We start from the raw sequence: 71,873 nt of genomic DNA, 5'->3' as shown, positions 1-71,873 counted from the left end.
ATTAACTCATGATTCAATTCAGTTAACTGAAACGTAAGCACCCTTAATAGGGGTTTCCTATCTCCCACACCTGTAACCTCACCAACCTTAAGGGAGATTTGATCCCAAATCTCCATACCTAAGCGAGAGAACTTATCAACTGACCCACCAACATTTGGTATGTTTGCTTTTCAGTTGTAGAATTTTAATTGTTATGCAGAGGTTCAGACCTAAAACTTACAGTGTTTGGATTTTCATCTGTTTTTTTTTTTTTTTTTTTTAATTTTTCCTTTTTTTGATAGCCTTCTTTATCCACTCAGCATAAAAGTGGGGTCTAAACATTCTAAGTCTAATTGGAATCAATGGGAAAGATGCCCATTCAACAAAACAAATGGGAAAGGCGCCCCTCTGAACTTTTTTATCTCCCAAATGCTTTGTTCCGAATTCCGATGCCAATTCTCAACCGGGTCTTTCAACCCGACCGGAGTCAGCACAACCTGGTACTTCTTCACAAGTGATTCCACTTTCCTTAACACCGGCATTCTTCCTAACGTTCCCAGACTCGGGTTGAAGTGCTAAAGTTAAACCGACTGATCCTTCCAAGTTCCAAATGCAACTATTTCTGGTGGGTGACCAAGAATCTGGTTGGCTGGTTTTTCTGGTTCGGCAGATCTCACAAATGGACCCACGGTCCATTCCATTGGTCAGGATGCCCACCACGTATTTGGTATAGAATCTGTGTCTCCCTAGTTGTTCAAGTCATTCATGTCCCCCATAATCCAACCCAAGTCCCAAGGTGCCAGCCATTAGTTCCATTCATGAATCTCAAAAAGAAAGAAACCCAAAGATGAAAGATGGTCCCTGTCATTATTGAACTGAGCTTTCCAAAGATGGTTCTCAATTTTCTCAAAATTCGGGCTCCCAAAAGAGAATTAAGGTAGGTGGTGTTTGCCATATCGTTCGTTACCTTGGAGCCATTTGCAAAGCAAGTAAGCAACTGGTTTAGCTTTTGCTCGTAGAAATTTTTTGCTTTTTTACTTTTCACATTTCAATGTTTCGCATCATAATTCATTTGGTAGCTTTTGCTCGTAGAAACTTTTTGCTTTTTTACTTTTCACATTTCAATGTTTCGCATCATAATTCATTTGGAGTGTAACAGCAACGCTATAAGTCAAGCTATTGTTTCTAATAATTAATTCTATCCCCTACACTTACAGAAAATTGTTTTGTCTCTGCTTGTTGTTTCAAATAGATTCCAAATTTCAGGGCTGTGATGTGACAATCCTCACTAGACTATATATGTCACTGCGAAAAAACCCTTGATGCGCTTTTAGGGACACAAATTTCCATTCTCCACTGGGCCAAGCTGGGCCCAAGTCTTTTTATGTCCCAGAACAGCTGTAGCTGAATCTGATTTTGGGCTGGACCAAAGTTGCTATCAATGCCTGCCTCTGCCTCAATGTTGATATCATAACAAACACTAACACAATTATATTTATTCCATCTTTATTCGTAAATGTGAAGGAATTAACAAATCGGGCCATGCCCAGTTCATCAGTCCAACCCAAAATCGGACTACCAACCAACCGCTTTCAGAGGGTAGGGACTAGGGACAAAAAAACACAGAAAACCCACCCAGCACTTTGACAATGTACTACTGTAGTAGTAGTAGTAGAACACTAGAACCCCCGCTGCTCACACAACCATGGTCCATGGACCGAAGTCTGATTAGAGTTGGTTGTACGGTGTAAAACAACCAATGATACTATGCGATAAGACCCAGGAGAAGAAGCTGAGTACTATCTTCATCACCATCGATCATTCCCAGATACGATTCATCTTAATTTAATTGGACCACAACACAGTCACCGATGCAAATATTCCACATGCAGATTGACCGCTAAATCCGGTGGTTTTGCATGTTCCAGCGAGATTAAGAATTGACCAAGAAATGTCGTTTGACCATGCATAGCATTAGCAACCTCCAACCACAGCTGGAGCCATTGAGCCAAGGACAAGGAGGTAAAATAAACGATACGATTCTTTACTGTTTTCGGTGGCAGTGAGCGAACCAGAGATCATTCAGAGATGCAGTAAGAAAAGAACAAAAATAAATAAACGACGAGATATCATGCATTTAGCACTACACGTGTACCCATCTGCACCATTATCCAGTGGGCCATACTTTCCGCATCCCAATCTGGTCTACCGAAGGAGTGGCTCAGATTAATGAGCAGACGCATTGGGGTTCCATGATGTGAAGTGTCAAGTGCCTCTCTCAAAAAGAAGAGAATGGGTTAGTTGGCAGCCAGGAAAAAATATGAGTGTAGAACAGCAGGGCTTGTTTGATAGTTGGCATTTGTGTCAGTAAAAGATGTGTAGCAAATAGCAACTAGCAAGCAAGCTTGGGGTTGAAGAGAAGAACCAGAACCTCTTCACTCTCTCTCTCTCTCTCTCCAAAGATCTCAATAAAATAAGTGAAAATATTTCAGTAACCAAAAAGTTGGATTGGGGAGGAAAAGAGGTTAGGTTTTGAGATATTTTAGCAGCAGGAGCAGTTGGCACTTGGCAGTGGTTAGTCTGTCTTTAGAATCATACATTTCACCTGTTTAGCTTTCGCAGGTAAGCAAGCAAAACCCCCCCTCTCATTCTCAACGATCTACATTTCCTCTTTTACTGATTCTGATTTCTGCATATAACCCGGTTGGTGATTTGGGGTCTTTTATTTTTGTATTACTAGATTTGGACTAGCAATTGATGCGCTGAGGGTTCTATCACACACCCATTTAGGGGATATGTAACGTAATGACCTCCGCTGCAAGCTTGGAACTCCACTGAATTACTTATTCCATTTCCCTTGTAATTGAACTAGAGTAGGTTTTTTTATTTATTTTTAGAGTAGCTTTTTTGGGAAAATCTCTAAAGGGTTTCTGCCATCCTGAATTCTGATACTGCCCTTTTAGCTATTGTTGAATTTGAAGTCTGAAACTTTACCAACCCTATAGCATTACTAGCGTTTCTGTTGGATATTACTTTCAGCATCTGTCTTTGGTTCAAGTTTCATATGCTCCTCTCTTGGGGTTGAACAACGGAGTTTTAAGCCTATCTGGATTGAGTCCATGGTTAATTGATTACGGGATGCTGATATTTCGTTTCTTTCAAAAATAAAAGAAAAAGGGAATCTGCTTTCCCTTTTTTGTGAGTTTGGTGAGCTGTTAACTAATGCCATTCTTTTCTTGTTTGTCTCCTTTATGCTCTGAAAGGTTCACTTTCTTGTCTGTGGGGCTTTTTTTTTTAAAAAAAAAAAGAAACATTAGTATAGACCTGATTTAGGGTTTCAGAAAGCAGAGGTAAGTTGCTGCTGCTGTGTAGATTATATGCCTGGTGCACTGGATTTCGCCTTTTCCTTTGTGTATATAGGATGCTGTAACTGAGGCCATCTTTTGCTTTAATCTCTTCCTTGCTCTATAAAGCTGCCATGGTTACTTGTTCCTTGTTGAGTCCTGCAAGAAATTACCAGCTGTTTTTAGTCAAACCCACTTTGGCTTTTACTTACAGAGCTTCTATTTTAAGTTAACTTGCTATTTCAATTGCATTTCCTGGTTTTGGGAGAAACTCTGAATTAGGGTCTCTTTTTTTATTTTTTCGTGGAATAGGTTGAACTAAGTATATTGTTTTGAACTTATTAGTCTCGTTTAGGGGACATGGGTGCTGGTGATAACGGGAATCTGGGGTTCCAACAGAGAGGTGGAAGTCTTTTAAATTATCCATCTTCAGGGATGATGTACATGCCTGAGAAGGTTGTTGGGATGACAATGAGCACGATGCCCATGTGTAAACCTTCCAATCTAGTAGACTCATCATTCGGTTCTGCTTGGGATCCATTTGTTTCACAGGCACAGAACGTGGAGTTTCAAGCTTCTTCAATGGCATCTCGTCAAATTGTTACTTCTCACTATGGTGTTGGCTCGCTGGAAAACCAAGAAATCAGCACTGATCCTCGCCTTGTTCAGTTTCCATCTGATGCTAACCTTGTTAACCTAGTACCCAAGTTACCATGCTTCGGCAGTGGGAGCTTCTCTGATGTGGTTAGTTCCTTTGGTTTGCCTCCGTGTGGCCAAATTGTTAATTCCGAGTGTCCTTCTGATTGCCCTTCCTCGAATAAGGAGAATGGTACTGAGATAACCTCAACAAGTCCAAGGGATGGTGTTCATGCCACGGTCTTTCAGGAAGACCACCACCATATTTTAGACGAGGGAACTGGGGGGCCTTCACCTAATGGAAAGAAAAGGAAGAGAGTGCCTGAGAGCCATTCTCAACTTGATCCCAGACAGGTAAGCTATGTTATATTTTTATGGTCTTTTATTTTCAAAGATGCTAGTTTTTTTATTGTTTAATTTTTATTTATTTTCGTGGGTAACAGAGTGAGATTGAACCGCAAAGAGAAGTTTCACAGGAGATACTAGTTGGTCCCAAGGAGCAGGACGACAAAAAACAGAAAAAGGAGCAGAATGCAGGCACTAATTCGCGTTGTAAGTTAACAGGTAAGCAAGCTAAAGACCAGTCCCAGAATGGGGAAGGTCCAAAAGAAGATTACATCCATGTAAGAGCCAGAAGAGGCCAAGCTACCAATAGTCACAGCCTGGCAGAGAGGGTGAGTTTTTATTATGAGTTATCCGTGCTTCTCATGGTGGAACTTCCTTGTCTTTCTTCAGATTTTGAGCATGTGTGTCTCAATATATAGGTTCGAAGAGAAAAGATCAGTGAGCGGATGAGATATCTTCAAGATCTTGTTCCAGGATGCAACAAGGTACTTTAAGGGTTTAAATTCTGTATTTTTGTGCTTGTGAAAGCTCCTATTTAGCTGCTTTTGACTTTTTAATTAAATTGCTGTCATCTACAATTATAGATTACCGGGAAGGCAGTAATGCTCGATGAGATTATCAATTATGTGCAGTCACTACAACGGCAGGTTGAGGTATGCTACATTCTGAAAGCCAGGAGGTTTATATATTATGAGAAAAGTATAGTCCATGAACTCATCTGTACCCTTACCAAGGAAAGAAGGGAAGAAGAAAAAGAAAACTCCACAGAATATGGACATCTAGACTAACTGTTCAGCACATAATGATCCATATTCCGAAAATCAATTCCACTAGATGCCACTGATAGCTGTTTTATCTGTCATTTTCGTTCTTTTTTATTCAAACTCTTGAACCAATTTCTGAGCCATCCAAGTTTCAGCACTAAAATGAAAGGCGTCCACTTGATCTTTTGGTTCTAGTCCATGGGAGTTAATTCCCTGACAGAATATGAAGCTTTTCTTTAATGGGAAATGATATCCTATCTTCCATAAGTTGATCACTTAGCTTCTGTTGCTCAGCATTTACTGACCATTTGGATGTGGACTGAGCTCATATCTGCTGCGACCATTGTACAAATTCTTGCAATTGCCCAATAATACACAGACATGATTCCATTTGTTTTAAAATTTAAAGAACCGGGTGATCTGCTTTTTTATTAGATCACCAGTTTGTCCTTGTTTTGTTCAGCAGTCACAAGAATATTCCCTGACCATGGTCGCAGCAGATGCTAAAACACAAGCGGACCACTGCAAGGTCAGTTAATAGTGTTTTAGCTCTCTTTGCCCAAGTATGGAGATGATTTCTTTATGATGGACCTATTGTTATATTTTCCGTGTCATACTATGCAAAATTAAAGGCTGATCCTTAGGATTTTCTTCACGTTTTCTTTTTAATAACTGGAATCAATAATTTAGCTTATCAAGTTGTTTATCAGAAAAGAAAGTTTGTTTCGTAATTTTATTGCCCAATTGTTGTGATCTAAAGGGAACTATATATTTTGTTTATGCAGTTTCTGTCTATGAAACTTGCCACTGTCAATCCCGAGATAAACATTGATATAGAACAGATTCTTTCAAAAGATGTAAGTAAGACTGAGGTAAATGCTAGATGTTCTATAAATAAAAGGTTAGCATAAATTTTCTAGAGCTTGTTACGAATTTTATCAAGTTCATTTCACTGTAGATTCTTCATTCGCGGGGTGGCAGTTCAGGTATTCTTGGATTTGCTCCAGCAATGAGCTCTTCTCTTCCACAACAACACATCACTCAGCCGGATGGAGCCTTTCTAATCCAGGGTTCAAATCCACAGTTAACCACCATGTCTCAGGTAAGCTGAAGAATCTACTTTTCCTTTTTCCTTCCACTCCTCTTGTTTCTTGGTCAGAGAAAATGATTCAAGGCCTCTTACTACAGGCACCTAGTGCATGGGAAGATGAGCTTCAAAATGTTATGCAATTGGGGTTTGTTCCTAATCCAACTGTGGACAATCTTGGGCAGAATGGTAAAAGAAGGGAAACAGTTGGTTTTTGATTATTTTAAGTACAACTTGGATTTATCCTGAAGGTATTTTACGTTTTGCAGGCTGCATGAAGGTGGAGCTATAAATGTGAGTTTTGAAGGGAAGTTGCATCCCTTCTAACAGGAAGCTTCAACCAGTCTTCATTTAATTACACACTTTCACTACAAGATCAGTAGGAAAAAAAAAAAAATTAAGAAATTCTTCGGAGCTGTATAGTCCATTGCTCCTAACAATTTGTTCTTCGAGTTTTAGCAGAAGAAGGTGACTTCATAGGCACAAACCGTGTATAGTCAGACAGCATAGATGACTTGATCGGGAGAGGTGGTTGTTTTCATGGATGTTATAGTATAGAGGTTGTATTTGATATGCTTTGTTAGAGTTTTCAGAATCTGTAACAAATAGATTGTTAATAGAGTGCACCAAGTTAAGAAATGCGTTTGAAGCTCATGGGTCCATTGTGAGAGGTGATTGTTTTCATGGGTGTTAATAGTATAGAGGTTGTATTTGATATGCTTTATTGGAGTTTTCAGAATCTGTAACAAAAAGATTGTTAATAGAGTGCACTAAGTTAAGAAATGCGTTTGAAGCTCATGGGTCCATTGTGAGCTTGATTTGGGGTGCATTTCATCTGTTGAAAGCCTAGCTTTATTGTACTACAATAAGAGTGTAGTATGAGTTTCTCCTATTATGTTTGTTTGTGTTTAAAGACCTCTAATGCAAGTTGTGTTTGTACTGGTATACAAGATGCTTACGTCAAGATTAATGAATGAGATTTGGTTTCAAGTATTAAAGTTGTGCTTGCTTCGAGTTTTAGCTTTCTTCCCATTGTATTCGTAACATAGCCCGCATGCGATTCATTGGGATCCATCCATTTCAACGAGCGCAAAACTTAACGTTATGGTTTAAGCATTGGATGGTTTAGATTATTCATTGATAAGCGACATCCGACATGCATGGTACAGGTTGAGAGTTTCAGTTCTTTATTCCGTGTCGCTCAGATGATCTTTTTCTGCTGTCATTTGCTCAAGTTTTGATTATCCGTCGGTGCGGCTTTGTGGGCTTTGTGGCTGTGTTCCTTTGATATTCTATTATTATTATTATTCTAAGCATAAGCAACCAACATTGCTGGTAGCCTGGTATGCTGAACTCCAGGTTTTATTTGGACATGGATAATTGGGGAAAAGAAGTTGAAGATGAGCAATCATCTCCCCATGAATTTAAATATACATGTATTGAAGATATTATCAATGTACAGTTTGAATGTAATAGTAGCATCCTGTTATACATTGAATATACAACGGGATTCCCTACAATAAAAAACTCTGCCTTCGGAAAGTAGGGGCATCCAAATGGGATTCCCTACAAGCAAAATCTCCACAAACTCTAAAAAAAAATGCAAATTTAGTTTTACATTGGCAACATCTCCCATGAATTTGATATATATGTATCAAGGATATTTCCAATGTATGGCTTTATGATATTTGTGCAGTGTTTTTACTTGCAGGAGATCCAGGCTCAATGGTAACATCTCCATATGAATTTTACATCCATCAAAGAAATTCTCCATGTGCAATTGGATAGTGTGCACAGAGTTTTTGCTTGCAGAAGACCCAGATTTAATGACAGTTTGGATTCCAAAAAATAATAATTTAATTTTCCTCTCTCGGTTATCTTGCCCACAATGAAAATTCAAAATGTAGTCTCATACCACACATTATGTTTGTTTGAGAAGGCAACATTTGAGTTAGAAACAGCAGTCTTTAGGTTGTAATGCTGCTATGAAGAACTAAAGATCGAAAATCGGAATTAATACTTCGATGAAGTGTTAATGTTAAACAATACACAAGATCCTAGAGCTAGGAAGGCTGAAGGCATCACGAGTTGAAAACTAGTCTTAAGCTAATAAGAGGAATCAAACAGTTATGCTCAGCTTCAGGCGGCATAACCAAACTGGGTCTGCCGAGCTACACTGATTACGAGGTATTCAACAAATAACATTGACCACTGAAACTGAAAGTGTAAATATATTTTGTCATCCAATTTGCTTAAAGAAAGGGGGGGGGGGGGGGGACTTATCTGATTAGGTGGGAAGTGTTTTTAGGCTTCTAAGTCTTAAGATACGTTTGGTTTGTTAGAATAAGGTGTCTAGAATTAGGTTCAAATTTTGATTGGATGAAATCTGAATCTCATTTTTATTCTTGGTGGAATATCAATCCTTCATTTGAGGAAATGGCCATTTCCTCCCCATCCCTTAGGAATAAGAATCCATTCTAGACGATTCCGAGATAGGCAGTCTCTGTATTTCATGAAACCCCCCTTATAAGTTTGGCTAGAAAGGTGTTTTCTGAATCAATAACGGAGATCTAAGCTGAATTATAAGGATTCAATCTCCCAATTATTGGATTGGTTTTTTCTCAACTCTCGAAACCTACATTGGCTATCCACTCATAGGGGATGTAAGTCTGTGTGTCTTCTTTTCTTGCTTCTTTTTATCACTGTTCTTCTTTCATTTTTTTTGGGTGCCATTCGAATCTGCATTTTTGGGTATTACCAACATAAATCATAAGACCTTTCTTTACAAACCACATCCACTTAGGGGTGACCATGGCCCGGGCCAGGTTCAGCAGGGCCTATGACTGTTAAGAGCCAATCCATCTACTTGTCCCTTGGACCAGCATCTTACTAGTCCCCACCAATAAAAAACCTCCACGCAGCAGCCCAGCCTCTTAATTGAAAAGGTAACGGGAGTCCAGACTAACGGCAGTCTTGCACTCCAAACCAAATGAGATTTCAATTCTATTAAGACCTGTTGTTGAATTGATATTTTCTCCGGCATAACCAGGTATATCTCCCTCCAGTCTTCTCCTCATCTTCTTATTCTTCTTCCACAGTAAACCCACAAGCTTTCTCCGACATATTCAACTTCTCTTCTTTGTCTAATTTCTTACTCCCAAATTTTGCTTGGGCGAAAAGATTGCTGCTTATTTTCTCTCCATGTCTCGATTTCATGTGGGCATCTAAATACTCCCTGTTTTGGGTTGTAGCTATTTCACTGCAGTTAGTTTAAGGTGCATTTGTTCAAATGCAAGTTTGGGCAGCTAACTAGATTAATTTTAGGCCATGTTTGGTTCAATTCTCATTTTTTTCTCATTCTTATTCAAGATGAAATACTAAAATGAAAAAGAATGGGTAAAATTAGGCAGAATGAAAAAATATATCTATGAACCAAACACTTTTTTCGCAAAAACGAATTCTTTTCAAACTGAAGTGTGCTATGCTGCACATTTTCATTCTTAAAAAAAATAAAAAATTGTGTTGGTATTCACAAACCGCCAACCTAGGTCTCTAATAGTCAATGTTTACCGATTGGCATAGATGTTTTGTGAAATTACTTTCGTAAAGTGCTTTTATAAAAGTACTTTCATAAAAATGCTTTTATAAAAGTACTTTAATAAAAGTTCTTTTATAAAAATACTTTCCTAAAAGTGCTTTTGTACTTTCATAAAAGTACTTGGTAAAAGTATTTTTGTAAAAGTGCTTTAGTAAGAGTGCTTTCATATAAAAATACTTTTATAAAAGTAATTTGTAAAAGTTATTTAGCAAAAGTAAACATCTATAACAATAGTTATATAGGTAAAGTTTCCTCAAAGAATAAAATGAGCAAGATGGGACATGATTATTTTTCATGCTTTAGGCTAGTCAATTTTTGTGCTATGGGGCCGATTTTTCATTCTAAAAAGAATGTGGCCCTGGGCAAGAATTTTGTAACCAAACACTCTAATGTTATTTGTTCTTGCCCATTATTGCCTAAACTGAACAGAAATTAAGAGAATGAGGCACAAAGCAGTGAACCAAACATGGCCTTAGTTTCCTCATTTTCTTTTTGGTAATGGACAAAAATTTTGTAACCAAACACTTTAATGTTATTCATTCTTGCCTAAAATGAGCAAAAATTAAGAGAATGAGGACAGAGCAGTAAACCAAATATGGCCTTAGTTTCCTCATTTTTTTTTGGTAATGAGTTACCTCATTTGTTTGTAGGAATTTTTTGCCTGTTTGTTTTTATTGCTGATTGGTGTTCATTATTAGATTAGAATGAAATTTATAGTTAAAAATCTGAATTGAATGTGTATGTATTACTTTGATACCTAGATCTTGAATATGTTGAGGAATATTTTGTCAACGATTCCTTAATTTGTAAATTTATTATAAACGACTTATGGTGGTCTCTGTTCTTTCATCTTCTTTATATTTTATATTATATTATTTCTTGGTTTTGGCATTTCATTTAGTTTTCTCTTAAATAAATTATTTTGCTTTTCCTTATTTTTTTTAACTACTTCTAGAGAATATTAAAATAACGATGATATTTTTGCTCCCTAAGTCATTTTGCTCAAATTTGGAAACCAGTGTTCTATCTACTAAAAATCCAAAAGATTTAGACAAAAATGTTTACATTGTAGCATGGAGTAGAATGTATGAATATATTCAATTTTTTCTTTGGAATTTATATGGTGGATTTACTATGACTGAATATTGAGTATCTTGTTAATTGTAGAGAAATACAAAGAATGAGGAGTGCAACTTTCTTTCTTGGTGCAACCCAATAACATTTGGTGGAGAGGTTGAGGACTCGGATCATATTATGCAAAGGCCAAAAGGGTGGTTCGACAAGGTATTCAAGGATGATTGATTTAATTGAAGTGTGAAGTTAGAACATTAGAAGAGTGGCTTCAGGTTTTACATGTACAAGTTGAAGATTTTTGCAGGGAGACTGAAATTGTTAGGCGAGTAAAGATGTATTGGTATTTGGAAATGTTATTCTTTTTTTATTGTATGTAGTTGTTGCATTTATGAAAAAAAATGGTGACTTTTAAGTATATATTTGGTCGGTAGCGATTTGGGGTTATTCAACGAAGTATATTCAATATTTGATGCATTGACCACATGTATATGCAGATTTGACCAAGGCAGATGTCCCATAGGGGCAGGAGTTCCTAGGGAATGAACAATGGAGTTACCTATTTTATTTTCATCAACTATTATTTGACTCCATGGAATGACCTCCCTTCTTACTTGGTAAAGACAAACAGAGGGAACTATGAGGTTGTCTTCTTCCCATGGTTATGACCATATAGGTGGAATCGTGAAGGGTGAATCCCATTCCACTAGAGCCGTAGTGCTAAAGAATGAATCATGGCGTATAATTGTTCAATGTAAGTGAAATGGTTATGGTGAACATGTGCCTTGGTCAATTGTCAACACAAGTAAAATCATGGCATATAATGAGAGAGAGAGAGAGATTGCTTATTTTCCTTTTTAACTGAATTAAACATGTCTATTGCTCTCAGAGTAAGGCAAACAGAATTAACTCATTACTCATGAGTGTACCAATTACACCTGAATTAATTTCCATACTACCCTTTTAATAACTATTGGAGAAAAACACTCGTCTTCTATTCCAACCTCACGAACAGCAACAACAAAGATAGCTATTGCAGCGACGGCAGACTTCCGAAGTCCTCTCTCTCTCCTCCCCTTTCTTCTTTTCGATTTCTTCTGTTTTCCGTTCCTTGCAGCTCTAGGTAAGGAATTGGGATTACTCAAAAGAAGCTTATTGAAACAGGAAAACTCAGATCAACTTGAATCAAAGGCTGCACTCTTCAGTACTTCAACAACACGAACACCCATATTCTCAATTTCCCCGACTCTACCATATGTGGCAAAAGCAAGAACTACATTGCAATCACTTATCTGTTTATTAATTTCTGCAGGGCTGCTGAGAGGATTCATGGCGGTGGCGATTGCGCCGATGGACAAAACACTCAAGAAAACAACAGGGTAATAAATGGTATTAGGTAGTAGAATCAAAACAACCTCCCCTTGAGAAACCCCAATCTCTTGGAGACCAGAAGCCATGGATCTCACCATTTTCTGCAGTTTCGAATAAGAAATGGAAAACCCAGATGAGGAATCTATAAGAGCTGAGACCCCTTTGTGACTGTGTGAGAAAACGAAGGACACAACATCAAGAAATGGGTTTGAAGGAAGCTGTCTAGATCTGTGCTTGCTGATGTGGATACCCGTCCCCGGAGAAAACCAGTTACAGCTCGAGCATTTTGGATTGGTGGCCAATATTTCTCTTTGATATGATGGGTTCTCAATCTGGGCCATTGCAGCAGCTACTGAGGCTTGATTTTTACACCCAGCTAATATTTCTCTTCGAGAAGATGGGTTATCAATCCGGGTCGTCGGAGATATCGAGGTTTGATAGTTAGAGGAAATTGTTCGAAGGTGTTCGACTTGGACGTTATAGTAGGCAGAGAGAAAAAAAAATGCAGAGGAGGATGTCTCATGTCTGCACTCTACAGGTCATCTCATCGTTCCAATCCTCTTGTGTTATATAACTTTGTCCGGGAAGTACATTTCGGAAGAAAGTGGTGTTCACATCACATTTACGCCTCAAATCATGTCAGGTTGCTTTCAAGCATGGCTAACCTAGGCACGCGTGACCAAACAGACTTCTTCAACCATTGCAGCCTAGCTGATCTCGTGCACATGCCTTGAAGCTTCATCGTTGTAAAGGATGCCTTGACTGTAAAGACTGTAAAGAAATCGTTAGCCAAAAACAAAAAAACTGTAAAGAAATCGATGGAGACTTTGTTGCACACTTTGTATTTATTGCAAAGAAAATCTCTTCCAATTTGTAGCGGTGCAAAAGAAAGAAGGAACAAAGAAGACCCAAAAGAAAACAACCAATACAGATATGCAAAATCTGGCCAAGGTGGAATAAAACCATGAATTTTCTTTGTGAATTGATTCAGTTCTCCTGTGGAGTCGTTGACTCTGTAAAAAAGCCATGCATTTTCTCTAGGAAGAAGAAAGAAGAGGAGAGAAGGGGGAAGGGAAAGAAGAGAGATCAGGGGAGAGAGAGGGAGGACTTTGGAAGTCCGCCGCTGCTGTTTGTGTATCATGAGGTCAGAGAACATAAACAGTGTTTTTCTCCAAATAGTTATTACAAGGGTAATATAGAGATTAAAAAATATTGCAATGGCAGATTTCAATAGTTATTACAAGACTAACAGAAGGAGGTCTTTATTTTACGGTCATAGTATCAAGGGGTCTTTATGGCAAAACAAAGTATAGGGGGGTCTTTATATTTTATCCAAAAAAACTAGGGAATCAAATTATCCCTTCATCATATGAATCCAACCCCTGGCATAAATTAGATAGCGAACTTTGCAAATAGCTTGGAGTTCCATTCCAAATAGCTAGCCACCTTTCTTCTAACTCCACTAAACCTATGGTCAATAAAGATGGATGGAAAAGTTAGCTTTGCAATTTTTGAAACAACCAAAAACAGTTGAACTAAAGTAAAACATAAATCATCACTCAATCTAACAAGATACATGTGATATAGAAGTGAAAAGTGACAAAGAAATCCTTATTTAAATTATAAGTGTATGGTTTCATCTTAGAAGTGAGAAAGGATAAAGAAATCCTTATTTACCAAGAATATAGCACCTTACATAATTTACAAAGAGTATGATTATAAAAATCCTTTTCTCTTTCGATTTGTATTTCTAAAGGGTTTTGGGTGGAGAGAATTAGGGTTTATTCAAAGGTAATCGATTTTCTAGGGAAGAAACAAACTTGTCTTTGGTGTTGGAACTCAACGACATGTTTAGTAGATTTGAAATCTCATTTGGAGTCTGATGATGTGCGATCTGGTGCTTCTTGTTAGCGGACAGCTCGAATATCGGGCTGAGTAGGTCACCAGGTCGAACTGCAAGACAAAAAGATCAGAGTATCTGAGTTGTTTTACCTAGGGTGGGCACTCCAATGCTTAAGTTAGCAAACTGAAGATGTGATCGCAAGAATGCAAAAGAGCTAGATTGCTGGAGAGCTAAATCGTGCATACCTTCCGAGGTTGTAGGTGAGGCCCTTATATAGGTGGGTTGTCGTGAGCCTCACAAAAACATGTCCGGAATCTCTAGCTCGTTTGGTTCAGATGTGGTTTCATGCCTGAAGGTGGAGTCCATGTAAGTGGATAGGGTTTATCTGGCCGTGCCCGAAGCGGGTGGGGTGATAATAGACTCTTCCGATGTGGTGTCGTGATCCCGGGGAAGTCAGAGACAATAACCTGCTTAAGGAGGGGTTGCCCGACAAGTAGAGGTGTAAATCGGGTCGGGCCACCTACAGCCTGGCATGACCGTGTGGGCTGTGTTGGGCCTGGGGTTTAGAGCCCACAGGCTGGCACGACACGGCCCACCTGAAAACTAGGCATTGGAGACCCCCCCAACATCTAGTTTCAGCTTCTTGGGGTAGGTTTACAGAAATACCCCCCAACAACTATATAGGGGGTATTTATGTATTTTGGTTAGAGGGGGGAGAAAAATGACACAAATGCCCCCCCAACAAGTATATAACAGCTAGTTTAGGGGGGCATTTTGGGTAAAGTGATAGATAACTTTACAATGCCCAAAATACCCCCTAACAACTAAAAAATGGCTAGCTTTTAGGGTATTTTGGGCGATTGATTTATTTTCAATTCCTATAAATAGCCCTATCCCCCACCATTCTCATCACACCAATTCAACAATTCTCTTAATCTCTTCTCTCATACATTCTTTGAAGTCTGAAGTTTTCTAAACTCTGATTGACTGATTCTCTAATTCTCAACTTGATTGAAGTTTCAACAAAAAGAAGGCTTGAGTTGGTTGCTCTGCTAAACCAACTCAAGTATCTCAAGTTAATTATCATTTAGCAATTTGGGAGGTTTGGACTCTTGGAGTTGAAAGGCTTCAACCATTGAAATCAAGTTGGGATTCCGAACCGGCAATCCAGGTAAGTCCAATTAAATTAGTTTTATTTTTTTAGAATTAAAAAAAAAAATGGACGGCTCCTCCCAAAACCGATTCCCCAACATGTTCAATGTTGACAATATTTAGTCGTATCATGATAGTATTAGCACCGATATGGATGATATTGATATTGATGGAACTTCCACCCCTAGTACTGATACTAGGGAAAAGAAAAAGAATGCCACTAAATTGGTTAGCCCAGTTTGGAAAATATTAAAAGTAGAAGAGGTTGAAGGAAAGGGAAAAAGAGTTGTTTGCCAAAAATGTAGGAAAGACTTTAGCTATTGTAGCAAGAGTGGCACTGGCCATTTGGGCAGACATTTGCTTAATTATGAGAAAGAAGAAGAAGAAGAAGAAGAAGAGAGAAACAACACAAACACAAATTGGGCGGGGGGATTTGGTACATTTAAATATAATGAGGCAAGAATTAGCAAAATACATTGTACATGTTGAACAACCATTTTTGTTAGCTCAAGAAACTAAACTTGAAAAAATGGTTACGAAATTCTATAAACCCACGATATAAAAAAGTTTATAGGTATACTATTAGATCATATGCTTTAAAATTTTTTTGTTCATATAAACAAAATTTAATTTATATGTTATCAAATCTTAATTCTAAAGTTGCAATTACTTCTGATGTTTGGACTTCTAAATTTAACATAAGTTATATTTGTGTTAACGGTCATTTTATTGATGAAAAATGGCTTTTAAATAAAAGAATTTTAAGTTTTATTGAATGGCCACATACTAGCCCAGCTATTGCTGCAAGCATTTTAAATATTTTACATGCTTATGGAATTGAGAATAAATTATTTTCTATTATTTTTGATAATGCTAGTAGTAATGATTTCGTAATAAATATTTCAAAATCTCAATTAAAAACATGTTTAAATGGTAAATTATTTCATATTAGATGTGCATGTCACATCTTAAATTTATGTATTCAGGATGCTTTTAATATTATTTCTACTCATATTTTTAAAATTAGAAGTTGTATCATATATATATATATATATATATATATATATATATATATATATATATATATATATATTAAAATTTATGGAGCAAGAAAACAAGAATTTAAATATTTATGTCAAAATTATTGTTTAAAGTATAAACATTTTATATTAGATGTTAAACATAGATAAAATTATACCTATGCTATGTTAGAAAGTTGTATTTCTCATAAACAAATTCTTAGTGATTTTTATAATGCAAAAATGCCTAATTATATTATATTTGAGGAAGACTGGGAAATGGAAATTTGTATAAGAGATTTTTTAAAAACATTTTTATGATGCAACTAATGAATTATTGGGTATTTATTATCCAAATAGTTGTAATTTACCTTATCAATTAATGGCAATTAGTGATTGTTTTGCAAAATATAGAAGTAATCCACAATTTAAAAGTATTGTTGAAATAATGGAAATAAATTTAAAAAATATTGGAAGAACATTTCTCCTCTTTATTGCTTAGCTACAATATTAGATCGTAGGATTATGAAAGATTGTTTTGATATTTTACTTAAAACATATTGTGAAAATATGAATATTGAATTTGGAATTTGGAAATGAAAAAGAAGAAATTAATAATTTATTATTTGAAATGTATAGTTTATATGAATCTAAAGTAATGGGAAATAACTCTACAAGTTGTACAGTTGCATCTTCTACTTCTAAATTTGAACTTGAGCCTAGTAGTAGAAGATAAAAACTTTTTTATTTAATAAGTGGAAGGCAGAAATCTACTACCTCAACAACAAGTTCATTGACTGAACTTAATTTTTATTTACAACCAAACTTTTCTTCTTTAGGTGAGGGAACAAATAATTTTGATATTTTAGCATGGTGGAATGAACATTCAAAAAATTATCCAGTTCTTGCTGCCATGGCACACGTGATCTACTAACTCCTCCAGTGTCTACAGTTCCATCAGAGTCTTGTTTTAGTGCATGTACTAGGGTGTTTCATGACAAGAGAAGTTGTATGAATGATGAAAGTGTAGAGATGTGCATCTGCTTTAAAGGTTGGCTGGATGCTGAAGATGAATTACAAGACAAAGGAGGGCATGACACTACACCCAATATTTCACCTCAAGCAGATGATGAAAGTCATGATTCATGAACAATAGTTGTATAGCATTTTTTCAAATTATTGTAAATTTTGTTTTAATTTTATTTAATTTATTTGCTATTTTTTAACAATGTAATTTTGTATTTTCAATTTGTAACTATATTGTATTTTTTATATTTTATTAATTTATTTTATTTTCAATTTTCATATTTCATTCATCCAAGTATCCAACCATTGTATGCTTTGGTAAAGTATTTGTATCATTCAAATTTAAATTTGTTATTCCATTTTTTTCTTCCAATTTGTATCATTCAAATTTAAATGAAATAAAATTCCAATTTGTTATTCCATTCTTATTTGGTAAAGTATTTTTTTCATTTATTTGTTAGATTTCTTGTTTCTTATTTTTCAAATAGTTCTTACTTCCTAAAGCCCAAAGGCAAGTTAAATATTTTAGTTTTACACTTTTACTTAGCAAAGAAATAAAAAAAAAACAAAAAAAGGTAAAAAACCAATGTGGCCCGGTTCAGCCCATGCCCAAGGCCCGGCCTGTGGCATGACCCAGGCCCAACCCATGCTTGTGGCGTGGCGTGGCATGGCATGGCTCGGGCCCGAACGGGCTTGGGCCGTGCATGGGCTGACCGCCCAAGTTATCTTTGGGGGCGACATGTTCCAGGACGGCCCGCGGGCCGACACAACATGATTGCTCGACACAGATCGTTTTACACCTCTATCGGCAGGTCACTATTTAAACTCAGGTTAGGTCGACAGAAGCAGGTTGCCTTTCATGCCGACCTGATGTCTTGTCGGGTGGGGTTAGGGCAATTCTGTAAAAGCAAGTCGCCTCTTACATCGACCTAAGGTCCTGCCTAGCTGTTCGCAATTCGATATACCAGGGTGGTGTGGAGATCCCTGTTACAGTTGTGAAGTATCCGGAGTGGTCTACTTACATAATGTCAATACCACGTGTTATGATGTCATTGAAAAACCAAATTACCCCTCCTCATAATCCAAAGATTGTCGTTAGTCAGGACTCCCGTTACTTTTTCAATTAAGAGGCTGAGCTGCTGCGTGGAGGCTTTTTATTGGTCGGGACTCGCAAGATGATGCTGGTAGATGCTGACACCAAGTATCTTGAGCAATGTAGTAGGCCACCACAGCCCACAGCTAACAAAAAGACCACAATATGACTTAATAGACGGGGCCTCTGAGAGCCCCAAAACATGTGTGAATCTCATTTGGGCTTGAGAAAAGGGCCCTTTACAGGACAATAGGCTTGCATGCAAATCAGGAAACAACAGTCGAAAAGAAAAGGACAAAAAATATAGATAGGCTTGGAGTTGGCTCAGTAGCTCTATTTCGGTCGGATGATTTCGAGGAAGGTAAAAGCAAAACACTACTGCCTAGTGGGGGATGAAGTTATTAGTGGTGCAATTCAACAAACGGCTTTAAGGTCGTCGTCTCATACGCAATGGCCCTCGGTTGTTGGTATGTGGGCAGAATGTGATATATAGGCCCTCGATTCCAAGTGTGGAAAAACGTTCTGAGCTAGTGATTTGATTCCAATTTTATTATGATGATTTTGATTCCTCAAAAAAAAAAAAAAAGGGATTAAAGCAGGTAAAAGGAGAGTTAATTAAGGCCCAGCTCCATCTCCATCATGTTTGGATAATCCCAGTGGCTGCGCAAGGGTTCACGTCTGGACTGCAATGTTGCTTCATGCTTCCTCCTGGGTGTGTTAGAGCATCTACCTCAATTATCTGGATTGGAGCAATTGAATTTCTGGGAACATGGGGCTCAGGCTAGATTCTGTTGTTATAAAATTCGAGGAATTGCTTCATGAAGTCTGAATCTACATTCTACACTTAAAAAAGGGAGGGTTGTATAGATTGTCTGTTATAGGGTGGGTGGCAGGAAAGAGAAGTAAAGTTAGAGACAAAGCGGGCGGTACTAATTAACTGGCGCTTTTGATTGATGTATGATTGGGACCCCAAACTCCATTGTGCGGTTTCCCTTCCTGAAACAGAGAGTGAAAGCTCCGACTTAAGAAGGGAGTGGTGCTGTGCTGCTATGCCTCACTACTTTCACTCATTCACCGCTCAGGCGCTCAGGTCAAATCAAAGTAGCTGCTCTCCCTAAATCCCTGATTTGGTGGGACACCAACACCATTTAATCGAATCTTGTTTTTTGTTTTTTTAATTTGTTTACTCGCCACTGATTTCATACTTGTGCCTTGCATTCTTCATACCAGCATGCAACTATGCAAGTGTAGAATTTTGACAAAGGACGGAAGCCGAGGCCTGACTGACTGAGGCTGGAAAATGGAAAAGAAAGAGGAAAATAGAGAATGAAGAGAAATTAGAATAGAAGATACTTGTGAAGCAATAATTTATGGGGGAATGGCCTAGGAAAATTCCATGTAATTTCATCCATCTGTTGTCCACGTGATGCACAAGCATGCCAAGTCCGTAACGTCCGATTGATATGGCCCACACCACCGGCAGCAGCAGGAATACCCAAAGTACAGGCCAATTGATCTAGTGATTCTGAGTGTCTTTCTTCATTAACTAGTTAGAGAGCTAATAATAATTTAAGTGTGGTCTCAGAGTATAATATGGAATTTTGTGCCCCTTGTATAGTATAGTCATAAAAAAAGGAATGTAGGAACAGGGAAGACGAATAGCTAGGACTGACTCTCTACCCATTTCTACTTGTGAAGTGATGAGTGATAGGATGGAGAGGTTGGAGGGAAGCCCCAGAAAGAGGGAAGGAAGGAACTTAGATTCACTTACTAATTAGACAAACCCAATATTAATTATTTAATATAATGGTGCTATACTGTAGTGTTGATGGAGGGTGGAGGTGGAGGATCTGAGATCTCCAATATTTCTGAAAGAAAGAAAGACGATCGTTTGGTCAATTATTGCGTTTCAGAAATCGAGAAAGGCTGACATCCAAGCTAGTAAAGGAATCAGGATGCGCTTTGCAAATTGCAAGCAGACACGATCAAAGCACTCCATTGATAAAAACTGAGCTGATTATTGCGGCCCATTCATTATTCACTGACAAAACCAGTGAATCACGAGGGACCCTAGCTAGTGCTTCTACTTGTTTTTAGATTAATTATATAATAAAGCCTCCATAGTCCATTCCAACCTAGTAAGTCTATTCATCTCATCTCTCATCTCTCTACTACTGATACATTATACATACTGGCTTCAACGGTTCAAAGTTCAAACCTACATCCTACTCAGCCCCAACCACCCAAAGGGACAATTATCTCTGAGACTCTGAGGCCCGAGCGATCATGCATCATATATGCAGATTCCTTTATATATAGATGCGGTGAACCTTCCAACTTCCAAATTAAGTATTCAAATTGAAATTGAAAGCAGTGGCGTGTGGCGTGTGGCGTGGGCGTGGGTCCTGGCCCCTGATCCTAGACATGTGGGATCATACGGAAGGACTCAGCCCGTAGTATTTTCCCCGTCCCATAACAACCAAGATAACACTAATTCCATATAATAAACGTCCAAATTGATCTGACACTCGGGACTCCCGATCGCATCCTATACTAGTACCACTAGTATTTATTGACGACACATCTGACACCCACCCAATGATCCAACCAACTCAACACAGAACGGGGCTTGGCTTATTTGGTCATGGATTCATTACGATGGCCAAAATAATAGTATGCTGTGTATGCAGCAGTCTACGGGCTGCATCTGCACCACTTGTTTCTCCTCTCTCTCTCTCTCTCTCTCTCTCTCTCTCTAAATATTCTGAATGTATTTGTATAATGATATATATCCTCGTTATTAGTTATTACCATTAACCTAAGGCCTAAAATCCAATTGGCTCAGTGCAGTGGAGCTTGACGGGAACCCAAGCCTTCTCTGTCTAGGCTCTCGTGACTCGTGAGACTCTCACAATATGTAAACTAGTAGTTAAATGCTTAATGGCTTTATGGTCAACCAAACCTGTGGGTTGTGTTTCCTCCATGCGTCATGATATATTTAAATACTTCTCCGTCTGCCGCATCTTTAGTTAATTTGTCCTAATTATCATACCACATTCGCTTTGGATTTCTATTTACTTGCTTACTTTGAGTTTCAAAGTGTGAGACTGTGGGTTGAGTTGAGTCACAAATTCATTAATAATGTTCTTTCCTCCATAAATCCCATATATTCCAGGCTTCTCTCTCCAACAGAATAAACAGAATATGAAAGCTTGAACTAGCAACCCTACGATGCATCCAAAAAAGGAGTTGGGATCTGTTCCTTACACCGAAAGTTCTCGATACATAGTGGGATATAGCCATGAGGTCAGTGTAAGGAAAGGTCTATGAGAAACAGATCCCAATTGGCAAAAGACAGGAGAAGAACAGAAAGGTTTCAACTTGCTCCTCCCATCCCTATATCACACACCAAGTTGATGGGCCATCTTTTAATTTTACATTACCCTGCAACAGGAAAGAGCCCATAAATTTTGGGATGCTACCCTTGTATAGTTTGGGCTCTTTAATTTGTAATCTCCACACAGTCACAGTAGTTATCTTGTATGACTTTCTGATCACGTGTTGTTGTTCATGCTTGTGGTTTGAAACGCAAATTTACTATACGCTAGCTGTGACTCATTCCTTTGCACTGTATAATTTGGTAGGTTGCATTGTAGGAGGAGCTACGTACGTAATTTTGATTGGATTAGGAAGCAAGGAAGCGGCAAAATGCAACACAGATAGGTCCAGAAGAGAGATTGAAGCACAAAGCTAGACAAGAAATAGCATCTTTAAGCGAGACCGGATCTGCTCCTCACATATGGCGCCTCACACCGACCTCACATGCACATCCTACCCTTACTTATATGTGTTACTATTTATGGGAGATGTTCCCAATGCACGGTGGGATATGCATGTGCAATCTTTGTGAAGCGCCCTGCGTGAGGAGCAGAGCCCAATTCTAGTGTTGAGGGGCCCTTTGGAAGAAAAAAACGGTAAAGAGTACCTTTCCATGTAATGTGGTCAAGTGGATACAATTAATGGGTCACGTCCAATTCCCACTCCAAACGTGACCTTGTCCCATCTCTCCCTATCCATTGTGTCTACTGTTCCCTAGTTATTCATGCCCCAGGCAACAAAATTCTTTCTTTCTTTTTTAATTTCTTTATTATTTTATGCATTTATGTGTCCACATAAAATCCCACAGATATGAGAGATCATATCATCCATCACTTGTCGAGTATAATCCCTCCAACTCCATTACTACAACGCTTAGCTGTTTGATTTAACTGGTAAGGCTTGTGTGCGAGTGAAGTGACATGATTTTTGGGCCAAGGTGCTTTGTGGGTCATGGCCCACGACCATGACTGGTGGGCTGCTGTGTGAGGATGAGGAGGAGAATCCGTGACCGTGAGAGGGAGATATGGGGTGGAGGGCCTCACCTAATAGTAGTTGTTAAAAGTAATAATTGAGGAAAAAAACCCAAATAAAGTTAAAAGTCCAATAAGGAAATGTTGGGCTTGTCTCAATAGAATTCAGGTTACCCTTTTGGGGGACGAACGACCAAACAATAATAATATGTTGGTTTGTGGACATTCATGTTAGGCCTTTGTTTTTCTTTTACGTAAGTTAAGGACCGACCCCCTAAAGGCTAAAGTCCTCCTCGTTATTGGCGTAGTGTCTCCAGATTGCACCTGATGAGACACAAAGATGGTGGGTACTGCCTACTGGGTACCAGCCTACCACCAGGAGTCGGGTCGGATCGGGTCAAATCTATATATGTTCAGTCCAGTACCAGTAAGCAGTAGTAGACACCCATGTACCCAACCCAAGCCAGTCCGGAGTTGTTGGCAACCGTCTTGTGTGAACTGAACCTGAGATATGCGGTATTATATCTTGTTGGAAGCGTGTTGGAATGTGTTCTATTGTGAGCAGATCCCAATTCGCATCTTTTGATTTTTATGTACTGCTGATATGGTGGTCATGCCAGCGTCTGGCGTGAGTTGGATAGGTGGCGGGGCGGTTAGTTCCTCATTTAAAGAACTTCCATGGAGCTGGTTTTTGGGCTCCATGGGGCTACACCATTATGTTGAAAATGAACCTAAAAGCTGAACCATTTTCATCTTTGGGTCACGGGTCAATTGTTCAACAGGTATAGTTCATTCTCCAAACCTTTAGTGAGATGTGATACCAAATCTACGCTACAATTAACAGGAGATTTTACCAATTAGCCAGTTGGCACCTTGCCATAAAGCTGGTACTTGTATGAATAAATGTTTGACAAGTTACCAGCAAGAAAAAAGAGAAAAAGATACAAATTAGAAAAAGGGAAGGGACAACTCACAACTTTCACTAACTATGATTAGTATAAATCTGCATGCTCTTTACTTTTAAATATTTCCGATGGGACACCAAAATAAAATAAAATATATTGTAAAGTGGTGCACTCGCTACTTATAAACAAAATGAGTGTGGCTTATCAATTGGTGAATTCCGCAAATAACGCCAAGCGGACCTCCACCGCTCCACGTCACTAAGGTTGCATTTTTTTTGTGGAATGAAAAGGGAAAAACAAAAGGAACATTCTCTAATGTTGTTTTTTATGTGTGTGTGTCAAATATGACTGCAATTTGGGTGGAATCGATCCTAGCTTTTTTACATAAGTTTGGACTGACCGAGTTTTTGAGTGTTAGGGTTTAGGGATGGTAATTTTCTCCATCCCGATGGGATTCGATTTCTCCGACCCAATGGGGTTGTGAAGGGAATGGGTTTTAATAGGAATTTTTGATTCGGGTTGGGTTGGGGATGGGATTGAGGTTTCTGCCTCGACCCTGATTATATATATATATATATATTAAAACAATTTTAAAACATTATTTATAATTTAAATTTTTTTATTTATTTTAAGTAAATTTATTTTTCAAAAAAAGTATTATCACCTAAAAAAAATTCAGGGGTTCGGGTCCTCGTAGGGAATCCATCCCCGTTGGCAATCGGGGATGGAAGATAATTTTATCCCTGGTGGGGATCAGAGTTGGGGTCGAGGACGAGGAATATGATCCTTGCCCCGAACTCACCCCATTGCCATTCCTAGTTGGATTAGACCTGGTCAAAAAATTCAAGACTGCTAACTTGGGTTGGGTTTGGGTTAATGTCCTAAACCCAACCCAACAAAAACTTGCAAGGTGTTTGTACAAAAATATATTTATAAATTTGTTCAAACCAGACCAACCTTCCCTAGGCTGACCCAACCCAACTCAAGCCTGAATTGATTTGGGCCTAGGTTTGAAAAGTCGAGCTTCACCTTGGGTTGGGTCATGCATGAACTAGAAGTTTGTACCTTAGGTTTAGCCCTAAGCCAACCCTCAACTATACCTCTTCATGGGCCGGGTAGCCCAACAAGCCGGCCTGACCCCAGACGGGTTTGAACATGAATTTTAGCCCATGGGCTTGACCTCAGGCCTAAAAGCCAAGCTTGACTATTTTTTGGGTCGGGCTCAGGATTTGTCAAAAAAGCCTGGCCCAACCCGACTTTTTAAAGTTTCTTCTAAACCCTAATTTCCTAAAACTGACTAATCCTTTCCCATTTCCCTCTTTTCATCATCTTCTCAATTCTCCTCACTTTCACTCTCAGACTCTTAGAACCGATGATGAACTCAAGCACTGTTCACTCTTAGAGGCGAGCTCAAACTCTTGGGAACCGGTGACAACGACGAACTCAGGCACCGTTCTTAGCTCTCCTCACTCTTAGACTCTCAGGAGCCGAACCGGCGATGAACTCGGGCACCATTCACTCTCAGAGGCGAGCTCAAGCTCTCAGGAACCAGCGACGACGAACTCAGGCACCGTTCTCAATTCTCACTCTCAGTTCTCCTCACTCTCAGACTCTCAGGAATCGAACCGGCGGCGAACTCAGGCACCGTTCACTCTCAGAGACGAGCTCAAACTCTCAGGAAAAGACGACGAACTCAGGCACCGTTCTTAGTTCTCCTCACTCTTAGACTCTCAGGAACCGAAATGGTGACAAACTCAGACACCGTTCACTCTCAATCTCTTAGGAACCGAAATGGTGACAAACTCAGGCACCGTTCACTCTCAGATGCGAGCTCAAACTCTCAGGAACCGGCGAAGACAACGAACTCAGGCACTATTCTCAAGGTCCGTTTGGTTCGTGATTGGAATCGGAATGGGAATCTCTTGGAATCGAAATCGGAATGGTCTATTCCCCCCACCTGTTTGGTTCAAACAGGAATAGGAATCGTATTCCGATTAATGTTGTTTGGTTCATCAAGAGGCTGGAATCGGAATAAGCCTTGATTTCCAATTTTGCCCCTAATAAAAATAAAAAAGCAAAAAATGCATGAAAATACCTCAAATTATGCAAAAATTGTAGAAATTGCAGAAATTACAAGAAAATCAGAAAATTGTAGAAATTACAATAATTTTGCAAAAAAACTCGAAAATTTTAATGGTCTCAGTTTGAACTTTGAATGAACCGAGCAAAAAAGCAGGATACAATCGAAACAAAAGAAGTAGCTAAATGGTAATAGATGGAGAAATAAACGAGGAAATTACCTCCACTGGCCTACCTTTTCACAGTTTTTCTAGAGGCCGGCCATGACTTTCTTCATCAAGTCGGACACAGTGAAGCATTTGAATGAAGGTTTATGATCTGCAAAGTCTGATGAGTTGTCAGACGAGAGGAGCTTAACTCGCTTCCTTTAGAGCTGCTGAGAAGAGTTATTGGAGGAGAGGGACGATTCCTCGTAGACCATCTTGTAACTCGGAATGTACTCTTGGAGCATGTCGGTGACCTCCTTGAAGCGCCAGAGGTAGGGGAGGGATCGAGCTTTGAGCTCCAGAGCCGACTCAAGCCGTGGAGAGAGGGCAAGAGCGGCATCGAAGAGGTTGAGGGCCGAGGCGATCTCCTACTGCTCCTGGGTTGCGATTAGTAGTCGAGCGTCTTTTACATATTTGTCTACGACCTGAGAAGAAAATGCAGGTCAGTTAAGATGGAGTTCCGGTGTAATCAAACAATGCCATTGAATAAATCGAACAGAAGGAACCCAGAAATAAAGGCCTCACTGGTGAGGATGGGTCAATTTGAAATCGTTCAAACCAAACCAAAAGCAAGAAGAAAACCCGAAAAAAGAAGATCAACTAAGTCGACCGCAGGGCAGTCCGAAAAACCCAAAGTGAAACACCAACAGTAGCAGCAGGGGAGGGAAGGTGATAAATCGAATCCCCCACAGTAGATCATCAGTAAGAAAAAACGAATAACGAAGCATAGAAAGTGAAACCCACCTTTCTTTTGTGAAGCCACCAATGCTTCTGATTTTGATTGTAGGCGGAATGGGAATCACATTCCGGGGGAGGGTGTCGGGAATCACATTCCGCCTATTCATTCCCATTCCGGTTGACCAAACATCCGGAATTGGAATGACCCATTTTGATTCTGATTCCGGTGTCTTATTCCCTAAAACCAAACAGACCTTCAGTTCTCCTCACTCTTAGACTCTCAGGAATTGAATTGGTGATGAACTCTGGCACCGTTCACTCTTAGAGGCGAGCTTAGACTCTCAGGAACTGGCAAAGAAAAAGCAATTATTTTGTTAGGTCGGGTTTCGGCTTCGGCCCGAGTTTTGGGCTTTTTATAAGGGCCAGACTTGGGCCCAAGTTGTAGGCCCGTTAGTTGGGCTGGGCTCGGGCTTGAACCTGAAAAAATTTTGATAATGAAGAGAAAAAGCCGACTCGAACCCAGCCTGGCTCAGCCCATGAACAGGTCTACCCTCAATCCTACCAAACCACCCAAATTGCATCCCTCAATGTCATGAGATGGGATGTGAAAAAGCTGGGGTTAAAGTTCTCAATTCTTGGAAAATGAAGCCACACCATTTTTAGTGTGAAAATGTGGTAAAGGAGGAAGAAATTAGTTTCACGTAAAAACAAGCACATTCCTTACAAATATTTTTGAGGCCAACCCAAAATGGAACCATTTTTATCTAAGTGAGAGACTGGTATGTTAGCAATTCAATTGCTTAGGTCAAATAAATCAATTTATTATATTAAACATAAAACAAGTATGATGAATAAAAACTAATTTTTGTTAATGACGAAAAAGACTTAAATGAAAACAAAAATAAAACACGAAAGAGAGTTCATATTTGACCTATAAATCATAGACCGGATCAAACGATTTAATCTTTCAACCACTTAGGTTATATGCATCAACCCCTCATATCATAATTATTCAAAGGAGGAAGTTTTGTATAAAAATGTAGTAAAATCACATCATGATGTTACAACACCATTATCACTACACTGCCCTACTATCCAGTGATTACAAAGGCAGGTGAAGGAGAGATAAATTAATGTGATACTTATCATTATAAACATAGAATGACGAAAAAGACTTAAATGAAAACAAAAATAAAACAGGAAAGATTTCATATTTGACCTATGAATCATATTATAGATCTTGTATTTGCACTGTACATTTTATTTGTATTCTTTTGAAATTGGGCTTAATTTGGAATGAATACAAATATAAATATATACAAAATACAAGGTTTTGCATTCTATATATTTATATTTATATTCCTTTTAAACCGAATCTTAATAAATAAATTGATCTTTTCACATATTGCCTAATTTTTATTTTCTTGCATATGTTGTGAAGGCAAATTATAAGAATGAATGCCTAATCAGTAGGAGCCTCACCCAAAAACATGTTTTTGACAAACAGTGCTTGACTTTTTTTCTTTTTAATTGTTCTAGTGCCTACAAACAGTGCTTGACTTTTGCATACGAGAGTTGCGTCTTTGTGTAAAATAAATGTCAATGTCTTTCTTTTCTTTTTTTTCTTTTTTTTCTTTTTTTAAAAAACATACCAAAAGTTAGGTCTATATCCAGTATACTCCCCCATAAACCCATATAACCGGAACCAAAGGAAACAGCCTCCCTTTATAAGAACCAACATTTTCAACCCAAGATTAAACCATTTGGTTGATCCATCACCTACAATTAAAGAATTCTGCAACCATATCACTACCAAACTCCTTTTATATAAAAAATAACTATTGACTTGGTTAACTCATCCGGTTGGAGTGTGAAATCTTAGAGTAAAATTCAATCAACAAGTCATGGGTCAAATATTAAATCTCCTTTGTCTGTGTTTTGTATTTTTAAAAAGCTTTTCATCGTTGATAAAGACAATTCTTATTTATCATACACATTTTGTTCAGTGTGATAAAAAATGATATCAGAGATATGCTCAATTTTTATTATAAGTTTTCTCTAATTTATGGGATTTTATAAATTTTCTATTTTTATATATTCATCTTTTAATTTTTACTACAAGTTTTCTCTCTTCTTCATTTTGCTAAAGCAGAAAATTTTTGATAGATTTGAAAGTCAAATCTTGTTTCTTTCTAGAAGCTTGACACAAATTTTTATGGGTACTTTTGGAATAAAAAATCATGGATTCATGCTCTCAAACATTTATCTTCTCTATTTGTATGGTTACATTACCATTTTTAGATAGAAATAGGGGTGTCAGTGGTTTTCAAAAATCCGATTTCAAAATCAATATTCGACATAATCAAATTGAATTCGGATAATTCAAATATCTAATCAGTCGAATTCAAATATGACCTAATTTGATTCGATTCGATAAATATCCGAATTTGACTGATTATTTAATTCTTATATATATCTATAAAATTTATATATAATAATTAAATTATATAAATAAAATATTTATTAACTTTCTAAAATAATTAATTGGTCAAAATCAAATCGAATCGAGTATTCAGATATTTAATTGAACTCGAATTAAAATACTAATTTTCAATATCTGTTGGATATCGAATTTTTTAATCGGATTTGAATTCGGATATTTCTTGATTCGATTCAAATTCAGTCTATTTACACCCCTAGACAAAAATCCTAAGAATTCTTAATAGAAGGTTGAATTGTTTGCAAACTATAGGATGTTTTAATAAAATCTAAACTATGGATAGGTTAGTTATTGTAAATCCATGACAAATGTGTTTTTGTAAACAACCCACTGTTTTATATTAGTGTAATAGCACATGATATACATATCTGCAAATAAGTAATAATCATATGTGATATATAGAATTTAGATTCAACTTATAATAAATTCAAAACAAGTTTCCATTTCTTCTTTTTTTTTTTCTTTTTTTACGTCTTAACTGGCAAAGGATATCATTAAACATTATTTAATGGACACATTAAAATTCAAGGCCTCCAAAAGAAAGGAAGAGAGGACCGCCCAAGTAAAAGGTTTAACTAAAGATAAAGCAAATTTGATAGTTTATGAACCACCTTACAAAACTTATGCACAAAAAACCACCGAATAGTTGGAGAAAGGCAATAACATCTATTTACAATCGGCAAGAATGGTATTTATTCGCCAAAAAGGTGAAGCAGAGACCTCCAGTAAATATTGGATGACAACCTTGACATCTCCTTCAACTTCTATTAGGGCAAATCCGTGCTCCCACCCTTCGAGCAGCCTCTTACAATATTGTATTAAAAATATCTCCTATGAAATAAATCACATAATTATGAATATATTCCCAACGGACGGCTATTCGAACGGGTTTTGTCCTGACTGAAGCTAGACTCCTTAGACACAATAGAATTCATCTTCATCTATAAAACCAACAACATAGCTTAGCAAAAGCTTTACATTCAACAGAGAAGCAAAAAGACAAATTTAAGGATCTCTCGCCACACCCATCCATTATATATAATATGGATATAGATATAAATGGCATATGATTATAAATTTAATATTATAAATAAAGGTTATTGACCCATAACCCAGACCAGCCAGACTGGGATTATGGCCCTTATCACGGGTGTTAAGCCCGACTCATGAATCATCGTAGGCAAAATGGCAACACGAAGTTGCCAAATGCCAAAATCGTAGTCGCATGGTCGCACCCAATGCCCGATACCATTTGATCCAAGAAAGAGGTCAGAAAGCTGGTCAAACAAGATCTAATGGTCGTTATTTTTTAATACGTTAATAATAAAAAAAAGGAAAAATTTATAAAATAAAAAATCCGTTCCTTCGAACGGAATCGACGGATCAAATCTTTAGAAAATAGAAATAGAGGTATAAACTAAAAACTAAAAACTCATCATCCACCAGCCTTTGAAAATTGAAATAAACAAGTAAAATAAAATAAATGCACTTCCTTCTTTTAGACACTGCTGTCACTATCCTACGCCACATATGCGCAGATTAAGGCTTCAGCATATTCAATTACCATGCTCCGCAGGCCCAAGCTACTGGGTATTGACCTCCACTCTCTCTCTCTCTCGTCACTCCCCTTACTAAAACTAAAACCCAATACGAAATATATATGAAAAGTTTCAGAGTTCTGGCACTCATCACTCTTGCCCTTCCCCTGCCACTGCTAACGTACGCCAATCCCCAGAAATTTTGATAGCAGACTGGGGGAAGGAAGAAATCAAAGTAGAAGAGAAGAAAGAAGTGGAACAAGTTTTTTTCTTTCTTCCGACTTCCGAGTAAAAAATAGAAAGAAAGAAAGAAAAATCTACACCAAGTGCAAAAAGGAAGGAAAAACCGACATCCCCTCGTTGATTCTCTCTCAATCTCAATTCTCAAATGGGGTTCTATGTTCCCTTCTTTCTGTTCTTGCTAACCTGCGCCTACCTCCCACCATGTTCATCAGATCCATACGACGAAGCCTGCCTCACAAACCTAAAACAATCCCTCGTAGACCCAACAAACAGCCTTAAGAACTGGACCAAAGCCACCTTCGCTAACCCTTGTAGCGGCTTCAACTCATACCTTCAAGGCGCAACCTGTAACAACGGTCGCATCTACAAGCTCTCCCTCACCAACCTCTCTCTCAGGGGCTCCATCTCCCCCTTCCTCTCCAACTGCACCAACCTTCAGGCTCTCGACCTCTCCTCCAACTTCCTCACCGGACCCATCCCTCCCGATCTCCAATTGCTCCTCAACCTCGCCGTCCTCAATCTCTCCTCCAACCGCCTCTCCGGCGAAATACCCCCTCAGCTCGCTATGTGCGCCTACCTCAACGTTATAGATCTCCATGACAATCAGCTCACCGGACCGATTCCCCAGCAATTGGGTTCGTTGGTAAGGTTATCGGCTTTTGATGTTTCTAATAATCGGCTTTCGGGGCCTATCCCTCCTTCGCTGGGGAACCGAACTGGGAATCTCCCCAAGTTCAATGCCAGTTCATTTGAAGGAAACAAGGACGTTTATGGCTACCCATTGCCGCCGTTGAAGACAAAAGGGTTGTCCGTGATGGCGATCGTCGGAATCGGTTTGGGGAGTGGGTTCTTGAGCTTGGTGCTTAGTTTTACTGCTGTCTGTATTTGGTTGAGGGTTACAGAGCAGGGGATGGCCGGTGAAGAGGGGAAGATCAGTCAGCTAATGCCTGATTATTGAAATACATTAGTTGAAAGATGCATAAGAGAAATTTCAGGTATGATTGAATGAACCCATTGTCGGTTGAGTTTGGTAACTAGAAAGACAGAGGATGTGAGTTCTTCTTTTTCTGGGTTTTTGACTTTTTATTGTTGGGATTTCACTGATCTTTGGAGCCTTTTTTTTCCCTCTCTTTAACCATTTGTATTTTTCTTGATTTTATTTTACTCAAAATGTAAACTAATTCAAATATGGATTGCTAAAGCGAATACGTTCACCAATCTCTCATTCAAACAAGTGTAATTTATTGATTTTTATTAGTGTTTTATTTCACTTATGGAGGACTGTAGATCTCTTTTCAATGGGCTCCATTTTTCCTTGCCATGAACACCGTCTCTGTACTCTACAGTTTTGATTTGAATGGCAAAGAGGGGGTGGGGGACCTTGGATTGTGTCATTGTGTGGTGAATTTTCTACAAAGCTCGCTTTAAGTTATCCTTGTACACTACTGAAAAACAGAACAGAATACTGTTGTTCATTTATTAATGGATATGCACATTAATGTGACTTTGGACTTGCTTGTTATGCAAACGAAAACTTGTAGCCGAAGTCAGAGCTGCAGCACAACATAAAGGGTCTGATCTGTAATCTGTGATTCTTTGTTGAGTTGAGGTGGGAAAACTGGTTGAGTGGATGAATTATGGATCCAAAAACAAATTTTTTCTTTTTCTATTTGTGGGTTTATTTTTTTTCTGTTGGATTGTGCTCATGGGTGGGGTATAATTGATAGAAGGGATTGGTATTGCCATGGATTGTCTTGGTGGGACCCGTTCAACGGTGGGTTCCATAGCATGCACATGGCCCCCGTGGTTCAGATATGATTGGAGGGGGAGGGGTTTTTAGTTAAATTTGGAATGCTTCGGATCCATCTAATTTGATGGATGGGTTATAAGTTCTAATGTTATTATGAGCATCAATGGCCCTTTAGAGGCTGAGGCTGTTTTGAGTAGGAGAAGGTTCTATTTTGTGTAGAGTTTGATAGATAGCTCATAGTTTCCTTTCCCCCTCTTTCACACAACAAGTCGAACACATGGCTGATGCAGTACGGGGTTGAGAGAGTTCTTCTCTACGACTCCACGGCACACAACACTGAACACATGGTTTGGTTTTGATCACTTACAGGTTACACCACTCCCTCCCACCTGACATGTTTAAATGGAGAGAGAGAGAGAGGAAAATAAGTGCAATACGCATTTTTGCGGACCTTGCGGTATATTTATCCTTCTAGGTGGCCATGCAATTCATACTGTAGGCCTTAAAGCCAACAGCCTCCACATAATTCCCTTAGCCTTTTTTTTTTTTTTTTTCTTTCTTTCTTTTGGTCGATATCATTGATGTTAGAAATTGATAATCCTTAGCTTGCCAGGAACTGAGTTTGTTGTATGCAACGCATTGGCAATTTAGTGCGAAGACTTTTGGATCTACTCAATGAAATGGAAGGCTGGAATAATGGAATTAAGCTTAATTTGAAAGGAAAACAGTCAACTTGCATATTCCACCATAATAATGCCATCCCTTTTCTTGCATCAATTTGTTATTGGAGGACTCTGTTGTCTAGGTAATGGGCATTAGTGGTTTCCATGATTGCGGTTTGTGGGGTACGTTTTTCTAGGTTCTTTTGAATTTTCTTTCTTCTCTTTCTTTTCTCCTTCGATCACGAAAAAAAAATAAACCTCTTTTTTCACTTTATTCCTTTCTTGATTAGAAAATCAATTTCCCTTTTCTTTTACTTATAATAACTGGGGATCCAGAAAGGATCACTGTTGGAGGGATCACAATTACAGTTTTTAGTGGGGGAAAATTTTAGCGTAGAGTGCCTTATTCAACAATTTAAGTGGTGAAGGGTTTGGCTCAGTTTGGAAGCAGTACAAATATAAATATATAGTGTAAAACTTTGCATTTTGTATTATTTTCTAGAGATTTTTGGTTTGTACTCTTTTTCACACTGAGCCTTAGGTTGTGTTTGGTTGCAATGTAAATAAATTTGCATTGATGCAAAATTATGACAGTGCAAATAATTTGAGTGCAAATTTTGACCTATTTTTATTTTAAATTTTAACTTATTTTGTTTGATTGTAATACAAATAAAATAAATTAAGACATGAAACAGAATAAAGTAAAACCCCCAAATAAAATGAAATGAGAATATGCATTTTTTTTATCATTTGCACTCACATACATTTGTACTAGTGCAAATAAAATTACACTGCAATCAAATACAGCATTAAGCTCAGTTTGGAAGGAGAACAAATACAAACTTAGCCTTAATAACCAAAAAAGGAACATTTTTCACCATTGATCATGATCTTTTTATCAGGGGTGGCAGTTCTTGAGATGATTCACAAAACCCAGCCCTTATTTCTGCTACTTCTGTTGTTGAGATCCATGACTGACACCCTACGTGATTAATCGATGAAGTGAGATTGAGCTTTAGGGTTCTCCAGTCTCCCGTCTCCCATCCACCACAAAACTTACCAGATCAACATTTCTTATTACCTGCTCATCATCCCTTGTGGCATCTAGAAGGTCTCGGTTGTCTTTTTGGGTCCAGATTAATAAACCAACTGGGTTCATCTTTCTGACTCAAACACAATCAGACAAAAGGCCAACCACAGTAAGTTATTTATAAGGTGACAAAAGGAAATGACATTTTAGGGTCAGATTGAGAAGAGTAAAGCACAAATGTGTACCGTGCAAAACCTTATATATGATATAATATACTTGTAACCTTTACATATTTGTGTAATTGTCTTCTTCTTTCTAAACTAAGCCAAAGGTTGGGTTAAGTGTTTTTAATTAGAGGAGCTAAGGTTTGGTGACTCCACCAACCAAAATGGGTGGTCTAAGGTACAGTTGATATGCTTAGACCCATTAATGGAGCCTGCAAGCATTACATGTTACAGTAGATGGGGCCTGGGGGGGACCCCTGCCAATTGCAGCTGTTCAAGGGATTTGAGTGATCTTGTTTGGCGCCAAATTGCCATCCCTGCTTCATTAACTCTACAATATCTGGACTACGATCACAAGGAACCTGTGCTTTCTGAGTTTTAAACTGTCCTATTTTTCATTCTAACAATGAAGAAAATTAAGATGTCTAAGGAAAATTCAATGCCTGATATGGAGTAGCTAAGGCAGTCACCAAGTTAAATACAAGTAAGCAGAGTAGAAATGTTCATGACCTTTTGCTTTTATGTGTTGGTCACATGGGCAGTGAAAACGTACCATCTCTAATTAGCACTCTTTTAATATGGTAATTGGTGCAAGCGTCAAATCCCACTCAAGTACATGCCATAAGGATCTTGACTCCCATTAAATGGGGTACCATGTACAGCGTTTGCAGAATTAGAGTTTAATAGGATCAAACTATAACTCTTTCAAACGTACATCCACTATGCTAAAACCGTGTAATAATCGTTGAAGTTGATTTTGGTCGTCATTGGGATTAATCAGGTTATAAGCGCTTAGGTTTTTAGGATGAATGGTTTTTTGAGGTGGGATCAAAGCCACTCGGTCAAGTAGTTTAATATTGGATACTCACTGCTTAACTAAATTTCAGCGAAGGATATGTATGGGTTTGTGCTTGTATATGATTCAAGCCCAATAGGCTTTGAGAATGATCAATTCATCAATGTCTTGAGTCTTGAGAAAAATCTGTGTTTTAGATTTTTTATTTTTTATTTTTTATTTTTGAGTGTGTGGGCTGGGGGGAGGGCGTCTTTTTCATAAAACAAAGTTCTTAGGGCTAACTATAATTTACCCAAAATAAGGAAATGTATTCAAAACTAGGGACTTAAAATCAAATTCGAATTGAATCAAGCAATATCTATTTGACGAATATTGAAAATCAATATTTGAATATTTGATTCAATTCGAATTTGATAAATCAATTATTGTATGTAATTAATAAGCATTTTATTTATATAAAGTATATAAATTATTTTTATAATTTAATTATTATAACTATAAATTATATAAAATATTTAAATATAGGGTAAAATACAAAAACTTTCCTTGAAGTTTCTGACAATAATAAAAACCTCCCCTCTAATTTAACTTTAGCAAAATCCTTTATTTTATTTTCAAATAAATCCACAAAAACCTCCCTTCCGTTAATAAATCAGACGAAAAACATTAAACCGGTGATAATTTTTTTAAAATACCTATTTTACCCTTATACAAGTTATTGTGTACCTATGTTTACTAAAATACCCTTTGCCCTCAAAAGGATTTCGGTCCCATTGGAGAGGAACGAACAGAGGAATGACGAAACCAGAAAGAAAGATTTCGACCAGATGGTTTTCCCTATATCCCTCTTCATTTTATTTCGCTAGGGATTTACCAGTAGATAGAGATGGTAACCGATCACCTTATTGGGGTTCGTCTTCAATATTAGTTTTGGACCTTAATTTCTCAGGCAGCACTTCTGGTTCTGAAATACTTTATGCACTAAAAAGACAAAGCAAGAAATCATTCAATTCTTATTCTGCCACTTGGTTACAGCTAGAGTAGAACTTCGGAAGAGGCAAGGCTAGAGTAGAGTTTCTCCAAAAACGTCCGGTGAAGAATATTTCGAACGCAACCGCTGCAAGATGTAAACGAACACAACCGCTTCAATATTCCGTCGTCCGATGAAGAATATTCGCCGAAAAATTTGGAAAGTTACAGATGCCGTCCGGTGATGAATATTACGAACACAACCGCTGCAAGATGAAAACAAACTATGTCTGGTGAAGAATCGTCCGGTGAAGAATATTCCGAGCACAACCGCTGCAAGATGAAAACGAACACAACCACTGCAATATTCCGTCGTCTGGTGAAAAGTAGGCGCCGAAAAATTTGGAAAGTCAAAGATGCCGTCCGGTGATGAATATTCCGAACACAACCGCTGCAAGATGAACTATGTCCGGTTAAGAATCGTCCGGTGATGAATACTCCAAATACAACCGCTGCAATATTCCGTCGTCCGGTGAAGAATCGTCACTAGAATATTCCGGGAAGTGGAATATTCTGAGCACTATGTCTGCTTGCTCGAGTAAAGGTAAAAATTGTATTTTGCAAATAAGTGCATGGTTTGTATAAGGATAAAATTGTAATTTTCAATGTTTTCTGTCTAGTTCATTAACGGAAGGGAGTTTGTCATTTATTTGAAAATAGAAGGGAAGATTTTACTAAAGTTAAACTATAGGGGAAATTTCAATTTGATTATGTCAAATCTCAATTTGATTTTAATTTGATTTTACTATAGTTAAATTATAGGGGAAATTTCAATTTGATTTTACTAAAGTTAAACTATAGAGGTTTTTATATTTTATCCTTAAATATTTTATATATTATATATAAGAATTAAATATTTGATTGAATTTGAATATTTATAGAATCAAATTAGATTATTCAAATTCGATTTGATTATGTCAAATCTCATATTCAAAATCAGATTTTTGAATAGTCAAAACGCTCCACCCACCACATTAAACATGTAAAATTAGGAAGAAGATTTGTTAGCCATGCTATTTAGGGGGTGTTCTCCGATAAGAATTGTTTTTCTTGTTTCAAGTCTTAAAAACAAAACAACACCAACTGGTTTGAATTGATTCTTAAACCAAAAAATGACAAAAAATATGTTCTTGATTATATTCAAAACTAAAACAGGAAACATGCTGTTGAATTTTTAGTTTAAACTTTTAAAAGAACATGTTTTCACGTGGTTATTTAATATCATGTATTATTTTTTGAAAACATGTATTATTTTTTGAAACAAACTTACTTTAGCTTTGATAACGGAACCTCCATCCACGCCACTCACCTTCGCTCTCCGAATACATCATGACTCTTGTATACAGTTGCAACCATCTCAGCTTGTAGTCTTGTAGTTTATCACGGCAAGCCATTGAGGCTTGTCTCTCTAAAATCTATCTTAATCTTCTTGTACCAACTTTCATATAAATAGATACTACAACAGCTGCCCAAATCCATCGGGTTTTAGTTGTAATTCTTCAAACCTCCTATTTACAGCCTTTGCTCAACAGCACCACAGTCCATTCTCCTTGCTAAATCTATGGTTTCGTTGCATCCTGAACACTCTGAAAACTTAAGTGCCACATCAGCTCTTTCGTCAACCACAACAAGCTCACCATCATTGGTTATTGCCAATATCACTGGATAAGGGGTGATTTGGCCTGACCTCATAATTGGGTGATACGTGTACGTGATTCGATATAAATGACAATTCGATATGAGTAGATCGGCACGTGGACATGGCTCAACGCATGGGAGAACTCAGCAAGTATCAGCTCGCTACAGAACGAGCTCGAATACACTAATGTCTCGAGCTGAAGGTACTTCGGGTTGAGTCCATCCCAATTCACGAACTAAAACAACAACACCAAGTTCTCAGCAGTCCGAACCCAAGTAAGTGGGCCACCTCAAAGACGACTTGCCTCGGGCAGAATCACCTCGGCACGCCACCAGCAGCTCGTCACGGATAGCTCGCCACCAAGTAGCTCGCTACAGGGTCGCTCGTTGTCAAGTAGCCCGGCGTCGCGCAAGAAGCTTCCTGCCTGACAGAACCGTACCTACCAACTCTGAAGACTGCACCCACGTCCCTTGTCTGGCGGTGCAATATCTGCCAACTCTAAGGATTGCACTCATGTCTCTCGCCTGGCGGCGTCGTGCCTGCCAACCCCGGAGGTTGTCTCCTGCCTAACGGAACCGTACCCTACAACAGTTGCATTAGCCCACCTGCTCCCCAGTCCTGACGATGATAGCCAGTCACTCCGAAACGTTACCTGACAACATATCGCCGTGGTAGAGATTCGGGATCAAGCCCACCAAACCTGTCAGGATGTCAATATATAAACACTTCAACCCCCCAGGGGCCAAGGCATCGCATATTCACCACTCTCTAGCTTTCTTATCTTCTTGCAAACTCATTCTCTTCTAGCTCGCAACTGAGTACTAACTTAAGCATCGGAGTGCTCCCGTCGGATAAGCAACCCTGGGTTCCTTCATCTCTCTTCACGTAGGTATCTCTCGCCCGTCGCCAGCTAGGAGCCCAGTCACCTATAGCTAGGAGTGGCCGGATTGCGCATCATCATCGCTAGTGTTATACCAATCAAGCTTGACGGTATGAATTACATCTTATGGAAATCTCTCTTTGAACCAATTTTACGTGCTCATCGTCTTATGTCTATTGTAGATGGATCTCTTCCCGTACCTGATAAAAACAACACAGAGTTTGCATCATGGTATGAACGAGACTAGATGATATTATCTTGGATTCAAGCAACCTTATCTCTTTCAGCCCTACCCTATATGGTTGGTGTGAAGTCTTCCAAGCAGGCATGGGATATTATTGAACATCGGTATGCCTCAGCGACACCTATACTAAAGCTTTTATGCTACCACCTCCAGGCTATACTAAAGCTAAGCCAAATGAAGTTTGCTTGTTAAAAAGGCCTTTGTATGGTTTAAAGCAGGATTCTCGCCAATGGAATGTTGAGTTTTGTGCTAAACTTCAAGCTTATGGGTTTGTCGAAAGTGCACATGATCATTTTCTCCTACTTCATTTTTAGCCTTATTAGTGTATGTAGATGATGTTCTTGTTACTGAGACTCATGAGTCTGAGATTAAGAAGGTCAAACAGTTTCTTCATGACACGTTTACTATTAAAGACATGGGGTATGCTAAATATTTTTTAGGCCTTGAAATTGCAAGGGGTTCTGATGGAACTTATGTCAATCAAAGAAAATATGTGTTAGATATTTTGCAAGATGCAGACCTTCTTGGAGCTAAACTTGTTGTTACACCATTGCCAAAGGGGCAAAAATTTTCTTCTACTGGTAGTTACTTGGATGAACCAGAGAAATATCGCAGGTTAGTTGGTAGGTTGTTGTATCTCAATCTCACAAGGCCAGACATATCTTATGCTGTCCAACACCTTAGTCAATATGTGCACTCTCCTACTCAAGATCACTGGCAAGCAGCACTTCATGTTCTGAAGTATCTCAAGGGTACACCTTCCAGAGGTTTGTTTTTCTCATCTAATAATAATCTGTCCCTTGAAGCCTTTTGTGATGCAGACTGGGCTGCATGTAAGGAGTCCCGCAAGTCACTCACTGGTTACTGCATATATTTGGGGTATTCTCTCATTTCTTGGAAGACTAAGAAACAATCCACCGTCAGCAGGTCTTCAGTTGAGGCAGAATATAGAAGCCTTGCTTCTATTGTTTGTGAGCTCCAGTGGATTAGTTATATTTTGCAGGATTTTCAAGTCAGCCCTCCTTTGCAATCCGTCTTTGGTGCGATAACATGGCAGCTTTACATATTACTGCCAACCCAGTCTTCTAGGTATGTACAAAGCACCTAAAGATTGATTGTCATCTTGTTCGTGATAAGTATAAGGCTGGTTTTGTTTTTCCTAAGCACATTTCTACCAAATTGAGTTTGATTTACATCAAACTCAAGCTCCAACTCGAGGGGGGGATGTGCAGAATATATATTATTTATTCTTGAGCAGTTATCAAGTTTGTTACTGCTATTAGTTAGCTGTTAGTCTGTTATACAAGTTAGTTAGTTTGTTAATAGGTTAGCTGGAATCATTACGTGGCAACTTTGTATAGGTTCATTTCTTGTATAAATAGTAATCATGCACTTTGCACAGTTTAGTTGAAGTAATACAGAGAAATATTTTCTCTATCTTCTGAAATTTTCTTCATACTTGGATTTCACAGCATGTTTCTACACTTGGACGACCGTTGCGTCGTCTCAAAAAAGGTTCTCTTTCTATGAATGAGTATTTGCAAAAATTCAAAGCAATCTGTGATCAATTGGCAGCCTGTGGATCCCCTGTGTCAGAAGGATGAATTGCAGATTTACATATTGGATGGATTACCTCAATCCTATCGCCCATTTGCTGCAACCATACGTGGCAGATCTCGCACTGAATCTGTCACTTTGGAAGAGTTACATGACCTGTTAACTGGTGAAGAGTTGTCTCTTGCAGAAGACATTGCATCTGAACCGACATCTGCGTTCAATGCAAACAAAACTGCCCGCTCACCTCAATACGGGAAAGGCCCTAACAATGGGCGTTCACATCAGCAGCAACAAGATTTTGATACCACCAAACGTCCACACTTAGGACGAAACAACAACAATTCACCTAAATCTCAGTTTCCTCTTCCAAACAATTCTGGGCGTGTTCACACTTTTGACAGCCGTCCATCTATGCCCAGCAACCGACCTATCTGCCAAATATGCAATAAGACAGGTCATATTGCCCTTGACTGCTTCCAAAGACTCAACCTCTCCTTTCAGGGTCGTCAACCACCTGAGAAACTCATGGCTATGGCTGCTGCTGCACGGGATGCCCTCGATGATACTACTTGGTATTCTGACACTGGAGCTTCTCATCACATTACACCTGACCTCGGTAATATTTCTCATTCTTCCCCTGAGTACTCAGGATCAGACGAGGTCCAAGCTGGTAAAGGTCACGGGCTAGGTATTAAGCATGTTGGCTCCTCCACAATACACTTACCACACACCTCCTTTCACTTTAAAAATATTTTACATTGCCCAAATGCTTCACCAATCTTTATCTGCTTACCAATTTTCTAAAGATAACAATTGCTACTTCATCTTTGACGAATCTGGCTTTATTGCGAAGGACAAAGCATCGGGTGCGACCCTTCATCGCAGAGCAACTGAGAGTGGACTCTACCCATTCAAGACTTTCAAATCTCAGTCTTCATCAACTAGTCAACCTGTTGCCCATGTTAGCAATCGCCAGTCACAGGATCTCTGGCACCACCGCCTGGGTCACCCATCTCGAGACATCCAAGCCTCCATTTTGTCTGTTAAGTCCCCCAACATTAATAATTTGTGTTCATCTTGCCAATTTTGTCTTCACACCTTTATTTTTAATTCATTGTAATGTTTGGGGTCCTTCCTCTATTTTATCAATTTCAAATTATCGTTATTATGTATTATTTGTGGATAATCATACCCGATATTCCTTACATTTTTCCCATGCAATATAAGTCTGATTTCTTTGATACTTTTGTTTCATTCAAAGCAAAAGTTGAAAATTTATTTGATGCGAAAATTAAAATGCGTCTTTATCAGTTACAGTCCCTATTCTCGTAATAAGCTTGATTTTCGCTCCACCAAATGCGTCTTTATCGGTTACAGTCCCCACCACAAAGGGTATGGCTGTATGGATCTTCATTCACAAATTGTATACATATCTCGTCATGTCACCTTTTACGAGTATTCTTTCCCTTTTTCTTCCTCTCTCACAACTGAACTTGCGTCATCTTCTTCCCTTAATGACTCCCTGTGTGGCGACCCAACTCTCACCTTCCTGACATTGTTTGGACCTCCCCACGTCCACTCTCTAATGCTACACATGAGGATCTGACGCATCCAAGTTCCACTACACCATCACCCACTTCCCCTTCCACTGTACCAAATCCACCTCTAGGCCCAATCGTTGCTGCCCCCACTTCTTTACCCATTTCTACAGTCGAACCTAACCAATCCATCACAGCACCCTCCCTTCATCCACCTATTATGCCTCAATGCACCCATCCTATGCGTACCAGATCCCAATCTGGGATCTTTAAACCCAAGTTCTACGCCACTAAATATCCTCTACCTCATGCCCTCATTGCCACTAGACCTGTTCATGGGCCGGGTCGGGCTGGGTTCGGGTCGGGCTTTCACTTGTCACTAATGAAAATATACTAGGCCCGAGCCCGGCCCGACCAACGGGCCTATAACTTAGGCCTGAGCCCGAGCCCAAAGCCCGACCAAATTGAAAAAAAAAACAATTTTCCCTATTCAAATTAGAATTAAAATTTCAGATAAGTATTTTTTTTTCTATTTAAATGAACAATGGGCCTACAAGATGGTATTTTTCCCTTTCTTTTATATTTTAAAACACAATTTACATTCTTAAATCAAAAAAAAATTATTCAAATGGACATAATCACATAAATAATTTTAAGTTTAATATTAGGTTGGGTCGGGCCGGGCTATTTTGACAAAACCCGAGCCCGGCTTGAATTTATTGCGGGCCGGGCTTTTTGGCCCGAATTTAAGCCCGCGGGCCTATAAAAATGTCCAAGCCCGTCCGAGGGTCGGACCGGGCCGGGCCGGCCCGTCGGGCCACCCGGCCCATGAACAGGTCTAATTGCCACCCGTGTGGTTGAGCCCACTTGCTTTACCCAAGCCCATAAACATCCTGAATGGCGTTCAGCAATGGATAAAGAATACCAGTCACTTATTGACCAGGGTACATGGACTCTAGTACCCATTCAACCTCACATGAATGTTGTTAGTTGCAAATGGATGTATAGAGTTAAGTATAACTTTGATGGTTCTATTAATAAGTACAAGGCCCATCTTATTGTCAAAGGTTATCTTCAGCAACCCAGTGTTGACTTTATTGATACTTTCAGTCCTGTGGTCAAGCACTCCACTATACGGGTTGTTTTATCCCTTGCTATCTCTCAAGGCTGGCCACTATGACAATTGGACGTTGAGTGTACCTTCTTACATGGCAACCTTCAAGAAGTTGTATACATGGCACAGCCCCAAGGGTATGTTAACCCGATTCACCCCACTTATGTTTGCAAGATGAATCCATTTATGGCCTCCTCAAGCTCCATGAGCCTGGTATGATAAATTTGGGTCCACTCTTGTTGAATTGAGCTTCATCATCTCTCATGATTCAACTACTATCTATTTGTTGCTCTACGTGGACGATATCACGATTACAGGAAATAATTCAGCCTTCATTGATGGTCTTATTGCTGCCCTTGGCACCTCTTTCAAGATGAAGGACTTGGGTCCATTATCCTTTTTTCGTGGTATTGAGGTCCGTCGGGACTAATCGGGCTTGTTTCTCACTCAGTCCAAGTACATTATGGACCTTCTTGAACGACTTCACATGACCGGTTGCAACCCCATGCCCGCGCCAACTTCTGCAGACAAGCTTTGCCATGATGACGGACCCCCTCTTTCTGATCCTTCTTTATATAGGAGCGCTGTGGGCACCTTGCAATATGTGACACTGACAAGGCCTGATATTGCCTTTGCTGTTAATTAATTGTGCCAATTTCTGCACCAGCCCACTGAGGCCCATCTTGCTGCTGTGAAAAGAATAATGCGCTATTTAAAATGAACAATCTCTTATGGACTTCTCTTCTGCCCTGGCCCACTTTATTTGTCTGCATTTTGTGATGCCGATTGGGCAGGTTGCCCATATGGCTTCTGTGTTTTCTTAGGCTCCAATCCTATTTGTTGGGGTGCTAAAAAGCAAGCTACAGTATCACGTTCATCCACTGAAGCAGAGTACTGCTGTTTGGCCCACACTGCTGGTCAATTCTCCTAGCTCTGTTCTCTCTTTCAAGAGCTTCATGTTCCCATACTTCAGCTCCTACCATATGGTGTGATAATGTCTCCGCCATTGTAATGACATCTAATCATGTCTTTCATACACGCACCAAGCATATTGATGTAGATTACCACTTTATTCGTGAAAAAGTGGTTCGTAAAGAATTGGATGTGCGCTACATTGCCTCCAATGATCAACTAGCCGACTTATTTACTAAGGGTCTTTCCTCTTCATCCTTGTTTTTCCTTTTGAACAAGCTGCACGTGGGCCTCCCCCCGTCCAGCTTGAGGGGGGCTGATAATGGAACCTACATCCACGTCACTCACCTTGGCTCTCCGGATACATCATGACTCTTGTATACAGTTGTAACCATCTCAGCTTGTAGTCTTGTAGTTTATGACGGCAAGCCATTGAGGCTTATCTCTTAATCTTCTTGTACCAGCTTTCATATAAATAGATACTACAACAGCTGCCCAAATCCATCGGGTTTTAGCTGTAATTCTTCAAATCTCCTGTCTACACTTTCAAGCTTTTCAAAGCAAAAGCACAGTTTTAAAACTTTTATTTCTTTTCTTTTCTTTTTTTTTTCGCTGATTTGACAATTTCGAAAACAAATGAAAATAAACTTTGAACCATTAACATTAATAATCGTAAAAACTAATGTTGTTAGACTCAAAACGGACTGAATGGTTGAACCAATGATCCAGTAACCATTTTTGGTGCTAATTAATTGACGGTTTTCATAGTGAGAACTAGGGGTGCAACTTGGATCAGATTGGGTTGCGAATTTTCCAAATTTTCCATAAAACGAAACCATAACCTGAGCCTGATTTTAAATCGGCCGATCCGGCTTGTAACCCTAGGTTGTGTTTGTCACGATTGTTGTTTACACCTCAAATATTTTGAATTGATTAATTAATACAAATTGATGAAAAGTAGATATATTGTAACATCACATATGAGAATCATTTCAGTTAAAAAATTGCACTTGTTTGCATTTGATTATTGATATTTCTAATTGAAACATCAACAAATTACACATATCAGGTAATGACCTAACCGGCGAATTAACCCATCGAACCATGATCAAGTAAGCATTCCAATTATTTGTGCAATCTCAGCTTGACAGCATTGGTAAAAACTACCAGCACAACAAGACAGTATTAAAATGGGCTGTAGCATTGAAAATGGAACTCAGATCTCCTGAAAGCAAATAGAGTAGAGCTTTCAGCCACAAATTATGAATATCTCCTCTACATATATATTAAATTCATGGGGAGATGTTATCAATGTATGACTGCGTGCATTACTCTGCTTTCAGTGAATCCTGTCTTTTGAATACATGGCCAATTCAGTGGGTCTCCTGTCAGATGGATGGTCCAAATTGATCACAGGATCCCTTAATTAAACATGGCACGTCTAGCTGACTAGAAACCACTTACTCTGAGAAATTATTTTGTGGGTTCCATATCTATTGTTTTCATCAATTCTCCTTTAATGGGCTAATTGAGATGGACTTCTCTATGGGCTTCCTTTAAAAGTCCAATTCTCTATGGACTTCTCCTGATCAAATTAGATAGCTTAGAGATTCATGTTTAATTCATTAATATTTAAATATGTCCACTGGTTTGGATCAGAATGAGATGGGATCATAATATTAACTAAAAAATTATTACAATATTAAATCGAAGTAAAACTAACTTGAAAATAACTACCTGCGTGTCAAACACTCAAACCCTAGTGAGTAGTGAACATTCAACCGCCGAGGTTCAAAGTATTGTTATATGGTGGAAAGGGTGTATTGATACTTTATTCCATTTCTTTTTTACCTTTTTTTTTTTCAAAAATATGACAGTGAAAAGGTTTTAATATAGTTTTTTTTTTGAAGGGAAAGGTTTTACTATAGTTTAACATATAAAATAAGGGATTTGAATATTAGCCTTAAAAAAGACGGGTTTCATGGGCTGCCCATAGAGCATGCCCCACAACCTATCTCTTTCGTGCATTAGAAATATCTCTCGTGTTTGTGATGGGAGTTGTTCTCAATTCATGGAGGGGATGGGCTGTGGGGCACGCTCTGTGGGCAGCCCATCCTTACGAATATAATGCAATATGCATACATCAATATGGAGCATATCGAAATTTTTAACCTATCGACTTTTCCTTGGTGGAACCTCGGTTTATGGGTGTCAATGGACAGGTTTTGGGTTGGATTCATCCAAATCAAAATCAATTTAGATTTTAGACAAATTGAATGGACCAATAATACATTGAATTTGAGCGGTCCATTCATAATGAACTTATATTGGTTTGAGTTGAATTAAACCAATATCTAGTTTATTAGCAGAAGATAAGAATACAGGTGTCAATATTTTGGATCCATCCAAATCAAAATCAATTTAGACAGATTGGATGGACCAATAACACATTGAATTTGAGCGGTCCATTCATAATGAACTTATATTGATTTGAGTTGGATTAGACCAATATCTAGCCTATTGACAGAAGATAAAAATACAGGTGTCAATGTACCAGGTTTGAGTTGGAACCAATTTGAACAGATTATGTTGTCCAAACATTAAATTGAATTGGTCCAAAGTATTCACCGGATTGAATTGGACCTGACCCTGGAATCATATTGGACCGGACCGGATTGGACCAAACCCGGTCCAATATACACGCCTACCTCGGTTCTTCTCCCAACAGACAACAGTCACGGTGGACGGTTAGGCACACGGGAAGGTACACTATACGACAAAATTGGATATGTTACCTCATGGGTCCCACTCCCATCCCATGTTGTCTAAAGAATCGAAAAAATCAAGAGTTTGCACAAAGTTGAGCACAAAGTTGTTTTTTACGAGTATATCGTTGTAAATTGTAATTCTGTGAAATGAAATGAAGATGATGGCTGAAGCCACGGACAAAGGAAGAATATGCTAACAACCGTGGAACTGGATCTGGGTGGCTAATAGCATACGGGACACATATCCAATCAATGAGTTTGAGTTTAGGAGTTGGTTGCATTCTCTCGAACCCACTTTTACTCCTCCGATTTAGCTTTCCATCCTTCTTTTATTCTTCTTCTTCTTCTTCTTCTTCTTCTTCTCTCCCTCGCCATCGATATCGATCCTTCTCCGCCAATCCATTTTTGACCAGGCGTAAGCCCATCTCAGGTAATTAGTTAAAACAATATAGCCAAAATTAAGAAAAAAAAAGATATTTTCAAGTTTTCAATCTTGTTAGCTTTCTCTCTTATGTTGTCATTATCCCTTTTTTTTTTAATTTGGTTAGATGATCTGCTAACATTGAATTTGTATCCTTTATGATGATGAAGATGACTGATATTGGTAATATTAGTAGAAAGAATCAGAGATTCTATATGTATGCATCCTTAGCACTGTATTGCTGAGTGGTGGGGAATCAAAAATTATATTCCTCTAAGGTCTGTATACCAATATGGAAGTAACTAAACTTGCTAGCGTTTACGGGGTTGTGCAGGAAATAATAAATTGCTATTCCGCGCTCTAGATATTGGTCATCTGAGTGAACAACAATCAAACAAGACGATGAATTTGGCTCAGGAATGCCCGGAGGTGAATAGGAACCTTTATGCACATATTGAGCCGTATAGTTCAGGTTTTTTGAAGGTCTCTGATCTTCATTCGATCTATTGGGAGCAGTCCGGCAATCCAAATGGACATGTGAGTGGGAACTCGTTCCTCTATTCTGTTCTACCATATACTGATTTCTCATTTGACTATTTTATCTTTCTTTTCTTTTTTTGTTTTTTTTTTTTTTGGGGGGGGGCGGGTTCAAATTGTTTAACTTGTTATTATTATCTTTTATGGAGTATTTTCTTTTTATGGAGTATCATCATCATCCGGACCAACTACTGCAAATAGATTTGTATTCTCTTTAATTTTTCAAATGATCAAGAAATCAGCATGATACATAATAATTTAGTTGTCATACCTGAAAGTTAAAAGCAATTCATGAATAGAATGCATGATTTTCCATTCTCCCTAATGTAAGTTTTGTTTTATGAATTGAAGAGTTGTCAAGTCTCTATAATTTCTTGTAGCTCTTTCTTTCCATATCAAGGAGGACAATTTCTGGTGCATTCTGCTGGTTCTCTGGATCTCATGATTATATTGGCTTCTAAAAATGTCATATTTTCAATAATTGAACAATATATTGAAAAATGTCTGATATCCTACACATTGATCCAGAGGCAAATGATTTTTCACCTGTTTATTAAAGATGCCTCCAAGTTCTTACTGCAAGTTTCTAACTGTTTCATCTCACCTAAAGGTGCATCAATGGCTGTATGGTCTTTCCTAACTTGTTCCATTTAGGTCTCTGGAAATCAGATTTAGGTTACAATCATCTTGGGATTTTTTAGTAGTCTTAACAAATTTGGCCTTCATTGTTAAGGGCATTTCTTCCGGCCTAGTAAATAGTAATTAGCATTTACAATTGAAAACCAAAAATGCAAGAACTTCTACCATGCAATTCAGAATGATGAGGTTAGTAATTTATTGTATTATATCTGGTACAAGGACAGTATGTCCTCATCTTTGTTGCATTTAAAGCTCAAATACCATTAAGCCTTGTTTTATGCTTTGATTGGTATTACAAATTCTCCTACATGCAATTCAGAATGAAGTGAAATTTATGAATTCACTCTCTCACATAGTATCTTAATAAGAACTGAAGACAAATTTATAAATTCTCTCACACATAGTATCTTACTATTTATGGTCATAAATAAAATTAACTGTGCATTTCTTGGTATTTTTAGATTTTTTTTGCATGAAAATTTTTAGGAAATTATTGGTCATGATCCATTTATTTTATGCTGCATGATGTGATCTTGTAATTATATCATTAGGGAAATTTTTTCTTGTTAATCCGGTTTCTAACTGTTTCTAACTTATAAACCTCCATTATTTGGCAGCCAGTTTTGTTTCTTCATGGGGGACCAGGAGGAGGAACATCTCCTAGTAATAGGAGATTCTTTGACCCTGAATTCTATCGGATCATTCTATTTGATCAGGTTTTCTTCTTTCAATATGATAGGCTAAATTATTCATCATCTGTTGCCTTCCTGCAAGGTTCCTTTTTTTAATGCAAACACCTTTTCATGTTCCAGCGAGGTGCAGGTAGGAGTACTCCCCATGCTTGCTTGGAGGAGAACACCACATGGGATCTTATTGATGACATCGAAAAGCTGAGAGAACATTTGGGCATTCCAGAATGGCAGGTTAAATATTCATTTTGCTTAGAAGGGTTTCTTGGTGTATATAATCTGATTGTTGATCTTCAGATAAATTATGCAGGTATTTGGTGGGTCATGGGGAAGCACACTGGCCCTTGCATATAGCCAATCACATCCTGAAAAGGTTCATGTCTGGGTTGTGCTTTTAATTATTGTTCATTACTTTATTTTGCAGCTACCTTTTTCTATACAAATGGATCTCTTTGCACAGATAAGTTACTTTGTTCAATTGGTAACATTTTCTCCACAATGTTATCCAAGGTCACTGGCATGGTCTTAAGGGGTATTTTTCTGTTACGGAAAAAGGAGCTTGATTGGTTTTATGAAGGCGGTGCTGCAGCTATATTCCCTGATGGTATTTTTCCAATGATGTTTTAGTCGTTCTACTGATTAATAAATGGTTTCATAAGTAAATTCATAGCATGGAAGCTGCCTTTAAACTTGGCTTTTGAAATGTTTCAGATGTTTACTAATTAAGAAAAGTTTATAAGTGTTACAGATGATCCTCTCTTTACATTTTGCATCTTCAAAACATTTTCAAGACATTGTATAATGGAATGTATGCTTTTGCTTACTCTTTTATAAAAGCAGCAATTCAGTGAAACTCTGCAGGCAACCTGTGCATGATTGTAAAGAAAAAGGAAATTGGTTTGGCACAGGAACATAACTTGATTCTGCACATCGCAGACTCTATTCCAAGGGAGATTTTCTTATTTCGTTTATTTGTTTTCCTTGGGTGGGGGTAGACATGTTACTCCAGGTGGCTGAATTATCTAGAGTCTCATTCTAGACATCCGCATAGTCCTGTACACTTCCCGTGCTGAATTGTTTCTGTCACTTCATGAAAGTTGTCTCATGTCCAAATTGCATAGAATTACCTTGAACATAACTTTTAATTGTTAAAATTAGGATATGTATTATTGCAATTTTTCTTGCTCCTGGTAATTTTATTATCTGAGTTTCTTTTTTTTTTCTTTTTTTTTTATTTTAGAGGAATGCTAATAAACAGCATTTTATGCAACTCTTCAGATTCTTTAACCACATATAGGGTGGAACCCTGGAACAGTCACGGTACTAGACTAAGCCAGATACATATTTTCATGGGTCTCACCTTGACTGTAGGGTGATGCGTTGCATCTTGGTGGTGTTTACTAGCATTCCTCTTTATCTTAATGTGCTTTACTTTTTGTGCTTAGCCGATTGATATGTTTCCTGTCAATTTTCAGCTTGGGAGCCCTTTAGAGATTTTATTCCAGAGAGTGAGAGGGGTAGTTTTATCAATGCCTACAAGAAGAGATTGAACTCTGATGATATTGAAATACAAGTAAGATTTCAAGCATATAGGTCCTTAGTTCTTTCTTTGCTTTTCTTCTTCTTTATTTTCCCTAAAGGACTTTAATTCATTTTTGTTAACTCCTCCAAGCATATTTTCCACAAATTGTGAGTTAGTATATTCTCAACTCAACAAAGCCTTAGCCCAACTCTATGGGTTTGACTACAAACATCCTGTTTTGACATTTTACTCCATGGAGCATGATATTTTATCTATTGTTACATTGCGATTCATCAAATTATTTCTTACTACCCCCACCCATGTCCTTTTTGGCCTGCCTTAGCTCTTCTAGACCCTTCAACTTTCATCAATCCACTTCCTGGTGCAGCAAGTGATCTTGTATGCAAGTGTTCAAATCATCGTGGTCTACTTCCTTTCTTTTTGTCAAGAATTGGTACATTCAAATGAAGAAATCCTATTGGCCTGTGCACCTTCAGATATCATTTGCTCTGTATTGGGAGTAAGAATTTGTTAATCTCATGAAAGAATCCCAACAAGTATTGTGTTCAGTGGATATAATAGGAACCTTGATGATCTGGTAGAAGTTCAATGCAGATCTTGTCTAAATTCTAAAGCAAAAGATATGACTTGCTTTATGTCTTCAATCATTTTCGAGGTGTTATATTGATTCTACCCTTTTTGTCTTGGAAAGAGGAACATGTAATGTTAGATATTCTTTTACCAATGGCAATAAATGTCAAGGAATGTATAAGGTTATCCTTTACTTCTTAATCCTCCATACCATACTCCTAGCTTAACTATCAGAAAATTAATTGGTTGACCCTGGAATTCATCTCAACAAACTATTCAATCTAGAGGCCCAAGGCTCTAGCATATCTGGTATAACAACTGCAATGACCAAAAAAACAACAAGACCACCTACTATCTAACTAATAACCATGTAGTAGTCTCCCTCAATCTCTACTATCTCAACTCGAGAACATAAGTTTGAGGCCATGGAAAAGGGCCAGAGTCACAGCACAAAAGGAGTTACGATCCTGGTCTAGCCAGAATACAGTATTCTGATTTTGCATGCTTCATCCCCCAAATTCTCTCAACACCAAATCTACCCCAGATTTCCAAGAGGGAATCCATGCAAATTATGTTTGAGTGTTTACTAAGGAGGGGATTAATCCTGCTAAATCCTTAATTCATGGATTGCCAACTTCTATAGTATATAGGGAATTTCATCCGGTTGAGGCAACATCTTTTGCAATGCACTGTGATGTTCATATTGTGTAACTTACAATGGCCAGTTATAGATAGAAATCTTCCACTTTATGCATTACCTCTATACTGCACCATCTCCTTCACTGAATCAATGCATTCCCTACCCATTAATGAAGAAAAAGATATAGATACGGTTTTAGTCTGGTTGATTGTGCTTATAAATTGAAAAGTGTTATTTCTTTTGCTTTTTTTTTTCTGTTTATGCCTAGTATGCGGCTGCTAGGATGTGGACCAAATGGGAAATGATGACTGCTCATCTTCTTCCAAATGAAGAGAGTGTGAAAAGAGGGGATGATGACAAATTTTCATTGGTAAGCCTTTTTTTTTAAGCTTAACTGGATACTATACATGTTTTTGATAATCCAACATAGAAAATTAAAAATTACATGCATGGTAAAATGCTTTAGTGCACAATTTTTAAATTATGTAATCAGCTTGCTCTATTGAACACAACTAATATGTGCATGATAAGATAACAGGGCAATTGTAGTTATACATTGTTGTATCATGCATTACTAGCAGAATACACGAGTTTCTTATTTGTTTTTCAGAGTAGATTTTTTTATAATAAGGATGAGAGACAATAAAAAAGGAAATGTGGAAGTGTTAGGATTCAATTATTTCTTCTTATTCCTCATAAGCACATTTAAATGTATGCATAAAATGCATAAAAAGATGTGTATATTGTTCTAAGGCACATTATATACATACATACATACATACATACATACATGCATACATAAAGTGATGCTGCTTGATTGTCATGGTATAATTAAATTGGATACCAACCTTGGATCCCATCACCTGAAAGAGGATTTTCAATCTTAAAAGCTCACAATCTGTGTTAACATTAGCTCTATATTCAGTTATGCACTAGATTTTTTATCAATGGTTATGCGCTAGATTTTTTATCAATAGTTATGCACTAGATCTTGCCACTGCACTTTGTTTCTTGCAATTCTAAAGGCTCTCTTAAGATATCTCAGGTTAAAAAGTATTGAGTTCCTGGAAGACAACAGGGATCTATCTAATCTATCTAATTCTATTACAATTTCAGGCAATCTATGGGTGTAGGCAATAGGGTTAGGCCAGCCCTTGCAATAGATTCTAGAATTATTAAAGAATTTATTATTTCCACTAAGGCACAATTTAATCTTCTTTTTCCTTTGGAAAGGTGAAGTATGTAACAGAAAATGATTACATCAGCATGTCAGCACCCATTTACACAAAGGCATTGTACATTGGGAATGCACGGAAAATAGCAATGGTGTCAAGAGCTTCTTTTCATGCAAATAGGCTATCAAAGTTTTTTAAGTTTTTTTTTTTTTTAATTTTTTTTTAATGCTTGTAGGGTACTTACCTGAAAAAATTTTGAATAACATAGACTACCCTAGGCCAGCCTTGCAAATTAAATGGCCATAATTTTCCCAATTCACAAGATCTTGATCACATTGTATAGGTAACTGAAAATCTATCTGATAACACAAATCATGTAAAACTAATAAGTTTGACCCTCAAAAATAGGTCAAAAGAAAAGTGGCATGATTCCAATTACTTAAGGTCGAAGAGAGTTTGTGGACACCACTGCACAGAATAGCATACTTGCAAAGGGGCCATTTGATAACAACTGAAGTGGCTGAATTAAATGACATTGCTTTGTCTTTTAGTGAATAAATTATTGAGGAGGCTGGGATCTCCTTAATGGCTGAATTTGAAGTTGGCTTGGTTACTATAGCCTTGAATATTCATTATTTATTTACTTTGTTCATTAATAGAAAAAGGAGTAACTCACCAGTCACCACTTTATTGGCAAACAGTCCCTAAAACTTTTAGACACCCTAAAACAGCTTATTAAAGAGTTAGCCTACTAAAAAAATTCCAAAACTCAAAAGCCTTTGCAAATGTGGAATATATAACAAAGTTATTATAATTCCCCTCAGGCATTGATATCTTTGCCAGGCATTCCACTAGAGATTATCCAGGTCAATAGGCCCTATAGGAATCTCCTAGGCCCCATGAAGAAAACCCAATTTTAAGTAGGGACTTCACAAATTGCTATTTTGCCCCTATTTCTTTTCTTTTCTTCTTTTTTATGCTTGCCACCTAACTCATGGAAGAATGAACTCCCAAGGTCTGTGGTTTTGTATAAAATTTCTTCTTTTTTTTTTCAGTTTTAGAGACCATTCTCAATATTCTGGCAATTTTCTCCGAGGAGAAAACAAAAGGGTTATGAATACCTCCTCCCTTAAATTGCATTAAAATGATCTTTGATGGATGAATTCTCTCAGCAATTCAGAGGATTCAGGAGTTGGAGGTGTTTTTAAAAACCATGAAGGATGTATCATGGCTATCTTCTTGGGTCTCATTGGTTTTGGTAACTCTATAAGAGCAGAATTGTCAGCTTTTCAGCATGGCCTGACAATGGTTGGCAAAGAATGGTGGGGGATCATGGCAATACAGGAATGGGCTCTGAGAAATAACGAAATTGGAGAGGGAGTAATCACATGTAGGTGGATTCCTAGATCAGATAACAGTTTGGTTAATGCACTTGCAAGACAAGGAGCGGATAGAGAACAATTATTTTGGGGGAGAGATCCCCCAAGAAGGGGGTTTGTAATGTAAAAATAAAGAAAAGGGGGGCTGCAGGTATTGGCCCTTTGCTCTGGTTTATCTCTTTGTACAACATTCTTTACGTTATAATTAATAAAACTGTTTTGTTACTGATCAATAAAAGACAATATTCTGGTGATGTCCAAATACTGATACAAGAACCTGAAAAAGGTAAATGTATGTTTGTATTTTCTACTATGCACAGGTTGACATTCTACCTAATCGGGTATATTAGCTGCGAGATTTTGTTGCATAACATGGATTGTTGATATCTAACCATCTTTCAATTACAGGCATTTGCAAGAATCGAAAATCATTACTTTGTGAACAAGGGCTTTTTCCCATCAGATTCATTCCTTTTGGATAACATCGAAAAAATAAGGCATGTCAAGACTACAATTGTACAGGTAATCTGGTTGCAACTGTCACAAAGATAGTAAGGATAAGCATTCCTTTTGCTTTTATTGCAATGTGCTGATGATGGTTCATTTATTTCTGCTAAATTATGTAGGCATGTAACAACTATGATTGTAAGTGGCACTTTCTGCCAATTGTTTGGTAAATTTTGAGCAATGAGGGAAAAACACATCTAAATATCCTGTTGTTAGACTTCATATATCACGTTTCTTATGATTAGATCTTTATTACTTAATAAAAGTAATAATGACCAGATCATTCACTTTTTTAAGTTCATGATCATCATCCAAGCCTTATCCCAGCTATATGGGGCTGGCTACATGAATCCTGTTTCTCCATTCAGTTCTATTTAATGTCATATCCATTGTTAAATTATTAGCACTCTAATCATTTCTTACTATTTCTATCCATGTCCTTTTTGGTCTACCTCTACCTGTTCTAGCCCCTTCAACTTGCAACAGATCACTTCTTATGGGTGTTGTCAAAGGTATTCTATGCATGTGACCAAACCATATTAGTCTATTTTCTCTTGTTTTATCACCTATTGGAGCTACTCTTGGGTTTTTTGAATGACTTCATTGCTGACCCCATCCTTTCTAGTTTTTCCACTCATCCATCTCAGCATACGCATTTCTGCTACATTCATTTTTTTGGACATGTTTCTGGACTGCCCAACACTCTGCCCCATACAGCATAGTTGGCCTTACAACTATTTTATAGAATTTTCTTCTTAATCTAAGGGGTATTCACCTACCACATAGGATTCTGGATGCACCCTTCCATTTTTGTCCATCCTACTCTGATTCTGTGGACAGCATCCTCCTCAATCTCCCCCTTGTTATGAATTATTGAACCAATGTACCAAAAAAGGTCACATTGAGTTATCTCTTGGTCTCCACTGGTAAATATACCCTGGTTTGCACTTCTATTATTATTGTTGTTGTTGTTGTTATTAAATTTATATATTACATATTCCGTTTTAGTCCTACTTATTTTAAAACCTCTTGTTTCTAAGGTATTTATCTGTGAACTTAATTTTGCATTTAATCCTTCATTTGTTTCATCGATTAAAATAGTGTCATCTATAAACAACATGCACAATAGACCTCTTGAATATGTTTAATCAATCCATCTATGATCAGTAAGGGTTTGTTAGTTGAAAAATCAAAATTATGTGGGCCATAGCAGCTCCATCAGTGTAATATATTAAAAAATGAAGGTGTCAGTCTCTTATTTATGCCTTTAGGAGGCCACCTCTAGTGGACCTCCATTTCTCTTGATTTAAGCTAATGATATCCTTGGACAAGGGTTTTCTTTTTTCCCATACTTGCTTACAAGTATGCATGCATCATCTATGATCCCTAGAAGTGATAATGTCCATCACCTTAAATAAAATATGAGAGACAACCATTGGTAGAGTGTAGCAGATTAGATAAATGCCAAGAGATCTGAATTCCATAGCAGATGGTCTAGCCAAATACGGAGGATGGAGAATTTTCATTTCATGCTGACAGCTCTCTTCTTAATTATATTTATGCAAGGGATAGGCCGCTTGTTCATATTTTGTGCATCTTTGTCTCTCTCTTTCTCTCTCTCTCTCTCTCTCTCTCTTGTGCGTGCATATACATCCTTACATGAATAATTTCTGCCTTTGTCATTCTATAAAAACATATATCCTCTTCATGCTACCTTGGTGTGGCATGATATGAAATGTTGTAGAAAGATGTTGAAATTTTATTCTGGTACATGATGACAGCTTATTTGATACTTGAATAACTTCACAGGGAAGGTATGATGTTTGCTGCCCTATGATGTTGGCATGGGATCTCCATAAAGCATGGCCAGAGGCAGAGTTTAAGGTAAGAAATACCATGTTATGTATTTATACCAGTACTTCACCTGCCCCTCAGGGAACAGCTATTGCAGAACATGATTTGGTAAACATGCATACACAATTTACTGGGGCATAGGGCATGCTTTTGCTTCTGGTTTCATTTTGAATTTGTTTTTGTAAATGGTGATGTTGGTTTATACTCAATGAAAATAAAGGCTATTACCCGATGTTGATCCCAGATATCTATGCTTATACCAGTACTTCACCTGCCCCTCAGGGAACAGCTATTGCAGAACATGATTTGGTAAACATGCATACATAATTCACTGGGGCATAGGGCATGCTTTTGCTTCTGGTTTCATTTTGAATTTGTTTTTGTAAATGGTGATGTTGGTTTACCCGATGTTGATCCCAGATATCTATGCTTTTGGGAGGGGTAGACTGGGTACAGTCGCAACCCTTGGCATTTGTTTGCACAAAGTGGCTACTCTCAGATTCAAACCTGCATTCTCATGCTTGTGAGCCCGAGATTTTTCCTACACTGTGAATTCTGAGTGCACATATCAGCATGTTTGCTTCTGATATCAGTGGTTATAGAATGTCATGGTCTCAATAGCATACTTAGATGTGCTTTTAGTTTGCATTATGAATGAATCTTTGGTAGAATAGTAGGGCAGCCATCCAGCATTCACATAGTGCATTAAATCAACAATTTTTCATGGTTAGCATGCCAAAGACAGTTTTCAGCCATCCTAATACTACAGTACAATGTACAATGTGCACATGGTGTTCATCCAATCAGACTGCTGTTTGAGTTTTATGGATTTTTTTACAAGTTTCTAACCTACTGGTGGTCGATTACCAACAGTGTTTTAGGACAGCACTTAAATGCAGTCTTGTCTATCAATGGGATTAGTGATTATATTCTCTAAAAACTGACCCTCGAAATGGGTTAGTCTGCTCAGTGTTGTGGGCGAATGATATTAAAATATTAAATATCTGAAGCTGTAGATGGCAACCATATACCGCCAGACTAGACTTTCTAGAAACCCTTCAGAGTTTGTAGTTCATGTAATATGATTCTTATAGTTGCATTTGTATTAGATTGGGAATGTTTTGCTGCTAAGCTCAACCAGAAGCACATCTTATTCCAGTTTGACTAAGATCCTTTTGTCTAAACTCGGTGGTATGTCATTGAAGCTCCAAATACAATGTGCTTCACCTCACAACTTTGTACTAGGTATATGAAAATAGTCATGAAGAAACGTTCTTGTATCAAAATAATCAGCACTCCCAAGAGTGGCATGCAATTTCTTATATTTATATTATTTAGTTAGAAGTAACTCAGACCCACAGAATCTCTGTATTACTTGGACTAAGCATGGGCAGCATCTTTGGCTTGGGCAACTGAATCAGCACTCCCTAGAGTGGCATGGAAACTTATAGTTCAACGATCAGTTGATTTGCTTTCAAAAAATATTGATCAGTTGATCAATACAGTTTGGTTGATGTAACATTGTGCCTTGTTTCCATTGTCAAGAAAGGATGAGCCAAGTTATCAGAAACTTAGCTATGCCTTGTATCACCGGGGAAAAAATGACTTGATGGTAGCTTCTGTAAATCAGGCCCCTTAAGTCTTGAAAAATCCTTCGTACAGCTTGTTACGATACTAAGCTTACTCAATTGCTCCTAGCATGTAAATTTGTGGATGATTTTGCTTCTTTTTTTTTTCTTTTAGATATAGCTGAAATAATAGATTCTACCTCCTTTGTAACAGATTGTCCCAGATGCTGGACACTCGGCAAATGAACCAGGAATAGCTGCAGAATTAGTTGCTGCAAATGAGACACTGAAAAACATTCTGAAGACAAACGGGGCTGGAAATAACTAGTTGTGGCGTGCATGTGAGACAATTTGAACTTATAGGCAGTCCCAGGCCATCCACAACAAGGAAAGAGTCAATGAAAAATATGCACCAATCTTTTCATGTTCTCTGGCATATTTTCCGTTGGAGATCTGGCTCTGGCTCTGGCTCAAATGTCTTGTGCAATCTGAATATTTTGGTGTGGCTGAGGTGAAAAAACTTTCTAGCCTTGGCTTGACGTTTGGTTTTGTTTTTGTTTTGGACAATGCGTTGAATGAATTACTGTTTAAATTTGGGTGCATACACTCTACGCCTATGGTACCCAGCCAATATTCTCTCCATACACTAGGTCCTATTTGGTGCTATTGGTTATATGGAGTATGGGCCACCCCAAATCCTTGTAGCTTGTTTGGAAGAAACGATTTCTTGTTGTATTGGATGCCCATCCACGGTCCACCAAAAGAGTGGAATGCATGATGATCAAGGCTATTTCAGTTTCTAGACACCGCGAATTTTCTTGACAAGGGAATCAGAAGCGGCAATACTAGAAGTCTAGATAGGAAGCATAGCAATAGCAGGGGACAAAGGAGAGGGGGGGGGGGCAGGGATAGAATCATAGAACAACAGAGAGCTAGCGCTGTCAATGGGTTGGGCAGGCCCCAACCTAACCGATCCAGCCTAATTATATAGGATCTAGATCTGTATTATGTGCCCTAATTATAATTGGGTTGGGGTCAGTAGCGACGGAAATCCCTACAAGCAAAAACTCTACTCTAGCACACACCATGAAAGCATGGAATCCCACTGCATATTGGAAACATCTCCATGAACTTAATATAAAAGTACAGGAGAATTATTTTTTTTTTTGGTATTTAATACAACACATTAATAACTCGAACGTACCAACTGAGCCACCACTGAGTTGGCAAGTACAAGAGATATTCATGATATGTAAGTAGAGTTTTTGGCCTTTTGCTTGCAAGAAGAGATCCAGGCTCGGATCGGTTTTGGTTATTCTGAAGTGACTATATATAATTGTATACATAATTATTATGTGTCAATGTAACAAATAAATAGGTTTGTTATTAAATTACATATTATTACATGTTAAAAGCATTGCTGTCGATTATAAATAGTTCTGATCAGGTTAGAGTTAGACCCATGGTCTGGATATCCCTATGGGGTCTCCGGTCTCCTCAGAACTAGTTTTGCACATTTTACTCATCGGGCAGACCTTGACAGAACATTCACATTGGGTTTTGAATCGAAGGCCATAAGGCCCATAACCAATACCATGAGACCTCATAGTCATAGTAATGGAACTCAGCCAATTAATTACCACTGGACTGGACTGCTTCTTCTTTAATTAAAGAGGGTGTTTGGTGCTGTGGATAAGAAATTGCATGGTGTGGTGGACTGATGCACTGGATCCTACTACTGTAGTTGCGACCTTGCGAAACTTTGTATAAATGTAGATTCCTTGTCAAGAAAAACATTTTATTGCAAAATTTTATAAGAATGTTTGAATATATTGTGGCGTAGATTAATTTACAGCATTTAAGATTGAATGATAAATTACGATATAGAGTGGACTGAAACGAGCCATTCATGGCTTCATCTACAATACCTAACGCCTCCAAAATTTTGCGTTCTCCGATTTAGTAATGGAGGCTGATAGATGAATAAGGAGTAAATGAAAGCTTTGACTGGCCTTCCATTCTTTCGCACGTTTAAACATTATTAAGGTGCACTGCCTAAAGTGTAGCCAAATCTGGCTTGATTTGTTTGTATTCGTTCTTCTTTGGCTGAAGTTTTTTGTTTAATTAATTCAATGCTAATATTTTACTCATCTGGTTTTTATTATTTTTGGTTTTTTTAATAAAAAGGGTCATTTATTTGACACTCCTATAGTTTCAAGTATTAACTGAAATCTACCCTCTAGTTTGTGTTATTTAAACGCCCCTATAGTTTTGGAACCACTTTATTTGATCAACCTTCCATCAGGAACTGTTTGTAGAATTGTATTTTTTATCATGAGCACATGACCTCTTAAATTGAGTGGAAAATGTGAAAGGGCATGAGTCTTTTTTTTTTTTTTTTGAAAATATCGCTAACGTTTCTCATATTCAAGGTTTTTAAAATCGACCCGAATAATAAATCGGTCAGGGGTTTGGTTCCCAGGTCAAACGGCCTGACCATTTTAACTGAACGGATGGCCCATTTTGACAAAAAAAAAAAGGTCAAACCATTGAATGGTTCGAACAGTTTGACCCCCGGGTCAGCAGTTTGCTGACCAAATCAACGGTTTTGGGGAAATAACGGTTCTGGGGTAAAACGGAACCGATCACCTGACTGGTTCCCAGTTTTTCCGGTCCAACCGTTTGGTCCAGTCCGGTTTTGAAATATCACATGCATTCGATGTCTCCACCAAACCAAATTATAATTTGGACAGTGGGAGGATTTTGTTTACACTTGCTTTAAGAGGCCAAATGGCCATTCCCAATGGAAATACAAATGGTTCTTTGATAGAAGGCCAATAAATATTGGTGTTTGGCACCAATGCATTTTACAAGTGTTCCGTTATCTCCTATTTTACAAAAAACACACAATAGAAAAAGAAGAAAAAAAGTAGTGGAGATGCATGCTGATAGGAAGGGTATTTAGAGTTTGGCTTCAGTTATAGCAAAGCCCGTTCAAGCAGCCTTTACTGCCTTGCATTGAGAATATCTCCTTACTTATGTGCTTTATTTTATGGGGAGATATTCCCAATCTAAGGTTGGGAAAGACTAGCTGTTAGAACAGTGTGGGCACAGGTTTGCCCTGAGGGAAGCTGAAGTGTTTATAATTGAGATCGTCTATACTCTTGAAGTTGGGAAGATAATGGACTAGGGGTTGTGGGATCTTCTGTGGAGAACAATGGAATAAAATAGGCACCGAATACCGATGGTGGAAGAAGCTGAAGTTCTCTCAATAATGATGGAATTTGGGTATGGTAGAAGAATATCCTCGATTAGGGTTTTGAGGCTGATAACTAATGATTTGATGGCAGTTTTGAGAATGTGAGCAAGTAAGGCTTAATTTGGAAGGATAACAAATACAAATATATAGAGTGCAAAATTTTACATTTTGTATTATTTTATAAGTACTTGTATTGTATATATTTGTGTTTGTAATACAAATACAAATATGTAGAGTGCAAAACTTTCTATTTTGTATTATTTTGTAAGTATTTATATTGAATATATTTGTACTTATAATCTTTCCAAACTGAGCCTTATAGTCACTCCTATAAGTTTTTTGACCTAAACTTAACTTTTAAGGCAGTTGTATTCTCTTGGCGGGGTATCACAATATACAAAATACAAAGTTTTGCACTGTACATATTGTATTGTTATTAAATTGACCCTGTGTGGCAAATTCATGAAATGCTTCAATACCAAACACCAAGTAAAGCAATAACATACAAATTAAAGAATAGATTTACCAACTAATGATGACTTAATTGATAAATTCTCTCATTGATTCATTGAAGTGGAGATGGGGTGATAGGTATGGCTGTATGAGGGATGGGCTACCCATTGTGTAGGCAACGTTTTCAAACCTACTGTTGAACCGTTTGAATAGTTACCTAACCATGATTCCTAGTGCAATTTTAAAGCTTGGGTTTGATAAAAATCCATCCAATTTGGATGATTATACCGTTGCATTGATTATTAGACCCGGTACCACAAGTTGCGCACTAAATGTATATATGAAAGATCATCCCAATTAGTGTAGGCAATTGAAACAAAAAAAAAGATAGATTATAGTAAATGTGTAAAACTACAAAGGGGATGTAGGGAATGACACAGAAAAATAAATAAAATAAAATATAAATTGCTGAAATCTTCCTAAATTAATTACATGGATATTTTTGAATCTATTTGCACATGTGGTGGAAGAAAGTGGTAGGGAGGTGACTGCATTTATCAAAATTAAGGGGAGGGTTTGCCATTTACAAGTGACGGGGAGCCTCTTTCATCCTCTTCCTTATTTCGTTTGTTTACATTGTTACTTCTGAGTTTCATTGTTTATTTTTTTTTACAGCTTACTGTTATTTTCATTACCCATTTACTTATACAACCAAAAGGTTTCTCCAGACGAGATGGAAGTTTTTGAAGAAATCAAATCCACACTGATCAGGACTCGCCAAGCTTCATTGCCCCATTTCCTTTACTTACTAAAAATGCGGTGGAGTCTTTACGATATAGAGCTGAGGTAAAATATTTGGTCCTCATTTTTCATATGGATAAATACTTGGTATTTGCTATTGGTTGGCTAGTTGTGAACAGTTACATTGAATTACTTTTATTTTGCGGAAATGGCCCCTCAGAACCTTTATGTAGATATTATTTTTTTTACTGTTTATTTGTATTTCAAGTTGCACATGATTCTGATGTAATATTTAAGTGTATGCCGCAAGGGGCATTTTGGTCTTTTTCTTCCTCTTTTAAGTTCTACCTTCGCCCTAGTATATATGATAAAAATACTGGTGCCGCAAGTATGAGTTTGAGTCTTCTCTCAATCTCTTTCTCTCTTCTCCTCCTCTCCTCTTTACCCTCTGCTCTATTTATTGGAACATGGTATCAAAGCGGGACAGTGCTCTGTAAATCATCTCCTGTAAGTCGAAACTCTTTCCTGTTCCTCTGGATTGCGAAGTGGAAGGGACACACACGAACTCCATTTGAAGACTGTTCGTTCTTGCCCTGCCCCTGTTTTCTTGGACTGCAACTGATTCATACGACACCCAGAGGCCAGTGGATGACTGACTGAATCTCCCTAAGAGGACGGTTTTTTTTTTCTTCCTGTGTTTTTTGTTGTTCCTGGGCTGGAAACTACAGAGACCCTGGACTGAATACGAACAGAAGCTTTCACCACTTTTTTTTTTTTTTTTTTTTTTTAGTTCTTGGTGTTGAAACCAAGAACTGATTAAGTTATTGTGCTTGACCGAATGATATAAAGGGAGTTCATCCCTCTTCGTGGGTGTGAAGACCCAATAACAATCATGTTTGAAGAATCTGGTAGGTCATAAGTGACCTGGTTCGACTGACAGAAGGCAGCAGCCTCTTTAAATGTTTTTTGTAGTTCGTATTGCATTAAGAAGATACCTCTCAGGTCTGTGAAAATCTGAAACAGCAAGAACTGTGCTCTGATTTTAGCAGTTTTTTGTATTTGCCTAGTTGGGTAAGGACTGTAATCGGTTTGTGTCTGCTGCCTTCACTTGGTTCAAATGAATTCTGAAGAGTCTGCAACTTCAGAAGCTACCTCACATCAAAGAGGGATGTTTGGTGGTTATGAGACCCTGCACTTTCCTATGACCATTATTCCCTAGGACGGCAGAAACTACTTAGCTTGGTCCAAGGAGATAGACTGTACATCACTGCCAGGGGTAAGGCTGGATATATAACTGGGAAGACAAAGGAACCTAAAGCTGGTACTGCTGAGTATGATAAGTGGGACCAGGAAAATTGCATGATAATGTCTCGGCTCTTGACCTCAATGCTGCCTTCTGTCAAGCAAAATTTCATGTGAGCTGAGACAGCAAAAGAAATTTGGGATCAAGCCAAGGCAACATATTCAGAACAGAGACACTATGAACGGATTTATCAGCTGCAGGCTGAATCGTCAACATGCAAGCAAGGTGAGGAGTTTATCAGCCTACTACTCTGCTCTCACATTTGTCTGGAAAGAATTAGACTATTACCAAACCATTGAATGGGAGAGTGAGAAAGATGCCAAGGCCTACAAACAGTTGGTCTCCCAACAACGGGTGTTTGCTTTTCTTCTTGGCCTTAACCCCATGTATGAGCCTATCCGGGTACAGATTTTGGGCAACAAGGATCTCCCGTCTATCCAAGAAGTGTATGCTTTAGTTCAGTCTGAGGAGAGTAGGAGGTCGGCTATGAATCCTCTTGAGGGGGAGACCATAGCTTTAGCCGTAAGAAGTAACACCAATTCAGCTAGGAAGGGGGAAAATCAGAAAAAGGTGGATGATAAGGATAAATTGTGGTGCACACTGCCAAAAATCTAGACACAACCGTGAGACATGTTGTGAACTGCATGGAAAACCGAAATGGGCACATGAACTCAACAAGAAATCAGCAACAGAACAGAACAAGAAGCCAACTCAGAAGAAGTTCACCTCTTCCAATCTTGCCTCACATGAGTCTCCGGATTGTCCCTCTAGTTCTGATCCCAATGAAGATATTATCAGCTCCTTCTGTGACCATTTGGAGTAGTATTGTAGGGCCATCAGACAAACAGATTCTAGACCTGCACCTTCCACCTCATTTGCTTCTCCCTCAAGTAACTTAACCTCCGCTTTTCATGTGGCTACTGATCCCTCGGAGTCTCCGTGGATTGTTGACTCTGGTGCCTCCAACCATATGACTGGTAAGTCAACTTTGTTTCAATCATATACCCTTCTATCTGGAAAAGATAAAGTGAGGCTTGCAGATGGATCCTTCTCCATTGCTGGTCGAGGATCTATATCTTTACCTTTTGGTCTCTCATTACAAAATGTTTTGCATGTCCCAAAAATGCCTATTAATTTGTTATCCATCAGTAGTATTACACATGCTTTGAACTGTTCAGTAACTTTCCTTCCCGACTCCTGTGTTTTTCAGGATTTGGCTTCTAGGAGGACGATTGGTAGAGGGAGAATGGTCGATGGCCTCTATGTGCTAGAGAATAAAGTTGGTTTTACCGTTTCAGAGTCTTTAATTAGTCTAGTAATAGTCAAGTTTTTTTTGTGGCACCATCGTTTGGGTCATATATCTTTTAAGTCTTTGAAGTACTTATTTCCAGATTTATTTAAGTTTGTTTCTGTCAATAAGTTTCATTGTCAAGTGTGTTAACTAAGCAAGCATTATAGAACCTCGTTTCCTTTACGTAATAAAATATCATATGTTCCTTTCCATATTGTGTACTCTGATGTGTGGGGACCTGTGAATATTCCGACTGAGAATAACTACAAGTACTTCATTTCTTTTATTGATGACTTTCCACGATTCACTTGGGTATACCTTATGCACTTACGAGAAGAAGTTCCTAAGCTTGTGAAAGATTTTCAACGAATGGCCTACACCCAATTTCAAACAGAGATTCAAGTCTTTCAATCAGACAATGCCAAGGAGTACTTTCATGGAGACCTCTCCAACTTCTTTACATCCTGTGGATCTATTCACAGGAGCTCATGTGCAAGGACTCCCCAACAAAATGGAGTTGAAGAGAGAAAAAACCGTCACATCTTAGAAGTTGCTCGAGGACTCTTGTTGTAGATGCAAGTTCCAAAAAGATTTTGGTTGGATGCTGTTATGACTGCCACATATATTATCAACAGGATGCCCTCTCGATTGTTGGAATATAGGTCCCCTCACCAGCTCCTCTTTTCCAAGACTCCAATGTTTCCCATACCCATGCGTGTCTTTGGGTGCCAGTGCTTCGTCCATGATCTCTCTCCTACCCGGGGTAAACTTGATCTTAAGGCTGTTATGTGTGTTTTTCTTGGATATCCTCTTTCTCAAAAGGGTTATCGTTGTTTTGATCTAGTCTCAAGGAAATATTTTGTCTCTATGGATGTCTCATTCTTTGAAAATGTTCCCTTTTTTTTCTGTTTCCCCTCAGGGGGAGAATCTTGGTGAGGAGAAACAGAAACAAACTCTAGTTTTGTTGCCTTCCCCACCTGACCCTCCTCCATTTCGTGTCTTGCGGAGACAACGTTATAGAAGTCAAGGCCAACAGAGTTCAATAGCCAAGGGACAACCTGAGACTATGTAATCAATGCCATCAGACTGCCAGGAGCTGAATCAATGCCCTCACCCAGGTACTATTGTTCCTGTTGAAACTCCTGAACCCATTGACATTAACACTTCAAATTGTGATCTTGACCTTCCTATTGCAAAAAGGAAGGGGGTTAGATCATGCACCACACACCATCCCATGGCTCAATTCTTATCCTATGAAAATGTCCCACTTTCATTTCATGCTTTTCTATCTAAAATTGATAATGTCTCAGATCCTAAAAGTTTCACAGATGCTCTCCTTTCTCCTAAGTGGACGGAGGCTATGAAGGAAGAAATCAATGTCCTCCACAAAAACAAAACATGGGAGCTAGTGGATCTTCCTGAGGGAAAGGAACCTATAGGGTGCAAATGGGTGTTCTTTGTGAAACACAAGGCAGACGACACAATTGAGAGATACAAGGCTAGATTGGTTGCACTTGAAAGAAGAAGAAGAATAACTGTTTACTGTATTATAGGTTTGAAGAGAAGAAAATAGAGAGAGAGAGAGAGAGAGAGAGAGAGAGAGGAGAAAAGAAAGAAGGGGTTCAGTGGTTAATGATCTGCTGCCCCATACACTCCTTTATTTATAGCTTTTAGGATCCTTACAAGAATAGGAAATAAACAAAAATTAGAAACAAAAAGGCCAGCCAACCCAACTTAACAGAAATTAGAAACTTTTGATAACAGAAATTAGAAACTAAATGATGAAGGATGATTCGGCCCGACCTATAAAACGACGACACGTGGACGCTGACTCAGCGTAAGCGACAGCTCAGCACTGTGGTCCAGTACGGCTAAGTGATAGGCCCATAAAGCAGCTCGCTACGTGGTAGCGGGGGAAAGGAGGGGCTTGCCACGATGCGAGCTCCGGGTCCCCCGAGCTACCTCAAGGGATATTCCGAGGCAAAATTTAACTTGCGAGCTAAGAAAGCCAGCTCACCCGAGCTCCCGAACAAGGCAAGTCATCAGAGGACCAATTCTATTAAGGGTACTTCTGAAATATTTGAAGCTCGTTGCAAAGTAGCTCGCGAATGGGCCGCACGAGCATTCCTCAGGAAGCTTCTATTTAAGAGGCCATACTAGTCAGACTAGGCCACGTCCCTAATTGACGGCGTAGTCCCTGTCCTTTCGACAGTCTGCACCCACGTCTCTCAGTAGGCAGAGGCGTGCCTGTCACTTTGAGGACGTGTCACTCGCCCGGGTAAGGAGTACATCCTAACGACCACCTGCGCAACCCTGGCAGGTAACGGCTGTGGCAGGGACCCAGTGGCGGTTATGCCCGATCTCGCAAGAACGCTCTTATAAAAGCCCTCAAGGCAGAGGAGAAACTTCTTCTTGAGACCTCCAACCTCTCGAATATAGTGATAAAGCGTGACCTCCACTCTTAGCTTTCATTTCTCTCTCTACTCCCCATACACAGCACTAACTTAAGCATCGGAGTATTCCCACCGGGCAAACCCCCAGGAATTCTTCCTTTCATCTTCTCAGGTGCCGCTCGTTGCCAACAAGGAGCCAGTCAACCGCCAGCTAGGAGTGCCCGGATCGCGCCACATCATTTGGTGCCATCTATGGGAATTGCTTCAGAAGGCCTTCCTTGAAACAACCCAACGCTCATGGCTTCCTCTAGCAACGTCAGACGAAGCACGGAAATGGGTAACTCTAGGGAGCAGCCCCAGTCTCCTACTGTCTGTATCGGACAGTTCACCCTCCCCCTCTCAGCGGACGGAATCCCCAGCTTGAACGTGCCTCTCACAATGGCACCTGTCATCGCCCCACTCCCCGCTACAGTCGGAACGATGTTCACCGAACCCTCGGTTGTGCCCCCAGCGGCCAACCCGAACCAGTTGGAGGATCTAATGCAGTGCATGAAGGCCATGTAGGCCCAAATGCAACAGTTCCAACAACTTCAGCTTTATCAACAGCACGTGCTGCACCGGTCTCCCAGTACCAGTATCAGCAGCCGTTCCCCCAACTGCCCCAACCCCAGCTTCAACAGCCTCAGCTCCAGCCTCAGAACCTGACCTTGCAGCAAGCCAAATCTCGCCGCCAGAGCGAGCACTCCAGCCGAGGAGAGGCCCCCCAAAATCTTCCAAAAAACCAGGCCTCCCCCCATGGCAAACGGGAGAGACCGGCTACCCCGATCTCACCGTGGGTGGACAGGTCGGGAGGGCCCCGGCCCGGCAGGTCAACGTCGCCTCGACAGTCGAAGTTCGGAACCCCGATCCTTGAAAAACAGTTTAAGATCCTGGCAACAGACTCTAAACAGGCCCCTTCTGTCCATAGCCATCACCAGCGGACCGGGCTACTCCCGGCGCAAACCATTCTGGATAGCCCAGAGGTGAGTAACACGAACGCCGAGCCCACCAAGAAGCAGAGATGTCGCTGCCGAGCTCACCGATCTGTCACCCGCGATTTGCCCGAGCTCATGGGCAAAGAAGAGGTAGGCTCGGCCGAAGCCAAGGCTCCCCTCCTCTCGGTTCCGTCCCCCCTGTCCTTCGAACTCTTGGCAGTCCCGATGCCCAAGGATTTCAAGCTTCCCCCTCTTGACAAGTATGATGGGTCGTTCGACCCGAATGATCATGTAGACGCTTTTCAGTCACAGATGCACCAGGCACGAGCCAGTGAGTCATGCATGTGTGTGGCCTTCTCCACTACTTTCAGGGGAGCAGCCCGCACATGGTACCGGAACTTGGCACCCGGGTCGATAAGAAGTTGGGCGCAGTTTGCACAAGCCTTCACGTCCCACTTTGTCACCAGCAAACGGTGTCTGCGGACTGAAGAAAGCATCTTCAACGTAGCCCAAAGAGAGAGAGAGTCCATCCGAAGTTATATCAAGCGGTTCAACGACGCTTGTATGCAGATACCGCGCCTGGACCCCGCCGTACACCTAGCAGTGGCCAAGAAGGGCGTAAAGCACAAAGAGTTCAAGTGGCACATGGTCGTTAACCAACCCGCGACCATAACCGAGTTTCTAAAGCTTGAGGATAAGTTCATAGCCACTGAAGAGGAGATCAACCAGAAGGGTGAGGGCGCACCCGAAAAAAGAAAGAGAGAAGGGGAACCTTCCAGTCAAGAGGACACCCGAAGAAAAAAGGAGATAGTTTGAGGTGCAAAGCCGGGTCAGTTGTTCCGAGCTCCCGCACTAGACCGAGTTGACTACACCCCACTAAACGCAAAGCAGGCCGAAATCCTAATGGCAATCAAGAACGCCCCGTACGTGAAGTGGCCGCCCTGTCTGAGGGGGAATCCCAATGAAAGAAATAAGAGTCTATATTGCAATTTTCATAAGGACCACGGTCACAGTACCGAGAGTTGTAAAAACCTCCGCGACGAGATAGAGGAGCTCATCCGTCGCAGATATTTGAGAAACTTTGTACAAAATAATAATAACAATAATAATAGTAATAAAACAGGTCGGCAAGGGGAGCATGGTAAAGACGCTCCCAAGTCCAGTAGCAGGCCAGCCGAACAACCACAGAGACAGCCTCCAGAGGAGAGGCCAGTTCGGGGAACCATCCACATGATAGTGGGAGGTTCGATCGTTGCAGGGTGCACCATAGCGGCAACTCGGACGTCGGTTCGCGAGGTCACTCGGGAGGAGCAGAACCCCCCAAAGCGGTCGAGAACGGAAGAGCCAATTTTCTTCACAGAAGATGATGCGCGAGGGGTCCATTACCCCCACGACGACGTGCTCGTAATAAAGCTGAGAATCAACGACTTCGAGGTTAGGCGCATACTCGTCGACTCGGGCAGCTGGGCCGACATACTCTTCAAAGCCGCGTTTGACCAGCTTCAGTTGCAGAGAAGCGACCTGAAGCCCGCAGACACTCCTTTGGTAGGCTTCAGCAGAGAAGAAGTCCGGCCCCTTGGGAAAATAACAATACCTGTAGAGATCGGCACATGGCCTTGTGTGGTCAGATTCGAACACAACTTCCTAGTGGTAGCGACCCCCTCTCCCTACAATGCCATAGTAGGTCAACCGATCACCCATGTCCTACGGGCGATGGTCTCCACTTACCACTTGGCTATGAAGTTCCCAACAGACTTCGGTGTGGGAGTAGCGCGGGGCGACCAGCTCGAGTCCCGCAAGTGCTACGTTGCCGCCCTAAAGGGGAAAACCAAGGTGACCGATTACCTTGAACTGGAACGACCCACGGAGCAAGGCGAAGAACGAGCCACGCCCACGGAAGAAATAGTCACGGTCCCGACCTCAACAACAAACCCAGCTCGGATGCTCCAGATCGGCGCTTCCGTCCAGGAGCCCCTACGATCCGAACTGGTAAGTTTTTTACTTCAAAATTTAGATATTTTTGCATGGTCCACGGCAGAAATGCCCGGTATAGACCTAGAACTCATAACTCACAAGCTGAACATTAATCCTGTAGTTAGGCCCGTTAGACAGAAGAAACGCAACCTAGCCCCGGAACGGTGGAAAGCGGTCGACGAGGAAGTCGAGAAGCTCCTCGCAGCGGACTTCATAAGAGAAGTCCACTACCCAAGCTGGATAGCCAACCCCGTCCTGGTAAAGAAGGCCAACGGTAAGTGGCGCATGTGCGTCGACTACACCGACCTGAACCGGGCTTGCCCGAAAGGCTGCTTCCTGCTCCCCGGAATCGACTGTTTGGTAGATGCGACCTCAGGGCATGAGTTGCTAAGTTTCTTGGATGCCTACTCGGGCTATAACCAGATCAAGATGGACCCGGCGGACGAAAAAAAGACTGCCTTCATCACTGAATTCGGTCTGTACTGTTACAAGGTTATGCCCTTCGGGTTGAAAAATGCAGGGGCAACCTTTCAAAGGCTTGTAAATAAATTGTTTGCGCCGTTAACCGGCAGAAAAGTAGAATGCTATGTAGATGATATGGTCGTCAAAACCCAATTCTCACATGAATTAACACAAGACTTGCATTCTGTTTTTGGAATTTTGCGTAAGTTCAATATGAAATTGAATCCAAACAAGTGTGTATTCAGTGTAACCTCGGGTAAGTTCCTAGGATACATCGTTAACCGGCGAGGCATTGAAGCCAACCCGGATAAGATTAAGGCCATCTTAGACATGAAACCGCCCCGAAAGCCGAAGGAGGTTCAAAGGTTGACGCATAGCCGCCCTAAGCCGTTTCATGTCTAAGTCGGCGGACCATTGTTTGCCGTTCTTTAAGGCAATAAAGAGCAAAGGTTCGAATAGACCCAAGATTGCTAGCTCGCGTTCGACGAGCTCAAGGAATACCTTACTAGCGTGCCGACCCTAACCCGACCCG

General features: G+C 39.1%; 2 protein-coding genes, 2 long non-coding RNA genes and 1 pseudogene across 20 annotated transcripts; 3 read left to right on the top strand and 2 right to left on the bottom strand.

The window, feature by feature from the left end:
- Window positions 1-2,289: 2,289 nt before the first annotated feature.
- LOC104591236 (transcription factor bHLH74-like) lies at window positions 2,290-7,148 on the top strand. Of its 15 annotated transcripts, XM_010250037.3 has the most exons (11): window positions 2,377-2,601; window positions 2,720-2,781; window positions 3,876-4,313; window positions 4,403-4,633; window positions 4,724-4,789; window positions 4,889-4,957; window positions 5,532-5,597; window positions 5,854-5,940; window positions 6,027-6,170; window positions 6,257-6,344; window positions 6,425-7,148. In XM_010250037.3, exons 3-11 carry the CDS (start codon window positions 3,906-3,908, stop codon window positions 6,445-6,447), a joined length of 1,182 nt encoding a protein of 393 aa, XP_010248339.1. In that variant the 5' UTR covers window positions 2,377-2,601; window positions 2,720-2,781; window positions 3,876-3,905; the 3' UTR covers window positions 6,448-7,148. The 15 variants fall into 15 exon arrangements, 10 of the variants coding, with proteins under 10 accessions (XP_019052184.1, XP_088746288.1, XP_010248339.1 ...); XM_019196639.2 differs by lacking the exon at window positions 2,720-2,781 and having other exon boundaries at window positions 2,290-2,601; XM_088890163.1 differs by lacking the exon at window positions 5,532-5,597 and having other exon boundaries at window positions 5,854-5,925.
- A 4,567-nt stretch (window positions 7,149-11,715) lies between these two features.
- LOC148790642 (uncharacterized) lies at window positions 11,716-13,627 on the bottom strand. The gene is made up of 2 exons (XR_016077824.1): window positions 13,159-13,627; window positions 11,716-12,966 (listed from the first exon to the last, which is right to left on the bottom strand). It is a non-coding gene; the product is annotated as an uncharacterized LOC148790642 (long non-coding RNA).
- A 12,037-nt stretch (window positions 13,628-25,664) lies between these two features.
- Window positions 25,665-26,605, bottom strand: LOC148790641 (uncharacterized). The gene is made up of 2 exons (XR_016077861.1): window positions 26,393-26,605; window positions 25,665-26,292 (listed from the first exon to the last, which is right to left on the bottom strand). It is a non-coding gene; the product is annotated as an uncharacterized LOC148790641 (long non-coding RNA).
- A 4,018-nt stretch (window positions 26,606-30,623) lies between these two features.
- On the top strand, window positions 30,624-32,044 carry LOC104591234 (receptor-like protein 44 pseudogene; annotated as a pseudogene). Its single transcript, XR_016077718.1, has one exon. The product of XR_016077718.1 is annotated as a receptor-like protein 44 pseudogene (transcript).
- Window positions 32,045-47,063: 15,019 nt separating this feature from the next.
- PIP (proline iminopeptidase) lies at window positions 47,064-59,095 on the top strand. 2 transcript variants are annotated; one of them, XM_088889194.1, is made up of 11 exons: window positions 47,064-47,399; window positions 47,725-47,927; window positions 49,184-49,282; window positions 49,379-49,489; window positions 49,566-49,628; window positions 49,766-49,859; window positions 50,731-50,828; window positions 52,277-52,378; window positions 54,971-55,084; window positions 56,879-56,953; window positions 58,706-59,095. In XM_088889194.1, the coding sequence occupies exons 1-11, from the start codon at window positions 47,222-47,224 to the stop codon at window positions 58,817-58,819; spliced, it is 1,251 nt and encodes a 416-aa protein (XP_088745320.1). In that variant the 5' UTR covers window positions 47,064-47,221; the 3' UTR covers window positions 58,820-59,095. The 2 variants fall into 2 exon arrangements, with proteins under 2 accessions (XP_088745320.1, XP_088745319.1); XM_088889193.1 differs by lacking the exon at window positions 49,566-49,628 and adding an exon at window positions 49,553-49,565 and having other exon boundaries at window positions 47,102-47,399; window positions 49,680-49,859.
- The last annotated feature ends 12,778 nt before the right edge of the window (window positions 59,096-71,873 follow it).

This window comes from Nelumbo nucifera, chromosome 6 (assembly GCF_055504915.1).
Source record: "Nelumbo nucifera cultivar China Antique chromosome 6, China Antique-T2T, whole genome shotgun sequence".
Classification (NCBI taxonomy): Eukaryota; Viridiplantae; Streptophyta; class Magnoliopsida; order Proteales; family Nelumbonaceae; genus Nelumbo; species Nelumbo nucifera.
The sequence above is the reverse complement of the archived record's forward strand: the minus strand, read 5'-3'. Positions and strand labels throughout refer to the sequence as shown.

Bases quoted from the DNA above. Each gene is read 5' to 3' on its own strand.
- PIP (XM_088889193.1), top strand. From the start codon at position 47,222: ATGAGTTTGAGTTTAGGAGTTGGTTGCATTCTCTCGAACCCACTTTTA. The intron at 49,860-50,730 runs GTATTTTTCCAA...GTCAATTTTCAG, and splicing joins TGCAGCTATATTCCCTGATG to CTTGGGAGCCCTTTAGAGAT. The intron at 52,379-54,970 runs GTAAGCCTTTTT...TTTCAATTACAG, and splicing joins ATGATGACAAATTTTCATTG to GCATTTGCAAGAATCGAAAA.
- LOC104591236 (XM_010250032.2), top strand. From the start codon at position 3,684: ATGGGTGCTGGTGATAACGGGAATCTGGGGTTCCAACAGAGAGGTGGA. The intron at 4,314-4,402 runs GTAAGCTATGTT...CGTGGGTAACAG, and splicing joins CTCAACTTGATCCCAGACAG to AGTGAGATTGAACCGCAAAG. The intron at 6,171-6,256 runs GTAAGCTGAAGA...CTCTTACTACAG, and splicing joins AGTTAACCACCATGTCTCAG to GCACCTAGTGCATGGGAAGA.